This window comes from Camarhynchus parvulus, chromosome Z (genome assembly GCF_901933205.1).
Source record: "Camarhynchus parvulus chromosome Z, STF_HiC, whole genome shotgun sequence".
In the NCBI taxonomy this organism is placed as follows: Eukaryota; Metazoa; Chordata; class Aves; order Passeriformes; family Thraupidae; genus Camarhynchus; species Camarhynchus parvulus.
Genome location: NC_044601.1, coordinates 70,303,181 through 70,356,807, shown reverse-complemented (window position 1 = coordinate 70,356,807; position 53,627 = coordinate 70,303,181). Strand labels below are relative to the sequence as shown.

Genomic DNA, 53,627 nt, shown 5'->3' with positions numbered 1-53,627 from the left:
GGGCCGGGGCTGCGGGCACGGGCTGCGGGCAGGGCAGGGAAGGGCAGGGCTCCTCCCAGGGAGAATTCCAGCTCCCCGCAGCTCTCGCTCGGTGCGTGCTGCATGGACTCCGGGCTCAGCCAGGTGGGAGGTACGGTTATGTTCATGTTCCCGGGAACTCTTTTCCCATCTGCTGGGACTAACTGCCTAGAGAATGACATTTCTGACAGCCTGCTCCTACCCGTGTCTGCTGGAAAAGGGCGGGGGTGAAGAGGCAAAAGCCGGAATTCCTTTGGGATGATGGAGTTGTGGTGTTTGGCTGTGCCGAGAGGGGCAGGAATTCAGAGAGATGATGCTGGCCAGAATATTGGTGCAAGAACCTAAGGAAGATGGGAGTGGGATATCCGTGGATAATCCAGCCATGAGAGGGCAGTGAGACACAGCTTATGGTGAAAGCCATGCATTCAGAAATTACTTCAAAACTCCCCCGACCGTGGAACAAATAAATACAAAGGTTTGCTCCTGCTCTTGCTGGGTGGAGAAATTAATCCAAACTCAAGATGCTTTTACAGCACAGGTGGGAAAGATTCTAAATACAAACAGCACAGCTCTGTGTGTGCCTTGTGATTGCAGTCATAATAGATGTATAATATCTATCTATCTATTACACGTATCCTATGTAATATGCACTAAATATATCAGATATTTTAATAAATATAATACAATATAAAGTTATTATAGATGTTATCAATAAAATATTATAAATTCGACTTATCCAATTACAGTTGATGCTTGCATTGAATATATAATATTTCCCTGCCAATTACTGAAGGAAAACATCTGGAGTCGGGTAACTACTGCAACAGGTACCCAGAGAGGTTGAGGGATCTCCATCCTTGGAGATATTCCAAACTGAAAGGCCCTGGGAGCACAGGGCCCTGCAGACGTCCTGGCCCAAGTATGTGACTGATCTTTGATGACTAGGAGCACTGCACCCACCCAATAAAGTCTAAGTAATTAGTTCTAAATTGCACATGCCAAGCAGATTGCAGAAGTCTTCTGCCATCTGTGTTTCTCTGATGCATCTCAGGTAGTTTGTGACGTGACCTGTGAATGAAAGGAGGAAGGATAGAGACATTAAAAGATCAAAGATTTGGTGTTAAATCCTCCCTGCTCAGTCCATGCCTGAGCATTCGCCATTAATCATAAATACGCTTTGTGCCCCTCTACTCTGTAAGCAAATTATCAAGATGGTTAAATGCAGCTAAGGTGACAATATTTAGAGTTTCCCAGGTCTTATCCTCCAAGCCATACCCAGGTAGGTGTCCAGACTTTGCAAGGCTGAGCACAGGATGAGCTCCCATGTGAGCTGGACTAACCAAGCAATGAGGTCAGGGTAGGATAATGGGGCAAACTGAGCTCTGCTACAAGGAAATGTCATGTTGATAAATGCAACTGCAACGTTTTTTATAAACAAAATTAAACTTCATTTGCTTCACAGTAGCTAATGTGCCGTTAATTCAAACCCCACAGAAGAACTCACTGGACACAGTTAATAGTCAGCAGAGCAGATAGGCCAGGCTTTGAAAGCATTTAATATTCACTGAAGTGCTGCTTGTATCCAATTATAACTCACTACTTGCCATCTTAATAATTTAAATCTGTCCACTCTTTAGAAAGGAAAAAAATGCACTAATCAAAGACATGAATGCACCTTTTGCTTTTGACAGCATCAAATTAAAACTAAATGGTAGATCTTGAATGAATTACTTTGAAAGAATAAAGGCATTAATGAGGTAATTTCATTATAGAGGCTCATCCAAGCCTATGTGAAAACAAGGGAAGTAAATGGAGAGGAAAGCTGCCGAGGAAATTAGGGTTCCTTCCACACTAATTAATGTTTGGGGGCATTTAGTACAGGCACCAAATTAACTGCTCCAAAGAACGCCATTGACAAAAAAAAAAGACATTGTTGCCCTGCCATGTAATTAGAAGACAGTACAAGCAGAACACTTAATGAGTATAAAGCCAGCCTTTAACTTATTCTGCCCAGCTTCTGAAAACATGCCTTTGTAGAGGCCTAAGTTTAAGGAAGCACTGGGCGTACAATATAGGATTGTTTAGGTCCTTCTGGTGGCTGAGCTGTAAACAGGTAGCCCTGAATGACAGACTCTGAGACTCCTGGGAGGCCTGGCTTCCCAGAAAAAAAAAAAAAGAAAAAAAAAAGCCTTAAATGCATCCAGAAGAGAAGCAAAAAAAGGTGAATAGGCCCAGCCCAGCAGAGCCAGTACAGTGAATGCTCACCGCTGTCTTAAGTGATTACACTATGTTGTGCCACCCCCTCTCACTGAGTTATCTTTACACTGCTTTTGTCTCCTCTAATTGAAGCTGATGAGGTGCTAATTGGTTGCTTTTGACAAAAAGCACTACTTAACCACTGGCAAACAGAGTAAGACAGCGTGAGTGGAGTTAATGAGGGCTTAGCAAAAAAAAAAACCAAAAACCAAAAAACCAAAAAAACAAAAAAACCACAAACCAAAAAAAGCACCGCACCAAAAAAAAACACCAAAAAACCCCACAACCAAAGCCACCCCACCAAAACCAACCATCCTCAAAACCAAAACCAAATTCTGTTTTTCGAAATTAAACCGGGAAGGTAAACGCACAATTCCAGCACTAAATGAATGCCCACACTTTCGCCAGCGTCCTTGGCATTCTCTTTTTTTTTTTTTTTTTAATTTAATTTTATTTTATTTAAAGTTCTGCCATCAGAGTATTAAACCTGTTGTCACTACAGCTGGAGCCAGAGGTCCTGCCTTTGCAATATGCAAATGCATTTCCCAAGAGAGGGTTAGCATAACATTAAATACTCTGTATTTTCCGTGTATTCTGTAGGTGGGTTGATACCAGCTCCTGGTTTTCAAGACCAATTCTATAGTTCCCAGCTACTGAGAGTATTCTGAGTGCCAAAGGAGAGTACAAAAAGGCCTTGCTGTATTGTTGGCATTGCCTGACAAGACTCAGAAATAATTTTGCGAGCTTTTTGAAGGCGACACTGCAAATCTCTGTGTTAAACACAATCCTCTGCTGTTTCTGAATTTTTTTATATCCAGTCTAGGCACACACGTGGGCACAGGATGCTTTTTCAAGCTGTTTGTCCAAGTAAGCAACACTTTTAGGCCTCCAGGAAGAGGCTGCCCTATGATGACAGATTTGGAATCTCCGGCATGGGCTCAGGACAAACAGTCAACTCTCAAAATTCTTCAAAATCCAGCCGCTAAGCAGTTTCCTATTGGATGAAAAGAGGAAAGTGGAGCTGAGACCCCTCCAGTCAGCTCAAGAAGACAATGAACTTTTCAGAGTGACAACTTTGATTATCTATTTATGTAGATGAGCAATAAAGTGTCAGGGCTTCTCCTTTCCTCACTTTTTTTTTTTCCTTACCTGTGTATAGAAAACTCAATCAGTATACAAACAGCAAGTTCTTTGGGTTTGTGTTTATGCTGGGTAACTTGTAGCTCTATTCACATTCTAAACCGGACTCTTTCCGCTTTAATGCATGGTCACTTATTTTCTTTTGGTTGTCAGGAAAACGAGGGATCTCTTGCTGGCTGTTAGAAAGAAATTTCCTAGGGAACAAAGTTACAACCAGTTCCTCCAAACGGGTGCCCATAGCCATCCAGCTGTAAAACAACCAAGAGAGATGCAAAACTCTGCTTTTTCCTGCAGATGCAGAGAGCAATTCAGTGGCTGCAAAGCTCCTGGAGTGCCACATGCCAAATCACCTCTGTAATCAGTATTGCCTTTGCTAGAGTAGAGCATATTTCGTTTGTTTGTGGTGGGACCTGATGGCATTTTCAGGCCATGTCATCTGTGGCTCCTACCATCAGGGGCCAATAATCCTCATCTTTGACCTCAGAGGGAATTTGGCAGCTACCCTGCAGGAGAGGTGGCAGATGGCAGTGTATCCATCAATCGCTGACATAAGTAAAGGTGGAGAAAGCAAGCAAGCAGCAGAGGAGAGGCTGGGAAGTCCTCTCATAGGCTGAAAATGGCTTTTCCTCAATTTTGGTCACTCTAGAAATGTTAGTTCGCTAAGAATTCACATGGGGTAATGTTTAATAGGTTTACAAATTTCGTTTGGAGGCAAAAAACACAAGGGGTGACAGCAAAGAATTTGGCGTGGTTGTGTGTGTGTCTATTTTCCCCTGGGTTCCACGGGTTTCTTCGTGGTGCTTCTTCCAAGAGCTCTTCTCAGTAAAAATCAACTGATGGGGACTTCCCCATGCTTATTCCTTTGGTTACCAAACCCACTGAGAAGTCCTTTCTGCTCACATACAGAAACAGAGAAAAGTGGCACTGATGGGCTTGCACTGCAAATGGAATTATCTGGATGGCTCTCTGTTCATCAAGAGATGCATTGGGGATCATGCCCTATATTGCCCTCCCCACTGAGACTGGGACATGTAGGGCTTTAAAGAAACAACAAGGACGTGGAAACTTGGGCAGAACTGAGGGAAGACCTAGAGTCAGCAGAGAGAGAAATGTGCTGGAGAAAGAAATCAGCAGAGGTAGGGAGGGGAGATAAAACAAGGGAGATAACAAAAGTGTAGCAGAGACGAGTCTGGGGGAGACATCTGACAAGTGACAGGGACTTGTCACACGACCAGAAGAGAGGCAGCAGTGAGAAATTGGGTGGTTCAAGCTGTGCTGAGAATCACATGGGCAGCTCATCCAGAGCCTGCAGTCCAGAAGCCAAAGTTCAAAGGCAGGGATGCTCACACGGTTTTTATGGCTCACTTCTGGGTCATTCTATTACAGAGATTCTAAATTTGACAACTCCTAATGTTTAAAGAGGTTTAGATGGTTTTAAATCTGTTCAGCTCATCCCTGTTTGAGATAAACATGAATGGCCCAATTGTTCATTTTAATAAAATGCAAATAAAAAAGAGCCACCCAGCATCACAGAAGGACATGTTAGAAGGGGGTCTCTCACTGAAGAGGAACGTGAAGATGGTGCAGCTTGATTCCATCTCAGATGGCCTGACTCTGGTCGCTATCAAACCAGTAATTGCCACCTTGAAGCTTCTACAGGCCAAAGTTGGATTAAGGCATTTGATTTTGCCAAGCATGTTAAGCTCTTTGCAGTTCCTTTAGTGGATTTAGCACCCAATTGATGCATCCTTTTGAAATCTAGCCCTTTTTATGAAGTGGGCTGTGGAAGGCATGATGCCCTTTAATTGATGCCCAGCTATTATTTGTAAGATTTAGCCTTGATCCAGGAATAATTATCAAATTGTGTCTCAAAAAAAATCAACAAAAAATGTGTGATGGCATCCTCAAAAATCTTGTGTAGAGAGGCTACAGCCTTGTTGGCCTCTCACCAGGTATTTGGCAGTTGGAAGAAAAGCAAAATATCCCCTAATATTTTGCATAAATCCTCCTTGCCGCTGTTCAAACCTTTAACTTATTTAAGGCTATTACTTTTTTGGTTTTGGTTTTGTTTTTTTTTTTTTTTTTGTTTTTTCTTCTGGCTACCTGTGAGCAAAGAAGGTAAATTCCCTTCTGGATGTTTTTTTGTTAGCTTGGTTTGGGGTTTTTTTAGTTGGTGGCTTTTTTGTGCCTAGGTTTGTTTTTTACTATTGTGAGTGGCTCAGGTTTTGCCAGCTCGCCTTCAGCACAGCTACCCTTAACTGAAAGTCCTACAGTTCCTGTTTGAAAGAGCAGAGTGTTTCAATTTCCACTGTGCAAACAGGTGGCCTAATGTAAAATCACCTGCTTTTATTCCAAGGCTACACAAAGAAAAAGAAAGATCAGCTGGCCTCTAAAATTGCCGTGATTTATGCATCCACATATTTCGAAAAAGCATGGCACAAAATTAGAGGTGCCTGTGTTCCTGCCACAAGAACACCCCAGCCTTCCAGAATATCCTGATTGTCCCCAAAAGCAGAGAATGCCTGCTTCTTTTAAAGAAAGCTCTGAAAAATGCCTGTACAATTCTTTCTATCACAGAGCTATGGTCCAAGTGAACTGAGAAAGCGGCAGGTATTTAATGGGTCATCTCCAATTTCCGTACTCTGTAATATTCTTCAAGCACAGCAATCTCATTCCCAGCTGCTCTTTAGGCATACAGAACAAAACAATCCAAGCATCATTTTTGAAAACATTACCGTGTTTTACTAAATCCATCTGTTTTGCTACAGATGAGCTGTTTGGCCACTTCAGCCATGCGCATGGTCTTTGTGTGTGAGGTTTGCCCTGCCAAATGCCCCGAGGGATTAATTCCCAGAGTCTAAGGTCCCAGGAGTGGATTGCGTCTGGAGCTCTAGGAAGAGCTGTCTCGCTTTCCAGTGCGCTAAATCCCCCAGGGCGATGCCACAGGCAGCAGCCTCCGGGCAGCACTAACCTGGGGAGGCAAGGAGCCCGCAGCACAGGCTGAGTGTGTCAGCAGCGGCAGCTGACGCACACAGCGACACCTTCACACTGCGAAGTCACCAAATCCATCCGTGCTGACTGAAGTATTTCGGGCTTGTCAAGCGTCATTGCTTTGGACTTCTCCTGACCTCGCTTAGCAGAACGGTGGCACCTCCTGTAGGCTTTTTCTTCAGTATTTGCCCGATAAGTAGCCCTGTAGGCATTTGTTTTCTCTCATCAAATCATTAAATGGTAATGCAGTTAGTTCGCCGTGCCCGGTTCGAATACATTTTGCAGCCAGAAACCATTCCCAGTTCATTAAGTGCCTGACCTCAGCATTAACACCCCCTCTGCTCGGGTTGCCTTGGAAACAAAGCTTCCTGTGCGTAATCCAAGCTTATCTAGCTCTTTATCCTACATGTGACCCTTAATTACTTGCTAAATTAGAATGGTTTTCTGAAAATCACAAGAGGAGGTTAATATGTTCTTCCAGAGCTGGTCAAGCTAAGATGACACCAAATTCACAGGGAATTCAAATTCCATGATCCCTGAAGGCGTCTCTTTCAGAAGGAAGATGAACTTTCCCAATGGGAGGCAGTGTGCCATGATAATGCTCCTGTCACTCACTTTCCTTGCCCTGCTTGTCCAGACCCAGCTTAATCCAGTGTGAACAACGGAGTAAGTAAATATCAGGTTGATTAATTACGGTGCAAGATTCAGTAACCACTTGTCTTCTGTAATTAACATTGTAATTGAAATTAAATAATACACTTTCACACACAGATTGCTGCCCTAGGAGGAGAAGCAAGGGAGAATCCGCAAGGCTGTGACGGGGAGATGAAGCACAGAAAAACAGGGCTCAATATATTGTCTTTTTTTTAATTGTGATGCATCTTAAGAAATTCTTCTGTCAAAAAAAAGAAGTTTTTTTAAAGGCTGGATTGATGGTCTTTTCCAACCTTAATAATTTTATTATTCTAAAAAGAAAAATTGTTACTTCCAGATGTCTTGGAGTAGCGATTAAATCGGGTTGGTTGTTGAAGAGTGGCTTAAAAAAAGCCCACCTTCCCTTCACTGATTGATAAAGAGAAATATCTAGAAAAGGTAATGCTCTCTAAGATGCCCAGGGCTTTCCCTATCCATTGTTTCCCGGGGCAACTCAAGGACAGCGAGCCTTTGGCTTCAATGAGTGCCTTTATAAAGCTGTGCTAAGGCTCAAATGCTAAGGCATGGTCTCAGGAAAAACCAAAAGTAAAATCCTCTGTGACTTCCACACAGCATTTAATTAACTGCATATATATTAAAGCACAGCCAGTGCAAAAAATCCAGTCTGTTTCAGCATTCCCGTCTATTGTGACACAGAAAATAATTCTGCCTGTGTGCAAAGGCTTGCCTTCAGGGATATTTATAAAAATCATGGACTGGTCACTGAGATGGGAGGAGACCAGACAGGTCTTGCATTTCTGCTCAAAATCCTCAAGTTCAACACAAGATACCTCAAAAGTTTATTAGCATAAGCAGTGATTCTCCCCACACTTTTTAGGAGTTCACTCACTGGAGCGTCATAATATCTATAATTTTGGGAGTCTCTGGATGTTTTCCTGCATGTCACAGTGGATTGGAGGGCAGCTTTCCGTGCCTGGAAAGAAGACTTTTAAAGGAGTTTCCATTTTCGAAGGAGGTTTTACAAATCCTCCATGCACAATTGCTAAGACAGCGTCTATGCCAATTCCTCTAAATGGCAAAATTTCAGCCTGCTCTCACACGTGTGGGTGAGTGGGTAAGAGGGAATTGTTTCAAGGCTTGTGCTTTTGGGTTTCTAGTCTCCTTCAGCGTGGTTCTGGTATTTCATAGGCATAAATTCTGAGGTTACTAGCAAATGGAGGAAGCAGACAGGAGAGGGCCTCATGCTGCCCTGTTTGGACCTCTGAGGCACACACCATTTTATCTTCTGAAGCAATTCCAGAATTTTACTGGAAAAAATTACTTTCTAGATCTCTAAAGAACAGAAAAACAGCTGAGTTTTCTGTGTCTAGAAAGCTGCCAAGAAGAGACTCCCAATTCCCTTGACATCTCCCATATATATGCTCTAAAAAATGCAAAACAGATTCATAAATCAGGGATAGTTTAGAATATTGTTGGATGGAAGACACTATACAAAACAAAACATCAAGCACTTCTTTCTCTATAGGAACAAGTGTTAACTGGTCAAGAATCCTCAATATGTTTATATGTAGACATTCTAAAATTTAGCTCAGAAACATTTTGCTTGCCAAGTTTCATCTGGTCATATATTTGCTTACTCCTTTGTGTAGCTGAAAAAGAAGTGAGAATGTAAGGTTTTACTTTCACCCATGCTGAAGGAAATGTGTACCATTTTAGAAAAATAACTAAATCTCTCCCAAATGCCTCCAAGGTCCTCCTCTTTTTTAGCAGGCTCTGAACCTACTTACTGAGTCTTAGATTCCTCATACTTGCAGATTAGGAGGAAAAGAAGGGATGTCAGAATCAAATGGGTATGAAAAATGTAGAACAAAACCCAAGGGTGAAAATAAACTGAAAAAGAAAACCACTCCTGATAATTATTTTCTTCTCCAATGAGGCTGTAAGACAGACTGAAAACGAAGAGAATGGAAAGGGAAGCTCTTAACTGTTGGTTCAGTGCTTGGTTTAACTCCGAGACAAGCCCTGCCCCGCTCTGTGGCGCTGCACACTGACAGAGCCGTGTTTCTCACCTTGGCAGCGTCGGGGGCTGTCCCCACTGTCACCGCTGTCACCGGTCACGGCTGGGGCCTGCCGGTCACCGAGGCTTTGCTTTGCTCACACCTGCGGAAGGTTGGTCTCGCATGTTGGGAGAAATAGCGTGGATTTTCCTGCGGGACTTCCGACTGCTCTGCAAATGAACCGAAAAGAGCCCGTGGAAGCGCCGTCTTTGCTAAGGAAGTAACACTGAGGGGAACGAACAGGGTACTTATCTTTCAGACATTCTGTGCGCTGTTAGCGGCTCGCAGCTGTCTGAGAGGCCGCACGAACGCGGCTGACCCGCACACCAGATCACAGCGCACGGCCCCTCGGACCCGGGGCCGCTCGGAAATTCACCAGGAGGGACCGGGCTGGGGCCACGCTCCGACGGTGCCCGGCGCCCGGTGCCCGGTGCCCGGTGCCCGCCCCGGTGCCCGCCCTCAGCCCGCCGCGGTCCCGCCTCTCTCCCCGCCCCTCACGTGCCTGCCCCCGCTCTCGGCCAATCAGGGGCCGCCCCGCTGGCCCTGTGCATTGCCCTGCAGCTCAGCCAAGATGGCGGCGCCGCTCGCCCCGCTGGTGCTGCTCCTGCTCGCCCTCGGCCGCCCGGCGCTCTCCGGTGCACAGGCCACGGAGGGCGCCGCGGCTGCGCCGCATCGGCGCTTCGAGTACAAGTACAGCTTCAAGGGGCCGCACCTGGTGCAGGCGGATGGCACGGTGCCGTTCTGGGTGCACACGGGCAGTAAGTGCCGGGCGGGGGTGCCGGGGCCGGGCCAGCGGCGTTGCCGAGGTGGAGGCGGCAGGGTCCGCTCGGGGGACGCGGGCTCTCGGCGAGAAGCCGCGGGCGAAGCTGGCCGTGGGTGCCGGCCGTGCCCTCGGGCTCCACGTGGCACCGGAGGCACAGGGGAGATGCTGCGGCGGCGAGGAGGTGCCCGGGCCCGCCCGCAGGTGCGAGGGCACCCATGGCCCTGTGGGCTCCTGGCGCGGCGGCCGCGGGCCCGGGGAGGGCACTCGTGGCGCTGCCGGGAAGTGCTGATGTGTCACTGCCGCCGCGCTCCAGCTCGGCCCGGGCCCGGCTGCCACACAAACCGCTGGGTTTCGGTCTCAAAGCTCGAAATGCAAATAGGATTTGGTTGAACAACGTTTGTTTCTGTGCGCTCTGGGTTAAGGGTTCCGTGGTGCTCCGAAAGGCTCATTGCCTTTCCTGAGTGTCCCCCGTTGTGAAAGGTGTTGACATTTACAGTTCCATCTTCATAGTTTCTCTGCAGTAACTTTTGCTGTGGTTTTGGTTTTTGTCAGACTTTAACTTAGTTGCTACTGCTTAATTCTCAAATGTACCTTTGTTTTTACTTGACGTTATGATGCAAATGACATGAAGGCAACTGTATATAGATGAGTTTTTTCCCCCTTCTTTTTCAAGAAAATAATCCCTAAAAGTAATGTTATTTAATGCAGGCAAATGAATCTCTCTCTGAATGCATGCCTGTTGTTCTTTTATACTGCTAAGCAGAAAGTTAAAACATCTTGTTTTCTTTATAGATGCCATCCCAAGTGCGGATCAGATCCGTATAACAACCTCCTTGAAAAGCCAGAAGGGCTCAGTGTGGACAAAAAACAAATCAATATTTGAATACTGGGAAGTGGAAGTGACCTTTCGAGTTACAGGAAGAGGCCGCATTGGAGCTGATGGATTGGTAGGAGCGGTTTAATGTTACTGAGAAGAACAAATGTGCTTTAAAAGTGAATCTTGACTTATGACTTTTTGCTTTCTTCATAGGCAATCTGGTTTACAGAAGAGCAAGGCTTGGATGGTCCTGTTTTTGGGGCAGCTGATAAATGGAACGGCGTTGGAATTTTCTTTGATTCGTTTGACAATGATGGGAAGGTTGGTTGGAAGGAAACTTGCAGCAAAGATGACAAATTAATTTCCTGCGTGTTGAGGAAGAAACTAGGATGTTGTTTTCTTACTCTTCCCCTCTTTCACTTCAAAGGGCTAAAATAAAATAGTCACGTTTCCCTTCCACTGGAAACACCAATTTCTGTGCGTGTCTTCAGAGATGCTCTTTTTCTTGGGAGAAATTTGCTTTGAGGCAGCTCAGCAGCAAAGATTTTGTAGCTGATGAGGATGACAGTTGCTAATATTCAGTTCTCAATTTTCCAGTCCAGAATCATCCTGAAACTTAAACAATATGTAGTAGGTCTGCTCGGGTGCTTTTGCTTTCCCTGCACAACTCTGGCTTGCTTTTAGACATTTTAGACTGATTTTAGCAGAAGGCTTTCACAGATATTGCTGATATTTGTCTTCAAATTAAACTAATCCATTTGTGTGCCATTTCTGTCCCTAGAAAAACAATCCCGGAGTGATTGTTGTAGGCAACAATGGAAAGCTGCTGTATGACCATCAGAAGTAAGTTTATTTTCAGTGTTATTGCTGAATGCTTGCTTTTGAATGATGAATTGTTCCATGAAACCCTTTGAGAAGCATTATAAAGGCTTCTTTCATACAAAACCTTGTTGTTTCCTTTACATTTGAGGGTTTTTATTTGTTAAAACACTGCTTTGGCAATAACAGCAGAGAAATTGGCAACTGATGGATATTTTATTGGCATATGCCCTCTGGGATGGATGAACTCAGGTGAATACAGGTACAGTACAGACTATTGCTTATGGGGGTCCTTCACACACAGCTAATAATTGGCAGAAGTGACTAACTGAGAGCAAATTGCTGTTAAATTAGTTGGATTAATTTTGATTTCTAATTGTTTATCAGCAGCACAATGGACACCTTTTTGGATTTCGGAGAGGAGAGGTGTCTAGCTCAGTTGGTGCAGTTATTTCCATCTAGGTTCCTGGGAGCAGGAATATATCTGAAATTTGTATCTTAGGATGTATCTCAGAAAACAGACCTCCCCATTGCTGCATTCCCTCTGCACTGTGTCCTGAGTACAGCGTGCAGTACTGGAGATCCCTGCAGAAAGCTCAGTGCAATTGCGGAACAGCCTGGAAAAGCTTGCGGATTGAAAAACTGTGCTGAGGTTGCTTAGTGACAATCAGACACTTTTTGGTCCCAGCTGATTAATGATAACACAGAGTTTTTTTGGTGTTCTCTTTCTGCCCAGCGATGGATCCACGCAAGCCCTGGCATCCTGTCAGAGGGACTTTCGGAACAAGCCCTATCCTGTGCGAGTCAAGATCACCTACTACCAAAAAACACTGACTGTGAGTCCCAATTAACAGAATTACTTGTTTTTCTCAGCTTCTTAAATGTGAGACTGCGTTTTCCCAGAGTTGCAACAAATATGTCAGTTCCAGTGTGGAACTGGAAATGTGGAGCTTGGCAGCAGAGTTTGGAAGGAGGTGTTGTGTTTAAATGCTACACAGGTTCTTTTGGCTGCATTAGAATGCAGGTATTGCTGATTTTTCTAATGTGACTTAGGAGGCAGTTGTGCAAACACACTCATGATGTGCTCAAACCCTTCTGTTGCTCTGGACTTGCCTGGAGAGGTGTCCCAAAGTCAGGATCTGTTTAAGCTACAGGCGATCGAGCTGCTCCTGAGCTTGGTATTTCTTAAGCCAATCTAAGAGTTGCAGAGGGTTTTATAGCTGATTTTTGAACCAGCGGTTCTTGAAATGTGACTAAAAACCTAAAAGTATTCAACAGTAAATTTAAATTTTCTACTTGAGGCTTCTCACCTCCAAGAAATAGTAGGGCTTTCAAGACTAAAGATTAAAACCCACTGGTGTAAGGGGGTCTTTAAGGCTTCTCTAAATACTAGCTGATTGTGAATTCCTTCTAGGTGAGGAGAGAAAAATACTAATGTGGTGCCAGGTTGTGAGAGCTACAGAGTGTGTGTTTGTTGGCACCTGATCCCTTCTGGAAAGGTGCTGTTCATGTATTCACAGGTAGGAGCCATAAAGTGCAGCGCTATCATTTTGTAGTAGAAGTTTCTCTAAAAGTAAACATGACTGCACCTAGAAGAGGGCAGACCTTGTACCATGTTGTAATGGGAAAAGCTGCCTGTCACTCCTGAATGGAAGTTAAACTTCAGCCTCCAAGGCTGCTCTGTTCTCACCTGGGCCCTGATGCCTCCTCTGGGAGCTCCTCTGTCCCAGATGTGGCTGCTGAACTTAGCAGTTCTCTCTTTTTTCCAGGGATGCATCTACAGAATGTCCTTAAGCTTTGAATCAGAACTGCAAGGGATAACTGGTGTAGATCAGTTCTTTGTTGCCCAGAACCTTCTTAGGATGTGGACTTTTGCAAATAGAATGCTTATGTAAAATGTTGGTAAAATGTCTCTTTCAAAAAAGAAATAGTAATTTGTTTTTGGTATGAGCTGAGTTACCCAATAAAGTTGTATTTTGTGAGCATAACTGCGAACTGACAAAACAATTAACGCAAATGTGATGAAAATCCTAAGTGTTTGTCCTTTTAGGTATTAATTAATAATGGCTTTACTCCGGATAAAGAGGACTATGAGTTTTGCGCCAAAGTGGAAGATATGGTGTTGCCATCACAAGGATATTTTGGAATATCTGCAGCCACAGGGGGACTTGCAGGTAGAAAACGTTAAAAATTATGGCAAATGCTGTGGGGACTTGTAAGGCTTGCAAGAAAGGTTGGTTGGGTGGTTGGGTTTTTACTACTAGTGTTGGTCCATTATACCAATTTTTGACCTTGATGATGTAATGAACCCTCTTGCAGTCCCAAATTACTTACATGCTTTGGACTTTTCCTTGCTCCAGCTAAAGAATTTTCATTTTTTCCTGACAAAGCCCCTGTATATTCTCATTCCCTGCTGCACAAACTCTTGTGAGGATGCTGTTTTTTGAAGATTCTTTGCAAGTGGGAGGTTGGCTTGGGAGTTAGACGCATTTGTAAGGTGGTTTTTTTTTTTTGTTTGTCGAATACAGATGACCATGATGTGCTGTCATTTCTGACCTTCCAGCTGACTGAACCTGGGAAGGAAGCAGTAAGAATTTTTATGCATGATTAGTAAAATATTTTATTGTACATGTTATTGTATGTGCAGCACAAAATTATGGTATTTCCTCTTAAGTCACACGTGCCATTCCTGTTTCACAATTTTGGCATGTGGCTGTGCTGTCATGTGGTTTAGAAAAATGAAACTAGTATTGTAATGTTTCAGTAATATTGTCATTAATATTCTCAAGACCAGAATTCTGGAAGCTCTACTGAAGCAACAAAACTCATGATGTTAAATCAAACCATGCAATATTATAAAGTACATTTTCTTTTGGAAGTGGGCAAATATCTGTTCTCACTTTCAACTTTCCCTACTTCTAGGATGATTCCGTACTGCTAAACAGCATTTATCCTTGTTAAACTTGTTTTAATTTTCTATTGGGAAAATTTTCTATTTGATCTACATGGGAATGTGTGATTTTTTCACTTCAGCTAAATGTATGAATGTGCTGCAGTAATTTTGTTAGGCTTTGTTCACATCTGAAATCTGACCAGGAGAGTCAGTTGTGTTAAGAGTGGGGGAGAACATGAAAAAATCTCACACGTGCCCTTCCCTCTGATAATGTTTTAAAGCCAACACCAGATGCAGAAATCCCTCAGAAAGATAAAGAGAAGTATCAAGAAGAGTTTGAACACTTTCAGCAAGAATTGGATAAGAAGAAGGAAGAATTTCAAAGGGAACATCCTGATGTGCAAGGACAGCCAGGCAAGTTATTTGAGGTATTTTTCAGTTGTCCAGGAAAACATTTGTTTTCCAGGATGTTCTGAACTAGGGATACTCTGGCTGATCTTGCTAAGCTCCCACTGATGTTACTTACATTATTTTCAAATTTTTACTGTAATTTGTTTCCTGTTTCTAAAGTTATCCTGGTGGTGCCTGTATTGAGAACAAAATGAATGACTGGAAACATGGTGAGAATTATGAATAGCAGAAGGGAGAGGAGGTCATGCATCTCTGTAAGGTGGTGATTAAGATAGCGTGGCCTTTTTCATTATTTAAAGGACATCTTTTTGGTCTGTTTCTGCACTTTCATAGAAAACTTTTTTAAAGGTGGGCCAGTGCATATCTTGGAACATGTGCTTACCATGGAAAAGCTTTTTAATGCTTGCCTGATGCTGGGCAGACAAGAACCCGATTATTTGAAGATATAATGGAAGCTATTTGTTACTTCTGTGGATTTTTATAGCTGTATGTGACTGCAAATACACTGGGAATGTACTTTGGGCATCTAGAGGTGAAATTTCAGGTTGTCATCTTTATTGCACAGTGATACATTATGACTGTTCTAAAGGTCCTCTAGGTTATTTTGATCTGCATTTTTGAGATATGGTTCAGCCTTTCTTTGATAAGAAATACTCCCTGCGCCACAGAGTCTTTTGGACATTGGGATGGTGAAATTGTAGGAATTGTAGATGGATGTGAATATGTTAAGGGAGCAAGAAGAATGATCCAATGCAACTTGTGAGGAATGTGCACATGTGTAAAAAGCCCCTGTGTTTTTTCTTAGCAGCAGATGATGTTTTTGAAACTGTGAGTGATCGTGAACTGAGGCAAATCTTTGAGGGGCAGAATCGAATTCATCTGGAAATCAAACAGCTTAACAGACAGCTGGACATGATTCTGGACGAGCAGAGGAAATACGTCTCTGCAGTCACAGAAGAGATGGCCAAAAGAGGAGCTGGGTCTCCAGGTCAGCAGGGACAGGTAAATGAAACCCATGGTGATTCAGAGCCCAGCCTGATTTCAGCAGTGGGATCCATTTGTTTTTTCCAAGATATGTTGATCTTTTTTCCCCCCTGCCCCTACCAGGTTTCCCAGCAAGAGATAGAGACACTTGTGAAAACCCAAGAAGAGGTCATTAGACAAGTAAAGGAAATAAGGTAAACACCTTCCAAATATTATGGGTGTGGTTTGAATTTTATGATTTTCATTTAAATCCTCTGTATTATTTCAGTGAGACAGTATTGACAAACTTGATGTTTGTGTCAGTTCCTTAGTGAAGACTCCCTGCATGTATTTAATTTCTGTAATAAAGTCAGTTCATGCCGCAAGGATTGCTAAGTGCCCTAGTTTGTCTCTTTTTTATAATGAAATTCCATTATTTTTATAATGAAATTCAACAGCTAAGTTCAGCCCCTTTAAAAACAATGAAGTAAACCCCTTATCTTGAGCACGCTATACTGCTAAAGTAGATTTGCGAAGATGCTTGTGTTTGATGGGGGTGTCTCAATACTTCTTTTAAGATGTTTTACTGTTGCTGTCTTAATCAGGAATGGCTTTAAGCTGGTTTAGCCCTTCATTTGCAGCAGCTAAAACATAACATTACTTACCTTGTATTTTAAAAAAAAGGAGAAAAACAATTCCTTCAGTTGTGCTTCCCCCACCTCCATATTAGTTTAAGGACAGCTCCTGTGATTTATCTAAGTAGGTCAGTTTTTTGTAGAGTGAAGATTAGAGTGCTTCCATTTTTGCACTTGTTCTTCCACAGAAGCTTTTATGTTAATATTCTTGACAAATCTTTATACCTTGCAAGCAAATTAGATTTTCTTGTTAACATTGGCAGTCTGCCCTTTTAGTGACTACTTACCAGCTCCCAGTTTGCGTAACATCATCTTAATACTTTTCTTAGATTAAAGAAATGCTTTATTTGGAGAGAGAAATAAACAGCCCCTCTGTGCATCGCTTGTCATCCCGCAGGAAAAGGACTTAGGGACCAAGTAATTTTCTTGGCAAGATTGTGGATTTCTTAATCACCTGATTACAGAAGAATCTTGCATGTTCCTACAGTAGAAACTGTCAGCAGGGTGTTATTAATGCAAAAGTCAATAGAAATTCAATTTGATACAGGCGTGTCTATTAAGGGAAGTTATTTTGCTTTTAACAAAGTCTGGATTGGTCTGGGGGAAGGTGGGTGTGCAGACTTCTGTTCATTATGTAGAGACGGTTCTGTTAGGAGGGAGAAGAACCAAGTGAGTGTCCCATTTGTGTTATAGCACTGTGAGGGGTGTGGAATGACAGAATTACTATCAGTGGTTATCAGGCAGTGGGCATGACAGGTTATTTAAGGTAAAACCTTCCAGTAAGAAATTTACTTCTAAAATTATCATTATAACTAAAATTATCATTATAACTAAAATTATCATTATAATTGCAAGTCCAGGTAAATGAAAAATTGCTGACCACTCTACAGAGAGTTAGGAGTGCTCCATGAAAGCATTGAAGTATGCTTCCATCTCGGCCAAATGGAAAATTTTAAGTAAATTAAAAAGAAATCCAAAGGCATACATTTTGATTGTCTATTCTGTTAATAATGAAGAGATTATCATTCACATGATAAATATTTTAGCTGTAGAATAATCCTCTTTGCAACTCAAAAGAAACAGCACAGTAGGGGAAAATTATATAAACATATTGATTAGAGATTAAGGTTTTTTCTTTCATTGACTAGTTTACTTCAAACCAAATTAGTTATGAAACCTCAACTTTTTCTGGATTTAATTTCATTTGTTGTGGAAGGAAAATGAATTCACAATAAGATAATACTAAGTATTTTGACAATGCATATGGGAATTGAGTTCCTCATATAAATGGTAATCACGAAACAAGGATGTATCTAAATCTTTTCTTATCCCTAAAGCCTCTTCCTAGCTTTTATTTCTTACATGACTGATTTTACTTATTTATTTATTTTTCAAACAGCTTTTGGGTTTCTGCAAAGATTGCATTAAACTCTGCTGATCCTAAAGCCCTGGCCAGCGCCTCAGACAGAACTCCTGTTCTGTAGCCCTCAGCAGTCAGGCAGGCAGAGCAGATGTCTGGCAACAGAATATTTGCTAGTTCTTATTCTCAGCGTGACTGAGAGATGGGGCACTCTGCAAATGGCAACTGTCTGCACAATTAACCATTTTAAAATAATCATAATTTGACTAAAGGATTATTTCTTTAGAGGTATTCTTGAAAGCTAGTAGAATTTGCTGCCTTTTGGTGCAATTATGTATTTCAGTCTAATTCTGGTGAGCTAAAAGCTGTCCAGAATAGCTGCTGTTTGTAGAAAAGCTGGTGTGTGGTGAAAGCTGGTTTGTTATTTGTCTTGTTTCAGAAGTTCTGTGACTGATGCTCTGAGATCCATCAGTGGGGCTCAGCACCCTGGCCCTGCAGGAGTCTATGAAACAACCCAGCACTTCAATGACATCAAAGAACACCTTCACGTAGTGAAGAGGGACATAGAGCACTTAGTGCAGCGCAACACGGTAATTTGTGTGCTGGGAGTGTAACATGAGTGTAACACGGCTTTCCCTGGCTCTTAGTGAAAAGCTAGGGAGAGCCAGCATGCAATTTAGGGAGCAATTAATCCTTCATTAAGCTGCTTCACTAAAACTATGCTGCCTTGACCTAACTGCATGATCTGGGTCTTGATGAGAAGTTTTGCACAAAAGAGCGTGATTTTTAGTCTAATTTCCTGTGGAAACAAGGTCAAGCAATTAGATTTTCTAGGTGCTTTTTTTTTTGTGTGTTTCCCCCCTGCTTAACAGCTCTATACAGAGGACATTCTGTGGTGCTTCTGCATACAAGGAAGAGCTTTAATCAGGGAAAACTCAGGCAGGCTCTGCTTAAGGCTTCTTAATGCAAAAAAAAATGACTGTGTTCACATTCAGCAGTACCTTAGTCTAGCCTAGGTAGCAGTTAAGCTGAATTAGCTTATGATCTGTAGAAGGTCCTTGACTAATTTACCATATTTATGTATTTCCCATGTAAACCTCAATTTCACATCAGGGAATTTGTCTGAGAAATGTAAAGGTGAGAGGGGAGAGTGAGATGAGTAGTAAGATTATTTTTTCAGAGTACTGTAGTTTCTCTCCATCTTCTCTGATTTTTACATCACATTGCAAAGCCCTTGTTTCGTAAGTCTTCTGATGGGATGTCTTGTTTGCTCTGTTCTTGGTTTTTAGCTATCTGGTGAGAAACAAAAATGTCCAGAGTTGCCACCGTTTCCATCCTGCTTATCTACAACACATTTCTTCATATTTGTGGCAGTGCAAACTGTGTTGTTCATTGGTTATGTAATGTATAGGTAAGTCTCATGTGGCTTAAAGACAGCAGGGCAAATAGTTTTAGAACTGCTGACTGATAATGTAATTGGAATGGTATCATTGTGTTAATCTTGTTAAAACAAGCAATCAGTCCGATTGGAAGAGACCTTGGGAGGTCTCCAGTTCAATCTTCCGCTCCAAACGGGGTCCACGCTGAATTCAGATAGGGTCACTGGGGATTTAAACTGGTCAGGCCTTCAAAACCTCTAAGAATGCAAAATTTACCACTGTTCCAGAACCCACTGGAAATGTTGAATTATCATAATGAAGTTTGGTTTATTCTATCCCCATTCACCCACCATGTATCAAGTGGGAACTTGACCTGGTTCAACCTGACTGTTGTGTCTTTTTCTTCTTTTCTTTTCTCTTTTCTTTTCTTTTCTTTTCTTTTCTTTTCTTTTCTTTTCTTTTCTTTTCTTTTCTTTTCTTTTCTTTTCTTTTCTTTTCTTTTCTTTTCTTTTCTTTTCTTTTCTTTTCTTTTCTTTTCTTTTCTTTTCTTTTCTTTTCTTTTTTTTTCTTTTCATTGGGATGGTCTTTCTCTTCTCTTTCCCCTCCTTCTGATGTCATAATGTTGAAATTCTGTTTGCATTGATGAAAAGGACAACCTCCATGCTTTGTAGTGTTTTTGCCATGAGCTGGAATGATGATTTCCAAGACAAACAAGGAGCTGGTCCCCTGCAGTTCTTTGTGATGCTTTTGTAATTCCAGCACCTGGATGTGGTTGATCTGCAGTGTCTGTATCCACTAAGAAAACTAATGATCTGTGCCAGAGGGCAAAAGGAAATCCCACTTAAAGTCAATTCTTTCCCTGATATTTAGGCAAATCAGATACTGAGAAGCTTCAGAAAATGTTCAAGAGTATTTTAAAAGTCAGTTTGCTTGTTCACGTGGGGTTGTTTGTTTTTTTTTTCCTTTTGTGTCTGATGCAAAATTGGAAGTACAGTGATGCTACCGGTGTCTTTGTGAATAGAAAAAAATAGATTCTGTTTTTGTGATATGACTTATATTTTCTCTAAGTCTCTATTAATAAGGAACGGAATCTCCTAATCCTCAAATAAATGAAAATTTAAAGCAGTTAGCTAGTTTCAAATTCAAAAGACTTGAAGAATTATTTTCTGCCTTTTCTTTCAGGAGCCAACAAGAAGCAGCAGCCAAAAAGTTCTTTTGATGACCTCTTCCGTTTGTGTGTACATAACATCAGTCTGTATGCGCAGAAAATTCTACACTTCTGTAAATGAGGGAAATTGTAGTGTTGGATATACTTCAATATTATAAATTATTGAATTTTGTTAAATAAAATGAGTTCCCATTTAAAGTGTTGATGCTAAAAACAGGGAGCAAATGCTGGATGGGGTAAGATTGTGTACCCTGTCTATGTTTTCAGCTGACTTTACAAATACTGAAAGGCAAACTCCCCATTCCTCTGCTTTTGTTAAGATTCCAGAGGAGGAGTTGAAACACCCAGGCTTGGTGTTTGTTCAGAGTGTGAATTGCAGATGGATGATTTGTGCAGAAAACTTGCTATTAAGTGTCCTGACATAGCAGTTAAAAAAAAAAAGAAAAGAGAAGAAAAAGAAGGTAAAAAAATCCCAGACCTCAAAGAACCATTCTTCTGTGGGGGTTTGGGGTTTTTTGGCGGGTAAAAATTTATCATAAATATTTTATTTGTTTACCACTTGGATTTAACAGTATAAGAATATTTTAGTTAATTCTTATTTAAACACTTTTTAATATGTGGACACAAAGACAGGCCTTTAAGACCCTGACTCTTGATACTTGATGTAAAAAAACGATTATACAGAACATGCAAAGAAAGGCTTCTCTCCCTGTTTTGCAGTTTGATTTTGGGCAGTGAGAAAAAATGTGATAAAGTAGTTTCTTCAAGTACGTTGTGGGGCTGATTTCTTTTTTTGTGATTTCAAGTCTGTCTGTAATTTTTGGGGAGATTTGGGAACTTTCCCAACAAAGGTGATTGTTTTATCTATCTTCCAGTCTGATTGTATCAAGGATGTATTTAGTGTGTGAATTTGTCTTTACTTTTCTAAAGCTGTCTTGTGTCTTTCACGTATCAAGTACAGATGTTTTGGTTTAAATCCTGACATGGTGAGTATTGTAAATTGCAGCTATTGAGTGTTAACCCATTTCTTCACAAACTTGCTTCAGACATGTTTGTTAATCTGCAGAACCAGTGTTTTGTGTCAGTTCCTGTTTGCATATCAAAAGCATAAGACTGAACATGTGATTTTGATACTGCTTATCAAGTGAACATTTACTTCAGGAAAGAAAGAAAGAAAGCAGAGGGCCCAACTTAGGAATGTGAAATTAATTAATTTTGCGTTGTTTACATATCTGTGGTAACTTTGTCCTTGAGTTGTATGTAGAATTAGAATTTCTGTGGTTTCTTAAATTCTATAAAATACACAAATGCATCAGGATATTTTACTTAGAACTGTTAATTTGTTTATCTGAATCTGCAAAAAATTATCTGTAATATGACTGCTCCTATTGCATTTCTGCAGTCTGCTCCCTTGGAGTGCAACACGTGCTGCCAAATTCACTGTAATGAAGAACACTTCAGTATTGTGCCTGTCAGTTTGGAGAAATGATAAATCTATGCAATATATTTTGTTACTTTAAGTACAGTGTCCAAAAAGCGAATGTCTGTGCTATACTAAGAAAATGACACTGGCTACACACCAATTAACACATCTGCAGTATGGAGGATACTCCAAGTGCTATAGCTTTATAGATTCATTTCTAAATTTGAGCAGATTTTGCTGTACTAATGAGAGAAACTACTGCCTCAGGCTAATCAATGAATAAACAACTTTTCAGATAAAGCAGAATAACCCACTGGAATTTATCTCTTCAGTTCTTTCAACACCAGCAAATATTTCCCGGTGCCTTGAGTCTAAGCTATTACAACCCGGACTCTTGTAATGAAACTTACTATATTTTCTTAAATGGTTCTGAAATTGTACAGTGGTGTTTCCTTTCAGTCGCAGACTTTCTTGCATCAGTGCAACATCCAAACAGAACTCCTCTCACAGCAGGCTTTGCAAAACCCCTTATGCAGAAAGTATTTTGATACATATCTGGCGGAATGAGGGGCAGTTCTGATGTGTCCATTGGAATGAGCCTGGATTTTTGTTACTGTGAATTTACCCACCCATTCCTTTGATTTAAAGCTGGAGCAACCCATACTTCTGTTTGTTTGGTTGGAAAGAAGAGCAGGTTGGGGTGATATGTAGAAGGAAGCTGGAAGCCTTCCGTTTTCAGGAAGAGGCTGCTGGGTCAGACATGGCTCCCACACGCAATGAGAAAACTTCTGCAGCAGGGAACAGAAGGTCTGATATGGAACACCAGAAAACTGAGGACTTTGCTTCATGATTCATCTCACAGCTGTCTCCCCTTGGAGCTTCCATAACTCACTAGATCAAAAGAAAACTCCCAGCTGCCCAGCTCAGATTTGCTCCTGTCTGTTCTTGAAGTGATAGCAACAAATTAGGATTGTAAGAATATTTTTCAGTCAATGTAGCCTCCTGTTAGGTGTCTTTCAGCAGCAACAATGCATTTGATTCTTATCCAGTAAGATTTCACAGCTAGGAGGAAAAGACGCAGAATGCAGTTGGACAGTATTAGGGAGAACAAGTTCTATTTGAATTGTGGGTAATAAGTGCAAATATTTGCAATGACAAAATAATGGGATTGTACCAGTGGGGATTTATTAAACACATGGTCACCCCTGAATCTTTCACAAGTCAAATGTGCAGTGTGGTTTGTAAATGACCTGGTTTACGGTTTGTAAAGTAATCGCTCTGGTTTGTAACTTCTGTGGGAAGAAAATCTGACCTTTCTCAATGATCGATGACTGTAACACCAAAAAATGTCAACTTTTTTCTTTTTAATATTTTCAATTCAAACAGCTGACAGTTTCATGTTTGTTTCTGACTGATGTAAATTGATACTTGGGGTTCAGAGATAACCTTATTTGAATAAAGGTGCATATTTTTAGTAAGCCTTTTTCTTTTCATTTGGTACATGTGCATGAAATCTAAGCAAGTGTATTTGAAGCATTCTTTACCCTCAGTTCAGAGTCAGAACACTTACAGATCTGGGTTCAATTCTACCTAACACTGGGCAGTTAATGGCATTTTGAGTCTGAATTCCCTCTGTGACTTTTCCCCAGCCAGGAGCAAGTTTTTTAGCAAGTGGAGGACAGGAATCTTGAATTGAATCTGTTCTAGCTGACAAAACCCTAAAGCACTTCTTTCTGATGGTCCAGCTGCTAGAAAAGGCTACATCCTCTTGGTAGAGGAATGAAGCAGGGGCAGAGTCCTGGTTCTTTCAAGAACACATTAGTATTTTTGCATTATATGACTGATAGAAACAAAGAATCTAGAAAAGATTGGGAGTTTGGGTGTAATTTTTGGGCTGGCCTCTGGAATGTGCCTGTTTCAAGACTGAATTCTGTGCTGGGGTTAGAGATCTGTGCGTTCCTTGGGTGTGGAACACAGGCTTTTATATATCACCCACTTTCACCAGATAAAACAGGAACAGAGTCTTTAATTTTGATTTCACTTAAACTAGAAGGAAAAGACACAGATTTAAAGCAAAGGAAATGACAGCATGTGTACTTAATTAGCTGCTGTTTTGTATGTTCTCATGAAGTCTGGGGTTGCTGTCATCAACAAAAAGCAGTAAGTTTCTAAACTGCAATAGAGCACCTGCCTGGGACAGAATTGCTCTGGGGTGAGCTGTGCCTTTTGTCACCAGTCTCTCCTGTGTTTCTCAGCAGCTTCAGTGCCAATAGGCCCAGTAACTTTTAAAGCCCTTTTTGTTATCTTTGATCTCAACATGGGAAAGCCTTTTGCTGATTGTAAGGTTGAGAGCTGGAGGGCAAGACCTCTTAGCACTCTCTCCCCAAGCCAGTCCTCACCTTTCTCAATCCTGTGAAAGCATCAGTTCTAGGCACAAAATTATGTTAGAAACATTTCTAGAGGGATCAAAGCCTACAGCAAAGTCAGGGGAGCTTTTTTTCAGTAAAGACCAACAGCACAAAGCTTAACAGATACCACTTTCCATACACTTGGAGAAGAGCCTTGAGACCTAACACTGGAAAAATCAGTGCTTACAAAGTTCCAGCTAGGAGAATTTTAAATAAAGATGAAGTAGTTGTTACTTGGAATTCACGATTCTGAGTGATGGTTTCAAAAAGAAAGAGTTTCTTGTTTAGTCACTAATAATCCAGGATTTCAGAATGTCCTGTGGTGGTTTTTTCCTTGTTGTTTTGTTTTGGGGTTTTTTGTTTTGTTTTGTTTTGTTTTGGGGGTTTGTTTTTGTGGGGTTTTTTTGTGGTGTTTTGTTTTTGTTTTTGATCTATTTTTTTTAATAGTAATAGGTCTGCTTTAATTAGAAAGGCTGTAATATAGATTAAGGCATTAGGCAAATTGGAATCCTCCCATCTCTCAGTTCTCATCGAAATTATGAGAGTGCTGGGAGAACCACTTAGATAATCAAAATTCCAGAATGTTGCATTAAGGTATGTGCAGTCATTGCAGTAGCATGAATGCACAAAACCCAAACTCCTGAACTTTGGAAACCTAGCAGGTGATTTTCTTTCTCAAAATAGTTATGACCTGGGTAGCAGATCCTGGAAATCCTCACCTGAGTAGAGCTGGTGAGGGTAATGATGTGACTAAAGGTTAGAAAGATAAGGACCAACAGAAACAATCTAGACCCAAAAGGTATCCATACTGTTTTCTGTCATACAGATTCAGATTTATTCACCCTTTATCAGCAGTTAGGATTACAAACAGCAGGTGTTTTATGCAGCACCAAAGCAGGGGTCTAGGTGGAGACAGCCTGGGGAACAGCAGACAGAAACCCAAAAGAAAGTACACTAGGAAGATCTGACTTGCTTTCTTTGGGGTTACTTTCTTGAAATAAAGCAAACATAACAGGAATGCCTCATTCATCTGCAAGATAAACCAGCTGTATGAAGAGGGGCTGAAGAAAAACCACACAAAATATTTCTGTCCAGTGGGATAAAATATCCATGGATAAAAAGAATAGGGGGTTTTGCTTAATGAAGAATTCAAGTTTTCAGATCTCAAATCTGAGGGTTTTCTGCTCAGTAGCCTGAATTTTGCTATTTTATTATGGCTATTGAGTCAAGCAGGTTTTCAATTCAGATCCAGGGAATGTTGTGATCTCTGTGAAAGTGAGAGCAAACTTCAAGACTAAAGATGTCAAAATGCTATTGCACACTACAATTGATTTTTGTGTGTGTGTGTACAATTAGCTTAAAGTATTAATGGAAAAAGTAGGTAGTTGCATCTAATGATTTTTTTGGAGTAATCTGAACCATCTGCCTCTATATATTAAGGAGTTCTTTCTTTAATCCAGATTATGGCTGACAAACTGGTTTTGGCATTCACGTTTCACTAGCACTGTGCCCTTGAAGAGCTGATGTGGCTGTAGAAACTCTCTCGCTTTCAACTGTTGTGTTTGAAAACATTTTCTGTTTGGCTTTCTTGGAGTTGTTTTCTTATAGCTCCTTTTTTGTTTTGGTTTGTTTGGGTTTTTTTTGTTTGTTTGTTTTTTTCTTTTTTTTGAGAAGATGGCCTTTCTAATGAAAAGTATGTTGAGCAACCAGGTAAAGAATTTGGGACTTGGAGGTGGAGGGGACGAAAGCCAAGAAGAAAGCACTCCTTCTGATCCAGCAGCAGCTGCAGGAATGACCAGAGAGGAGTATGAGGAATATCAAAAGCAAATGGTTGAGGAGAAGTGAGTACCTGTTCCCTTATTATGAGTACGGGGCTGATTCTTGGTAACTTTGTGCAAATAAAAATAACCCAAGAAAAAGCCAAACATGCTGCTCTTCACTATTTTTTTTTAAGTAGATGAATCTTTGCTAGAAAGACTTTCCAAAATAAAAGTTCCCCAGCTGCAAATGGTAAAATATTACATTCCTTCTTCCTGCCCCCCTGCCCCCCCATCTTTTAACTGTCTCCTGTGCTTTCCTGCTCTCTCCACAGCTTGATATGCTGGATTCATTCCTAGGTGATGTTACTTTATCTAGAAACATTTTCCGAGATGCTTGTAGTGCAGGATTTAATTCTCTAACGTATATGATTTGTTCTAGAACTCCACGTGGAGTACACTTTCAATATGTAATATTTCGTTGTCCACATTTATTATGGCAGACCTGAAAAAGTACCGAGTGCTCATTTATCTTGAACAAAGGTTTAAGACAGTTATTTTTCTTTCTAAAATCTACTAAACAAAGCAGAACTTTAAAATCAATTAAGTCTCAATTTTGTCTGTAAAGACAATCTTTATCACTTGCTGTGTTTGTGAAAACAAGTAAAATGGAAGACTTGGCGTGTGTAGGAGTTCAAACCATGCACAATTATAAATAAAACGATTGACTTTTAAATCTCAAATGCATCTGTTCCTCTAATGGTCAATTACATAATGGTTGTGTAAATCCTTCTTGTAAGATGATTATAGGTGCCAGGTTAATGACTGATGGAATTTGAGGTATCCAGGTCTGTATTTAGCATCAGACATTTCAATCAGGAAGCCCTGAAGAGATCTCCTTTGGTCTGGAAAAAAGCACAGAATGTTTTGCTCTGCCTTTTGTCAAGTAATATCTAAAAGAGAAATGATCACCTACTGGCAGGAAGCTGCTTTAGGGAGACTGAGAAGAAGCACAGGATTCCTGGGATAGGGAAATGCCTGGGAAAAGAATTACTTCTATTCTGTTTTGAAGTGGGGCCCGTGTCCTTTCCCTGCTGAGCTGTACTGAGGAAGCAGGGCAGGAATACCCCTATAGGACAGTTAGAAACTCTAAGAGAAAAGATCATCTCTGGATGAGATGTGGTGTTGTGTCAGAAAGCTCTGACATGGGCAGAGCATGGTCCTGTTCCAAGGCCCCACGGATTTTGCCCAGTGCTCAGCTGTGCAGGAGTGGAGACCAGAAGAGTAAATGTGCCCTGCTGAACTTGTGTCAGGCAGTTTAGAACCGGTAACCAACCAGGCTTTGGGTACTTCTCAGATTTTAGATTTGTTTGTGCGGGTTTTGTTTTTAGAGCGAGAGAAATGCAAACACTCATTTTGGAAGAAGAGGAAAAGTAATATTTCATTTTGAAGTAGCTTTTACGTGCCAAAATACCTATACTGAAACATGTTACCAAAAATCTTTGAGGAGACACATTTTGCAAATAAATGCATATGTAATCTGAAAAAAATTGGTGCAGACCAGTTCTTAAATCTAAAGAAAACATTTTATAAAATCACAGATTAAGTCAGTGCTCTTCCATACAGGAAAGCTTCAGAATTCATTGCTCTTATGAAACAAATAATGCACAAAGAAAGACCAGGAAAATTCACAGTAACAGAAGCACAGGAAGTGTGGCCCCTTGGCATCACTTTATTGGTATTGCTCCTTTTTTGCCTTTGGACAAGTTACTTCTCTTGGGCAATACCTCCCATGTGTAGCGTTTTGCAGCCAAGCAACTGGTTTAGTTCAAAAGATTGTTTTTATTAGCATCTTGAAGGAACATTTTTTCTGATTTCCAGGATGGAAAGAGATGCAGCATTTGCACAGAAAAAAGCAGAGCGAGCTGTTCTGAGGGTTCACCTGAGAGAAAAGTACAGACTGCCCAAGGTAAGCCTGTAGCTCATGAGATCATCTAGTCCAGAGGCCAAATTTCAACCAATTTTAAACTGCCCATTCCTTTTCCTTTAGTGATCTTGGCACTGTCAAGTATTTCCAGGAAAGCCAAAAATATTGAAAGTAAAAGCTTCAAGCAACATATTTCAAATAATTTTTTAAATTATTGTGTTATTTTGTAGGCTTCTGCCATGGGCAGCAGAGAGGTAATACAGGACAGAGTACTCTTTCCAGGGGTTTGGATCACACATTTGCTCTGGTCTGTCACTACTGGGAAGATGTTGGCATATTTCATTTATACCCCTCAAGGATATATGCTTCTTAGCAATTTGAAAGTTTATTTGTATTACTCACCTGCCAGCTCTGAGTCATTACCACTCATTTTCTGATCAGTACTTTCCCATACTTTTTGATTAATTAAAATGGAGGAAGGTAAAGAATCTCTCTCCTGTAAATTTAGCTGCTAAAAAATGTAGTGCTTAATCCAAACAAGTCATTTAGGGACTCATCACCAACAGAAAGAAACCAGCACCTGTAGCCTCATCTAGCCAAACTTTTAAATAAGCATTCAAGGTGGAGTTGGGTCACCTCCCAGTGGCCGTGCCTCTTCCAGAGGGAAGCCAGGTGACATCTGAAATCAGGTAAGATGTATTCCCCCCCTGAGAGCCTGGTTCCTCTGGTGCTCTAGCTGGACAACATACCCTGAGGGTGAGTTTAATTACAGAAAGATTAATTATGCAAAAAAATTAAGTCCAAGATTTTAAGTGATTGATTGGATTGGAGGCCTAAGTCTCTAAACACCAGCATTTTAATTAGCAGCTGAGGAGTAAAACATCATTAGGCCTTGCTTTCCTTTTGGAGGCATGGGCTGCCACAGCTCCTGAGCAGCATTTACCCAGCGTCTTGCCAGAGCTTGCAGCTCCAAGAGGGGCTGCTCTGGAAAGCTCCAGGATACACGAGTGTCCAGGTCTCAACTAAACATCAGTGGAGCTGGGTGTCTCTGGTTTTCAAATTCTCCCACTCGTAGTGCTTTTTGCAGCTGGAGATGGTGTCCAGGTCACCAGTCCCCCCTGGCTGAGTGCTCACAGACACACAAGTATGCAGTGGTGTTCTGACCCATCTCCAGGAGGATCTTGGCTTTGGCATGTACCAAGTGCTCTCTGGGGCCATATTTCAGTAATAACAGTAGAAGATTTGTCTCCAAGGCAGGAGAGTAGCTCTAAGCTAGAAAACAATATTGCAGGACACGTTTTCCTGCATTTGTTTCTCCCCATATAGCATTTCTTGGTTTTCATCAGCCCTTAAGAAAACATGTTATAGCAGGAAGAAAATGAAACTACTACATGCATGCTAATGTGTCCCTGAAAAACAATTCAGTACTGCAATACAACATACTGGCAGCAAATGCTCTCAGGCTTCTGATAATGCATTAAATATTTTGAAAATTGAAAGTAATTTCAGGTAGCCTAGTATCGTCTAGAAACACTGAATATTGCCAGTATCAATCACTAGCAAGCATTTTAAGTAAAAGCATGAAATTCAGGACTAAGCAGGGGCCCCCTTTGCCATGTAAAATCTAAAGCTCCATGCTATCTGGGCCAGATTTATAAGAGAAAGTAGACCCTTAATGAACCTAATCCTATTAACAGAGTTGTCAACTTAGGTTTGTCATCAGAAAGATGTTTTTAGCCATGAGACATTTGATCTGTGGACAACTTTTTCATCTTTGGTGTATTCAGTGCAATTTTAAAAACTATATAAATACAGACATTAATATTTTAATAATAATTATTATTATTTTTTTAAACTCACCAAACTCTCTTATCCGCTTGCTGCCTTTTTCCTGAACTGGGATTCAGTAATCAATTAATTTCTGCAAGCTCTAAACACAGGGGCATGAGCTGACGGTGAGCCGTGGAAAAAGGAGTCCCAAGGCAGATGTCAGGAGGGAGCAGTCCCCACTCACCAGCTCTGTGCTCCAAGCTGCGATCTCTGGATTCTCTGAGGGTGTTCCTGGGCAGGAAGGCTGCTGGTTCTAACATTTGGCTCCTTGTAGCTACTTGCAAGGTACTTGCAGCCCTTCAATGGCAAAAGGATAGTGTTGCTGCTGTATTGCTAATTTAAGTCCCACCTGCAGGTGAAGGCAAGGTGAACTCTGATTTTGTATGTTACTGGTGCATTAGAGGTGATGAATCACAGGATAAGGTCTGGAGTCAGCTACCTAAGGATCTCTGCACATAAGCATAGGTAAATATTATGGCAGGATAAGTCAGGCACAAGGAAAGCAGTACATCACACAGGGATGCTGGAAAAGAGTTTGGCTCCCTTGTGGATTAGTCTGTGAGCTTTGATCCTTTTGGTTTACAAGTAGACTTCATATAAGCAGCGTTGAACCAGCATTTGGTATTCTTTGCTCCTTAAGTTGCACAGAAGACTTTAACATCATTGTTCAGAGGAACGAAAGTGCCATGAAACAAACAATACCAAACTTTGATTGCTCTTCTCACCTCGTGGAGGGCCGTTGTCTCCCTTTGAGGGAGCTTGACAAAACTTTTAGTGACAGAAGCTGCCTCCCTGAGGGACACTGCTTTTCCTGTGGGCATGGACTGTGTCTCTCCCTGAGTGACATTGCTTTTCCTGCCCAGTGGACATGGAGCTGTCTAATGTTAAACTGTATCCTTTACCTGTGGGAGCCAGAGAAGGAATTTCCCCTGGGATGGTCAGACAGCGACCATGTCCTGCTTGTGCTATCTTAATCCTTCTCCCTCTCTCATTCACCTTTTTTCTCATTTCTGTACACATTGCTACAAAATAAAGTTGGTATGCTTGAACTGACCCTTGCACCTTAATTTGGGCAGAGGGCTTTACTCTCAAGCTGTGACAAAGCAGGTCTTTAGACAGTTTTCTGCTCACACCTACCTGTGTATCGTTGTATATGTGAAGAACTCTATTGTATCTATAGCAAAACAGATCTGGGACTGACTACATCAGAGGCATAATCAGGGTCAAAAAATATTACCATGCACTCAGACTCCACTGCCGATGCTGTTGAATTGTCAGAATAATGTCCGACCCAGTTTTGGCCTGGGCACTCTCCCAAGCAGTTCCCACGGCCAGTTTGGGAGTTAGGACAGGCGTTCCCAATGGCAGTTAGATGGGACCACCCTGTTTGGTAGGGCAACAGAGTTCAATAGCATCCCAGTGGGTTTTTCCAGGCCAGCTGGCCTTGGGGCAAGAGACCAGTGCCAGGCATATTTAATTTAGTAAAATAGATGTTGCTTCTGTGTTCACTTTTCCATTTCAAATCCAAGTAAACAGGAATCAAATGCTCAAATGTTAGAAGGAAGCGAAGAGGCCGTACATGCATCATGTGCTTCTTTGCTTCTTGTTGAGCAGCCCCACCCTGTTGAAGCACATTTTAGGTATATTAAAGCTAAATGCCAAGTGGGTAGAGGCAGGTGGCTTGGGCAGAATTGTACTGCTCTAGACTATATCTCAGCATATTCGTTTTTGGTCAGAGAACACTTTGAAGCCCCAAACTGTTGCACATCACATCACACACTTCCACAGGACAGTGGGTTTTGGTGCAAGAACATGCCAGACAATTGTTCATATTGCCAAAGATGTGTTCAGTGTTCAGTAGTGTTCAGTGATGATGCCTTAAATTGGAAATAATTCTAAAGGAAAGAACATGTGTGATTGACTGATTAGGGGCACTTGTTCAGTAATTAACATTTTTTTATCATCCTCTACTGCTGCTGGCAAGGATTTCAAAAGGGCTAACTCCTCTGATAGCCATCAGTTGCTGAATAAAAGCTTAAAACCATTTTTCCTGCTACACAATTAATAAAAAATACCTCTTCTGTTCAGGAGATTGTTTCTAGCTCCCACAGATCTGACTCCAGCAATCCTTATCAAAAAGGTGAAGAGATGTCCTCACCCATTTTATCCACATAGCAGTAACAATCCTGCTAGAGCTCCCTACAGTTTCACAGGAAATATGGGGGGAAATCAGATTAAAGGGAAGTACAGTCATTGCAAACAGAAAGTGTGGAAATATGGAACCATAAATAGTGGTTATGCAGCTGACCACCCCCAGCCTGCCTGTCCTTGCTATGGCCTGCAACAACACAGACATTGCTCATGTATGTCCTTGCATTCATTTGTCCTTTCATTCATGCAAAACCCAGACACCTCACTCTAAAAAACACCTCCTGCTGATGGCATTGCTGCTTATTCATATCAGGCCTTTGCTGCTGTCATGGTTAATTTTGGAGATGTAATGAGGCATTAATGGTTATCTTTGATGTGTGAACTGTGTCGAAATATCCTGTGCTTCTGAGCTCTGGATCCATCAAAATCCACCAGAAAATGTGAACAAAATCACCATTGTTTGAAAAATTGACATAATCCCACCGATGGAGTGTTTCAGTGGGCAGGCAGGAAGCAAGTGTGTGTAGTGCTTACTGCATCTCAGCCCTTTTAATTGCTTAACCAGTTTCTTCTCCTGTCTCCTTTTGCTTTCTCAGACTCACAACCAACCTCCCTCCTCTCTTTTGTTGTCCAAGTCCTCCTATTACCCCACTTGCCAGCACTGCAACACTGATTATGTGCCAGGTAGCCCCTGCTCTTCATCACAACTCAGAGAGGCCAACCAAAGACCTAGACAGAGTTCAGATGTGGTTTGGGAAGGTGGGGGACCCTTTTTCTAGTGATTCGTTCTGAAGTTTAATGCATCTTTCTTCCTGAAGGCTTCAGTTTAGTGCTGATACCTAGAAATTCCCCCCACCTACCCTGCCCAACAATCGAATAAGGAAATGGTACCTCAGCTCTTCTAAAGCTCTTGTTCCATTGACCAGAAGCTGACAGGCACAGCACAGCAGCTGGTAGGCTCCTGCAGCATGGTTTTGGGGGCTACAAATAACTTGGAATGGAATTCCTGCACCATCAGCATGGCAAAGATTTCTAAAATGGCAAGTGACACTGAGGGCTTCAGTTTTGACAGTGCTGAAGCCCTTCAAAGAAGTATAATTGGCATTGCCCAAAAAATCTTAGAACTTTCATGGAGGCTAATTGAGGCCCTGAATTCACAAGTTGCACACAAAAAATTGACTGAAAAATCTGTATGTTTCGATTCTCCCTAAAAACCTAAAAAAGAACAAAACAAGAGTCTCTCTGGTAGATCCTAGGAGAGCAGAAATACTCTCATCTGTTGGTTTTGTTTCCTGCTTTAGAGTGAATTGGATGAGAATCAAATACAGATGGCTGGAGATGATGTGGGATTGCCAGAAGACCTTCAGAAGATGGTGGCAGAAGATCAGGAGGAGGAAGAAGACAAGGACTCTATCCTGGGCCAGCTGCAGAACATCCAGAATATGGACATGGATGCCATCAAAGAGAAGGCACAAGCCACCTTCACTGAGATGAAACAGGCAGCTGAGCAGAAATGTTCCATGATGTAGAAAAGCCACCACTGCCCAAAGGCTGTGACTTCAGTGTTGTGTTGCCGGGGATGCAGAGGGAGAGCAGGCAGAGGGAAGCACTTAGCTCTAGAGCATTCAGTGTAAATATAGAAAAGTGATGAGAGAGAGACTTAAAACCCTGAGGGGAGAGTAAAATTTTACCTGCTGCGACTGCCTAGAAGGAAGTTAGAATCGATCCTCAGTTTTGAACACAACTTTTTCCCCCATGGAAAAAAATGGCTTTAAAACAATTAATATTGGGAAAAAAATGTGCCTTTTTCCATTTTTTCCACATGACTGAAATGCTATTAAATGTGTATGTTTGAACAAAATCATGCTTCTGATACATCACATAGAGATAACCACTCATTTAATCCTGCTTTCAGAAATAAACATATATATTTCTTATAAGAACATGTCTGTTTCAAGAATCTTGAGGCAAACACAGTGCTCAGATATTGACATTTGCTGCAAAACCTTGATTTTTAAAATCCTCTCTGTACGAAGTGTAGCAAAAGGCAAAAAGTGAAGCATGTAACTCAACAGCTTGGGCCAAAAATGTTGTCGTACACACTGAGTGGGGACTTGGAGGAAATAAGGCTTGGTGGCTCTCAGTGAGCCCTGCTCTGGAGCAATGCAGGCTTCTTCAGTCTGCTTTCATTTCCCAGCCTCTCAAAGACACTTCAAACACCAAGGGACAGCAGCGACTCTCTGCTTGTCTGCTCTGTGTGCCAAATTCTGGGGCTGGGGGTACTGGCACAGGGCTAAAAGCAGCTCCCCACGCTGATTCTGGGAGTTGTCTCCATTGAAAGCTAAATATGGAAGGTTATGCCAGGGTGGAGCACCTAAACCTGAGGAAAGGCAGGGCTCTCACTAATGTTAAATCTGCCTGTGCCTATGGGACATGCAGGCTGCTACTCCCAAGGAATTCTAGAAAATGAATGGCTTTGTAAGTTCTCCAGCAACTAGCCTGGAAATTAAATTTGGAAGTTAATACATGTAGCACCTTCCTACAGGTTTATAAGTCTCTTTCTCTCTCTCTTTCTTTCTGTCTCTAGCCAATCAAGTAAAAACAATAATTTTAAATTAAAAAATTCATGAAGTATGATTTACCTCCTTTCTTTCCCTTTTCCTTCTTTCCTTGCTTGCTTCCTTCCTCTTCTCTTTGTCTTTTCTCCCTCCCCTCCCCTCCCTTCCCCTCCCCTCCCCTTGCTTGGAAACCAGTTATCCATTTTCTTCCCCATTGTAGCATTAAGAAAATATGCTTCTTTTTTCTTGCTCATTTCCTTCTTACCTAGGAAACACAGAGTTTACAAGTTCTGACCTTCCTTGCTCTTTCCAGAGGATGTCCTAGTGCGTTAAATGGCTCTCATCCAACAAGTAATTTCTTTAGTGGACAGAACCTATCTCCAGCAGGTCCCTCAAGCATCAGAACTATTTTGCCTAAAATCACCAAGACTTCTGATCTGACTTCTTCCTCTTGGGACTCTGCTCTCACATGGCACCACAGAATCTAATTATCTGTACGGAAAGACAAGTGGGGTCTTTATGTAAAGATAAAGTAGATAAAATAGTCACCAGCTCAGCTCAACCAGCCTGAGGTTTGTGAGGCTCAATGCATTTCCCTCTGCATTGGTAGAAATCTGGGTGGTGTCTCCACACTGTTATGTTGCTTTACAGACTGAATTGTCCTATCTATAAAACACCAAAATAAACAAGCCTAAGGGTTTTGACCTTTGAATTAAAATGTGCTTGGGACATCCCAAAAATCTTACTGAAAGCATCTGGTGCTTTAAAGGATCTAATTAAATTTGTCAGCAGATATAGGATCAGCATTTTCACGGTTTAAAGAGTCAGAGAAGAAAGTACAGTCAGAATCAGCAAAGAAATTATTAATGAGATTCCAAAAAAAGTGTCAGGGCTGGCAGAGACAAACGGGACTGGGAGGTGGCTTGGGACTGGCGCAGGATGGGCGCCCAGCCCGCTGAAATGCTGCTGGTGCAGGAGTGAGCTGGCTTAGGCACCCCTGTTAGACCAGAGCTCCCACATTTAGTCTGGAGTGACAGGGCCAGGGCAGGGGGGCAATCTGCGCTGCCCTCAGTAGGAGCCTGATCTCCAGCTCGCTGGAGGTGGCTGCCTGCTCCTGGCAGCGCCTGCAGGGCTCATCCCTCCAGCACCGGCTGTTCCCGCCTCCAGCCGCTAGGCACAGGCCTGGGGAGGCACATGAGTACATGCAGGAGGTGGTGAGGCCACCCCAGGTACACGCAGCCCTCAAGGTGCTCAGCCCTGGGAACAGGTCACAGGACAGCCACTGCATGTGCTGGTATGCAAGTCTGGCAATGTTTATGTCCATATCTGTGCACGTGTACTCATGTGCATGCAGCTATGCACGTGTGAGAATGGACAGGGACATGCCTGTGTGTCCGTGTGTCTTTGTCAGGGGCAGATTAAAGGGTTAGGTCACATGGCAGCTACTGCTGGACCGACCCTACCTGGGATTTGGGTTCTTAGAGTTAATAGGATCGCTGGAGCTCAAGACCGTCATCCCATCAAGATAAATGTCTCTAGTGCCCACTCTTAAGCAATCCGAATTCAATTAGGCTAATTGGAAAACAAGTAAAGAAGGATTGTGTTAATATAGCCTTATAGCATGAACCTCCCCTCCCTCCTAATGAGCATGGCAGGCCCAAGTGCCAGTGCCCTCACACCCAGCCCATGGTGCTCCCACCAGAAGGGCTGCCTGAATCCCAGAGCCTATTCCACACCCACAGCCTGGACAGACAGCAGGACAAGATCTCTGTGCAACTCCTGGTGCCAGACAGGACTCTGGGAGGTGAGAAAACACAACTGATTCTCCTGGGCAGATCAAGCAAGGTCTCAGCGGAAAAACAATGAAAGTGTGAGTGATACAGTGACCGGAGGAGACGGCTTCCTCATGCATCATGCTTTCAAGAAGGTTCTGAAACTGCGCCCTTAGGAATTTTTGGGGAGGAAAAATTCCTTTTTCTGGGTTGTTTTTAACAATCTGCTGGATGATACAGAGCATGCAAACTGCAGGAGGGTACAGGTTCACTCTAGTTGAATATTTCCTCCTTTTCCTTGCTTCCCTCCTGTTGATTTGCAGTCTAACCTTGGAAGCCCTATTTATTTTTCAGGGAGGTCCCCCCTGCTGCACATCTTTGGTCTGGAGAGTGATGTCTCTCCTGCAGTGTGACTTCAGCTTCAAATCTCTGCTCTGCAAGGCAGTAATTATTTCACCTGGACATAAAAAAAAAAAAGGCAGGAGAAAAGGAAGGAAGAACCTGTGGCATTTTATGGTGCTGATTTCATTGCATGAAACCACATCCCATGCATATGTCTCAACAGTGACTACAGGATGAAAATTACTTCCCTTTAGTCTTCACTGTACATGTGGAAGGAGGTACAGCAGACAGCTGCACTTTACAGATGGTCCATCTTGAGAATTTCTGTTACTGTCCAAGCATAACTTCAGCAGAAATTTTAATAATGCATTGCAAAAAAATAAAAAAGGTGATGAAATGGGGATACCCCTTGGAAAGGCAAGTAACAGGCGCTGCCTGTTTCATCCCCTAACGAATACTCTCAAATTTGATTCTGGTTGCCCCCACAAGTTTCCAAAGGTCAATGGTCTTTGCAAAGCTGGGAGGTACCACAGGATCAGTTTCTGAGGCTTCATCCTAATACGATACAAATCCCAGAGGGCTGCAAGCGATTCAACTGACAGCCAGGACATCAGACCCAAAGGGAAAAGTTCAGTCACCATTCTTATCCTATCTAAACCCTCTGTGCAACCAGAGGAACCATTAGACTTCTTCCCTCCCCGGAGCACTGTAATGCCTCATGCGTGTCACACAGTCTGTGCCTGAAGTATGGCAAGAGAGAAAAGACAGATCTAGAGATGGAAGAGTCAGAGTTGTCTCTGCTCTGCTACACAGTTATGGGGTTTTTTTCAGGTATTTTTTCAAATTGGGATCAAGGGAGTGGCTTCCTCTTTCAACAATTCCACTCGCCTGCCAGAAGGATGCTACAGTAACAAATGTAGCTCCACATGGAAAACACAAGTGGAATATTTTACTGCTGAGCAAAGAGGAGCCTTCTCTGTCAGGGAGGAAGGTCTCTTGTGTCCTGTGTGGGACTCAAGCACCGTGCTCCAGGGCTGGAAAGCTTTTTTTCTGCCTTCATATTGTAATTAACAGCAAAAAACCCGAGTATTGACTCTGTAACTGACAACTTTGACAGGTACCCCAAAATCAGCATCTGTGCCAGGATCCAATGCCCTTTATGGCACTGACTAAAGGGTTTTTGGTCCTTCATCTCACGTTCCTATGTTTCTTAACTATAACAAGCAAAACTGATTCCTAATTTTGCCCAAGACTTCTGGAGAGACAGGTGTGTTTTGTGCTGATTTTGAGTGCTGTAAACCCCCAGCTTCAAATTAGAAGAAATTAGGGACATTGCACAGTTCATTCATCTTCACTAATAGAGTTCCTGGGAAACACACATGTAGATTAAAGGAACACAATGGCCCCTCGCTGATTGCTTTGAGTACCCTCCAATGTCCCTACAATGGTATTGACTGGCTCTTTATAGTGTCCACAAAAGCCACACTAACCTTTTCTTTTCTCTTCTGTTGGCCTCTTCCCTCTGTGCAAACGGAGGTCTGAGTTCTTTCGGCCTCAAATCAACCCCCAAGCAGTCAGTGATGAACTGAGGCAAACCTGAAGCTAGGAAAAGCCGTGCACTCCTAAAAGAAATCTACTTGGGGACATCAGAACATAAACTTGCAAAAGGTGTGGACACTGGCAGGAGCAAGCACTGCCAATCTTTGAAGTGATTCCTCTGAAAAAATCTACATGATATGGAGCCTGTTGGGGCAGAAGGGGAATAAAAAAATGCAGATTTATTGAGAGAGGTCATACTTATTAGACTAGCTAATATATCTGGAAGAACAAGAAGTAGCAGTGGTGTTTTTCTTCCACATTCACTCTCCTCAGGCTTCAAATGGAAGCATCCTAAAGCTAAGTGCAGACTGAACTCTGGATGTTACTGCGTTTGTCACATAAGCTAGGACAAAAGGTAGCTGGGGCCTCAGAGGAACTGGAAAGTGCTGGTGTGAAAATGACAGAAAGACAAAAGCAGGGAAAAGATCGATGCAAGATACGTGATGCTGTTATCTGGTTGGTTCTGTGAAAGGTCCCCGTCTTCCACCAAGCCAAGTACAAAGAGAAAAGTGTGGGATTTGGGTCCCTGCCTCACCTCCAAAAACATTCTGTGTATTCCCCATGAAGCTATGCCCTGCCTGCTACCGCCGCCAGCCCCACTCGCATCATGGAGTACAGGGTCACCGAATCAGCTCTTCTCACAGGCTCTGTCCTATAGCAGCATACTTGAAAACTTCCTGGCAAATATTGCTTAGAGCTTCCTCGGGTTTGTAAAGTCTGAAAGGCTGAGCCCACCTCCTGCGTCTCTCCTGCCTGGAAGCACCTGGTCTGTGAAATGCCTTTGGAAGCAATCGGGCGCAGGGCGAGTGTCCCGCAGAGCACCAGCGCAGAGGCTTTTACCCCAGAGCCCCTGAGTCGGGCCGGGGCCGCGGATCGTCCCGCAGGGCTGCTTTCGAGCGGCCGCCGTGAAAGCGGCGCACCTACAAACCGTCCGGGAGGGATCTGGGCTGAGGCCGTCGGACAAGAGAAACGCGGCGAGGCTCCGAGAGCCGCCGAACAGCGCGGGGCCGTGCCGGGGACCCGCTGTCCTCCGGCCCGGCACCTGCGGGCTCCCGCCCCTTCCCGTCCCGTTCGCCGAGTCCCCTTTACCGCGCCCCCGGCAGCGGCTGCCGCGGCTCCCGCCGTCCCGGCTCTGTCCCCCCGTGCCCGGCGCGCCTCTCGCCGCCCGTCCCACCGCGGTTTCCCACAGCGCTGCCCCTGGCCCGGGGCTCCGACCGCGGCGCTCGCCCCGGGCCAGCCCCCGGCTGCAGGGGGCCGCCCCGCTCCGCCTCGGGGGCCCCGTATGGCATCGCCCGGCGCCGTCTGGGACTGGGGCCGGGGCCGGCGGGGAGGGGCGGGGCGGCCGGCGGGGGCCGGGGGATGCCCTGCCTCCCCGTCCGCGCCGAAGAGGTGCGGGGGCCTCGCCTTCCCTCTCGCTTACCGCCCCCTGGCACTCCTCCCCCGCCCCAAGGAGGCCAGCCCGCCCGGCGACACCGTGCCAGACTTGCCCGCGCCGCCCTGAGGCCGGGTGAGACCGCAGCGGCGCGGCGGAGCCCCGGGCCGGCAGCCTCATGCACCCGCCCGGCGCCCCGCTCGCCATGGCCGAGGGCGCCTTCTCGCTGGCCGCCCCGGCGGCGCGGAGCCCCGGCGGAAACCCGTCGAGGCTTCACAGCATCGAGGCTATCCTGGGGTTCACCAAGGAAGACGGGCTGCTGGGCGCCTTCCCGCCCGACGGCAGCGCCAAGGAGGCGGACCGGCGGGGGCCCCGGCACTGCCTGCCCAAGATGCCCGGAGAGCAGCCGCCGGCCGAGCCCCAGGGCCGCGCTGAGCGCTTCCAAGGTGAGCGCTGCGGACGAACGCCGGGTGCCGGGGGGCGGACGGGTGGGCGCCCCTCCCCCGCGCCCCCGGGCAAGCCCCGCGGGGAGATCCCGCCGGTGAGCCCCCGTCTTCCCCTCGCAGAGCCGTACTGTCCCGGCAGCGCCAGTCCCGAGTTGCCCGCTGGCAGCAGCGGCGAGGGGAAGCCGTCGGAAGACGAACAGCCCAAGAAGAAACACCGGCGAAACCGCACCACCTTCACCACGTACCAGCTTCACGAGTTGGAGCGTGCCTTTGAGAAGTCCCACTACCCCGACGTGTACAGCCGCGAGGAGCTGGCCATGAAGGTCAATCTGCCCGAAGTCCGCGTCCAGGTAACGCCCGGCCCGGCCCCCCGCGACGGCCCGGCCCGACGCGCCTCAGCGCAGCCCCACGGTCCCGGCGGCGGAGCAGCCCGGGTGCGGCGCGCGGGCCCGTGACCCGAGCACGGCTCCTGCCGCACTCGGGGCCCCGCCGGAGCGCTGGGCAGGGCTGCCGCACAGCCGCGAGCGGCCCGGCCCGCCGGCGGGACAGCGCGGGGCTCGGGGCAGACCTGCGTCCGGCAGCCGTGTCGTCGGTGCTGCTGCCGCCCTTTGAGCGCCGTGTCCCGGCCCGGGGCCGCTGAATCTGCTGTGTGCCAGGGCAGTGGCGGGTGGATGGGAGGGCCAGCTCCACTGCGGGACTGCTTTCCACCGAGCGCAGGGCTGTGGGTCGTGGAAGAACGCCCGAGCCCCCCACATTCCCTTTTGCCCCAGCTCGGCAAGGCTTGTTTCCCTCACTCTGATTTGCATGCACCGCTGCAGCCAGAGGTGAGCCTCTTTCCACTGCCCGGGGCCTGGCTGAAACAGCTCTGCTTGCAGGTTTGGTTTCAGAACAGAAGGGCTAAGTGGAGGCGGCAGGAGAAATTGGAGGTGACCTCAATGAAGCTGCAGGACTCGCCCATCCTCTCATTCAACCGCTCACCGCAGGCAGCGCCCATGGGCCCTCTGAGCAGCAGCCTGCCCCTGGAGACGTGGCTCAGCCCGCCGGTGCCCAGCAGCACGGCCCTGCAGACCCTGCCTGGCTTCGTGGCCTCGCCACAGAGCCTGCCCGGCAGCTACACGCCACCGCCCTTCCTGAACTCTCCGGCAGTGACCCACGCGCTGCAGCCCCTGGGGGCCATGGGGCCACCACCGCCTTATCAGTGTGGGGCCACCTTTGTGGACAAGTTCCCTTTGGATGAGGCAGACCCACGCAACACCAGCATTGCCGCCTTGCGGCTGAAGGCTAAGGAGCACATCCAGTCCATCGGCAAGCCCTGGCAGACAATCTGAACTCCCTCTCAGCGCCTGGGAGAAAGCCATGGGGAAGGCGCATCCCAGAATGTCTGAGGGACACTCTTACCCTGACTTGGCTGCCACGGATGGATGGCCAGGCACAGCAGGGCTGTCCCTTACACTCGCCTTTCCCCTACGCCTTGACTTGCTTTTGTATTTTGTGGTCCTTTTAATTCCCTTTTCCACAACCCCTGAAGAGTTAGGGGCCTGATCATAGCTTAGGAAATACAGTCTCTTTTGCTCTCCCTCCTTGGCTGGATGCTTTAGTTGCAATAAAAGCTGCAGTAGGGCAAAGAGCTATGTAAGGTGGCTGGGAGCTCAGGACTGCTGTACCTGGGGAGGGGGTTCTACTTTTACGCCATTAAATGGTACCATCTGCATGGAGGCTGTGTATCATGTTTCTGAACCCAAATGGGCATCTTGGGCTGGAGCCTCTGCTCCGTGTGATGTACGGAGGGGTGGGAGATGCCTGGCTGTGGGCTCTTCTCTGTCCTCTATCAACAGAACCCTGCCCAAGCTGGCTGTGGCATTGGGCCTGCATCCCCATGATGGAGAATGTGCCCAGATGGGAGTGGGCACAGGGGGGCTTAGGGCCCTTGCAGTCCTTGGGCCAGGCACACTGCTCCCCCCATTGCCCTTGTGGAGCAGTGTCAGGCTCAGGTGGGCTCTGCAGGCCAGAGTCAGTGACAGTCCTTGCCGCTGCAAAGAAGGGGAATGGCAGGCCCCCAGGGTTCCTGCCCCCTGCAGCCCAGCTGCCCACAGGGACAGACAGACGGTCTTGGGTTGGGCACTGACACCCACCTGGGGCCTGGCAGGCTCATCCTGCCCTCTCTGGCTGCCCAGGACAGCCCCTGGAGGCTGACACAGAGCTGGGCCGTGCCCGCTCCCCTGCCCACCCAGTGCCCATCGCCAGGCTGCCCGAACTAAAACTGCGGCATCTTTACTTTTCATTATCTCCGTTACTGCCTGTAATGGGGCTGAGAAGCTGTAATGAAACACCCCTTCTCCTCTGTTGGGCATGGGGTGCTCTACACACTCAGGAGTTTGTGGCAATTAATGTTTCTCATTAGGGAAGAGAGAAGGATGCACAAGTGCCCTCATTGTGTCCTGGGGATGATTCAATGCAGACTGGGAGACCTCTCCTTTCACCATTTCCCACTCGTTGTGGCCAGACAAAGGCTGGCGTCTAATTATATTTTCACAATCTGTGCATATCTTTTAAGAGTCCCGTCAGAAACAAGTATGTCAGCCTTGTTCAGCCTCACTTCAGAGAGCTTTTTAACCTCAGACAGCAGTTTCTAAACATCCCTTCATAGCTTTCTCCGCAGTAGCCCCCATCTATTGTATGGAGAGCTTCTTTTACAGATAATAGGAATCCCTCTTGTTTTCAAACACGTTTTCCTTCATCCCCAGCCTCCCTGCAGATTCAACCTGCCTCTCTGGACCAGAGCACTCACTGTTCAGGACCCCCAGCTTCCCTCCCCTGAGCTGTGCTGGTCCATGGCATGCAGGGAAGCCAAGTGGTTCCCCCTAAATCTGGGGGGAATGAAGCCCTGCTGGGGGAGACTATCCTGCTGGGCTCTGGACTTGACAGTTCTACTGTGTGTGCATTTGTGGTGGCGCCCACCCTTCCCAGCACACATCTCTTTGCTTCCTTGGCAGAGAGAGGAAGTACTGCCAGGAAAAGAACTGCCATTGCTGTCAGGAACAAGGGAGATATTTTGCTAACTTCTAGTAAAGACACCTGAAGGAGAACAAAAATCGGATTGCTTCAGTTTTTAGGTGGTCCTTTCACAGGTAAGCTTTGCTTGCATCACCAGTTGCAAGAAGATGTAGCATTTTTGGTGGCTGCAAGAGAAGGATTTCTCTTGGTGTGCTTGAGAAGTGCCTGCATAGCCTGGTTTGTGTCAGCGGGAGACACACACTAATGAGTGACGGCACAGGCTCTGCACACTCTTCCTTCTCAGGGTAGGAACAATCTCACTTGTCATTACTTGGCTACAGTCCAGCTGTGGTTCTGAAGCTGGAAACCCTCCTGCAGGTAAGCACATTAAATTGCTGCCCTAAAGTTCTCACCTGTCCTTATTGCTCATAGTTAATAAGCAACTCCCCAAGATTTCAATAGTGCTTTCCCATATTTTGGCACTACTACCCTCCCTTTCTCTTACCTACAGTTCTTCTGTATCCTGTAAAGCCGTTGGAAAGAAGCCCTCTAATTCCTGATCAGCTGTAAGCAGCGCTGATGCTTGGTTACTTGAGATAGTCAAAGACTGGCAGTAGATAGAACCACAACGGCAGGGCAGCAGAAAGAGCAGCTGAAGATACCTACTCACTTTTCATATGGTCGTGATCCAGCACCTGCAAACAAATAAAGATTATGGCGAGATACGGTGGTTGTTCTTTTATTGGCATATTAAACAGATCTTTCTTACACCTTGTACAGGTGAACTTTGTGCAGTCATGTCCCTCAAGGAAAGCTGTGAGTTTATTGCTAAAATGAATATTTTACCAGCTACACAGAAGTGGGCAAAGAAAGAGACAGAGGCATATGCAAACACATCTTTCTTCTAGCCTGTCTAGTTTTCTGTGTTCCTACACTTTCTTTCAAATTGTCCCATTCCATTTTAAAAGTCCATTTGTTCATTTTGTTGTAAATATCTTCTCCTCCTTAATTGGGTGCTGAGTCTAATAATCCTGCCTCGGCTTGTTAACTGTACAATACCAGCCAGAGTTAATGACCCATTAGCGATTAATTCCTTAAACAGCATCTAATTGCTCACTGTAAAACCTTTTCTTAAAACTGGATTAAATCATCTAGATCCTTAACCACTTCTTTACTCTAACTTTGCTAAGGCTATTAGCATGGCCTTCCGAGTGGTCTGTTTCTTCTTTTGCTTAAACTGTATTAGCAAAGTATTTTTAGTGTTCATACTTGACTTCTTTTCAACACCTGAAGTTGGAATAAGGAAGAATAATACAGAAAAAAGGCTGCCAGAGAATGAGTAATTATGAGGAAAATGCCATGATGGAATTTGTTCTCAAGAGTGTATTCTGGTCTCCCTTCCTTCTCTCTATCCCTGCTCAAAATCCTATCAGTATTCAAGAAAACTAGCAGATACCTGAGCTCTTTAATTTTGACTTGAGGTTCAGCTCATTGGCTTCCCGGTGGAGCAGAACTGTCTCTGTGTGCAGGAGGGACCCTCAGTCTCTGCTGGATGGCTTGGAGGCTATCATTCCCTCCGGAGCAGCAGGCTGCCTGTTGTGTGTGCTACTGCCATGGTAGCTCACAGCCCCTGTGACATGAAAACACACGTTGCTCAGCCATAGTTTGAATTTCTGTTACCAGCTGCTGGCGTTGAGGGCAATACTGTTCCCTTCCTCTGCAGAGAGTTGAACGATCTTGTTTCCATCTGCCCTGGCTACATCTGACAGGCATTTCAATTATGGACATTCAGTTTCTTACTATTGCAACATCTCAAGTAGCTGCTCAAAGCTCCTGGTTACATCTTTCCTCATCTCTAGGGACATACTATGAACAGGCATTAATTCGAGTGGGTTCCCTTTAGCTACAGTGTTTTAGCTTCTCTCTTCTATGCAGTCAGCCGTCCTCCTTTGGCGCTGCTATAAACCTTGGGACTCCCTTCAGTAGTTTGTCAGCCACAGTGTACCCACCCGCAAAATGCTAGCACTGGAGAAAATAGTGGAACAAAACAAAAACAAAAAAACCCAAACAAACAATGAAACAAAAACCCCCAAACAAACAAAAACCCCAAACCCCCAAACAAGCAACACCTCCCACAAAACAAAAACAAACAAAACTAAACCAAACAAAAAACCAACCAACCAAACAAAAAAATCCCACCAAAAAAAAAACCAACAAAACTCACACCAACAAAAAACCCCAAACAAACAAACAACAAAAAAGTGAAACCAAAAGCTCGTTAGACCAGGACGCTGACATTACCAGTCTCTCTAGTAGAATTAATACTGTACTGTGTCTCCTCTCTGAGCATCTGTGTTCTGCCAAGGCATTATGTCAAAACTGGCTGACATTTGGCAGTCATCCCTGTGTCATATGACACTTCTGCCCCATAAAGATTGGGATTGCGGAGCCGGGCACTGTGGTGCGACTAAGATACGGCAAACAGCCGCAGCCACGGGGCTCGCCTGGTACCGGAGCGCACCGGGACACCCCTCACGGCCGGGCCTCAGCCGGTCCCAGGCTCCCCGGAGCGCTCCCCTCACGGCCGGGCCTCAGCCGGTCCCAGGCTCCCCGGAGCGCTCCCCTCACGGCCGGGCCTCAGCCGGTGCCGGAGCTCAGCCGGTCCCAGGCTCCCCCGGAGCGCTCCCCTCACGGCCGGGCCTCAGCCGGTGCCGGAGCTCAGCCGGTCCCAGGCTCCCCGGAGCGCTCCCCTCACGGCCGGGCCTCAGCCGGTTCCAGGCTCCTCTCACGGCCGAGCCTCAGCTGGTCCCAGGCTCCCCTCACGGCCGGGGCTCGGCCGGTCCCGGGGCTGAGCCGGTCTCAGGCTCACTGAAGAGCTCCCCTCACGGCCGAGGCTCGGCCGATATCAGGTTTAGCCGGTCCCGGGGCACAGCCGGTCCCAGGCTCACCGGAGCGCTCCCCTCACGGCCGGGCAGAGGGCGCCCCCTGGCGGACGCGGCGGGAGCAGGCGGTCCGGCCCGTCCCGGGCCGGGTTCCGTCCCCGGGCACGGCGGAGCTGGCCCAGCGGGCCGGGGCAGCGGGCACCGCGTCACCTCCCGGGCACACACCGGGCACGGGGGCTCCCGGCAGAGCGGCTCAAAGTACAACACACGCCCTGGCCCGGGGAAGGCGGTGGCCTTTGCTACTGGCTTTTGCACAGCGAATTTCACTGCTTAACTCAAATAAAAGCATAAACTTTGCTTTTTTCTTGGTACTATTTATTGCGAATGTTGCAATGTCATGTAGTTTCAAACTAAGAGATGAAATGATTCGATAGGTAAGTCATATAATTAATTGGAAGACCCTTCCGTGACAATTATATATGTATATATATCAAAGCCATTCAAATGAGAAAATGCAACCTTGAAAATGAAGTAGAGGATTTAGTCCTTGCTGAACCATACAAGAATATGTGCATTTAAGTACTTTACACAAAGGAATTCTTGTGTACAGAAAAGTGACCGTGTTGATTATCTGATACAATCAAGTGCTTGTGAAATATAGTCTCTTACAGAAAGTATTCAATTTCTTCATGATTTAGTGATCTTCTTTCAGCTTGGAGTGCTCTCTTTCATATTCACAACTTGAAGCAGATAGTCCATCATCTAAAAAAAAAAGAAAAATATATTATTTATAGACCAGTCCTGGAAAAAGTAATTCACTAAGATAATAAACTGTCTATAAGTTAATAAACCTAATAGATAACTGCTCTGTGCATTCACATAACAAACATATTCCTAATAATCTTTCTGAAACAGACCCCATTTGTCTTGGTTAGTGTAATAATCAACTGCCAAAGTAGGAGGAAAGTCATTCTCCCAGATAATTCTGTGTGCCATCTCATTTATATCCTGTCTCATTAGTGTGAAAAAGCCAACTAATAGAAACAATTTAGAGTTTATTTTCCAACTTACTTTTGCACTTAGTCCAACTTGCAGGAGAGATTTGCCTCCCCTTTAACTACATTAACTGTAATTTATTCACAGAATAAAGAGCAGGCAAGGTATTTACTGAAAATAAAATAACACAGGCGCACCACCCTAAGCCAAACCCCAAGAAGTATTGGGCTCACCTCTTCAATTTTTTGACTATTTGTGTGTTACAGCTATTTCCCTCCTCTGAGTGAGTCCTTTAGAGAGAATTCTTTTATTCTTAAGAAATGTGCAGCCCAGTGTGAGCATCAGTGGTGATGCACTGGATGATTTGGGCTAATAAGAGAGACCCTGAGTTGAATTACCTGAGGTACTCATCTGTGTTTACTTCTAGCTTTGGGGCTTTCTGATCTTAAATTTAAAATTCAAGTTTTAAATTAAATCAGCTAAATTTGAAAGCACCCATGAAGCAAAGTTCTTGGAGTCTGTTTGTTCCCAGCACAGGCAGTCTTTGCCATGTGCAGCAGGTGGAGCACAGGGCTGCAGGCAGGGCAGGCTCCTCGTGGCATCTCTCATGGTCAGTGCAGGGGAATTGCAGCCCTCCGGACAGCCGTGTGCTCCTGGGACAGCCATTCCAGCAGCTGGCAGCAGGGCTCATTATTTACCTCCTTTTGGTCACATTTAGTGTCTCAGTTCAACAGGCCACTGCACAGGGAACAGTGACCTGCTGCAAATCTGCTGTCTTGTTCCTCCTAGAAAAAGTTTCTGTTCCAAACTCACACAAAATATGCCTGGAAAAGTATTTTATGCCAAGGACAAATTTTCTGGACGCGCTGTGCCATCATCCTCAGCTTCCTGTACCTGCTAACCCTCTCCTGTCCGTGGACACCTTCCACAGCTGTGGTACAGCAGCACCTTACCCCAAGGTGTTATCTAACCAAAGTCTGTGCACATGAAACCCCTCACAGCCTGACAAATCTACACAATCAACCCCCAAATCTACGCAATCAAACCCCTCACAGCCTGACAAATCTACACAATCAACCCCCAAAGGCCAGTTAGGCATTTGTACCACTATGCACACTACAGGGAATGTCCCATTCCCTATATCAGAGTTCCACCTTTATAAATAAGGCCTCTTTTGTTCAAAATAACTTTAAAATGAAAAATAATTTTCATTATTTAAATGTTTAGGAAACTATCACGGCCCTCAAAAGAGTAAAGCATATTTCTTTTGATCTTCATGTTTTCTTCATCTAGAAGGAAGATCTCAGAGATACCTTAAATTTCAGGTGCTTTCTGGAAGCCAAGGGGAAAACAGGACATGATATCCTGTCTAGGCTGCATATCATCAGATGGTCATGTCCAACAGCATGAAAGTACAGCTACAGCTCCTTTCATTAGATTTTACTTCAGGGTGGAGACAAAGAAACTGTTGAATGATGGGCATCAAAGGTTCTATGGCCAAATGAGGTTCTGCAAGTTGTCCCCTATCTTAGTCACAGGAAAAACATGAGCTGTTTTTTAATAATCCTTGCAGAAATCTGGATGCTTAAGGCAATAACCTGATTATTCCATAAGGATGTCCAATGTCTGACCACAGAAATGCGGATGTTAATTTACGGTGAAGGTACACACATATGGGTATGATTCAACTTACCAGAGGCAACCTCCAGCCCTCCTAAGCAGGATTTATTGACAGATACTTTTAGAAGTCAGAACATTTCCCTCTTTACATTAAATAATGGAATTTGTTCATTTAATTTGATTGCAAAGCTGCACACTGCAGAACTGAACAGATGGAATAAATAGTTTCTCTTTTAGATAGTATCAATAATCAGTTACTATGATGCATCACTATCACAAAGCTACAGCCAAAAAGAAACCTATGGGCAGCATTCATATCACTGTGTGAGAGACTTAAATCATAGCTTAATTTAAAGGGTGAATTTTTGCCCACATTCAAATAAAAGCCTAAGTATTCACTGGTTTGATTGCACCAGGATTTCAGGAGGGAAACAAGGCTGAACTTAGCCCAGGAATATTAATGACATCATATTGCAGTAGAATACGGGAAGGAAAAATTCTTCCCATTGATGTCTTTAAGAGGATGTATTAATCTTTTTATTCTATTTCACGGTCACCCAAAAGAATTCTGAAGCTTTATCACCATGACTGTGTCTGAGGTATTATAAGGAAAGGAATTTTCTTGTGGATCCTGTGATTTACATCAGACCCCAACTACTTTCTGTAAAATCTCACTGTTATCCTTCCCAGTGTATTTTATAGGATTTCCCAAAATAATAGGGATGAATCTGTTCCAAAACCTTGTTGTCTTGTGCAACAGCACTAGGAAGAACATCAGCTTGAGGGATGAGGAGGGGCAGCTTATCAGTAACCCCAGACTCCTTTAGCAAACCCAGGAATGACCACAGCAATAACCAGCCCCATGGGCTGGAGAAAAGGCAAAGGAAACAAGGGGACAAAGAAACAAAGCTGGGACCAGAAGAAATTCTGCAGCGCTGTGGCTTTACTTAGCTCAAGGTAGAACATCCTGAATGGGGAGCGGTCAGTGTGATGTGGTTCCTCCTGCCCTCACACTTGTTTTTCACACCAGCTTGGCTTTGCTGGGCAATATGTGCTGCTGATGTGATCACCAAGGAGAGGAGAGAAGAGGAGAGGAGAGGAGAGGAGAGGGAGAGGAGAGGAGAGGAGAGGAGAGGAGGGAGAGGAGAGGAGAGGAGAGGAGAGGAGAGGAGAGGAGAGGAGAGGAGAGGAGAGGAGAGGAGAGGAGAGGAGAGGAGAGGAGAGGAGAGGAGAGGAGAGGAGAGGAGAGGAGAGGAGAGGAGAGGAGAGGAGAGGAGAGGAGAGGAGAGGAGAGGAGAGGAGAGGAGGGAGGGGAGAGAGGGAGGGGGAAGAGAGAGAGGAGGGGAGAGAAGAGGAGGGAGAGAGAGGAGGGGAGAAGAGGAGGAAGAGAAGGAGGAAGAAGAAAGAGAAGAAAAGAGAAGAGAAGAGAAGGAGGAGAGGAGAAGAGAAGGAAGAGAAGAAGAAGAGAAGAGAGAAGAGAAGAGAGAAGAGAAGAGAAGAGAGAAGAGAAGAGAAGAGAAGAGAAGAGAAGAGAAGAGAAGAGAAGAGAAGAGAAGAGAAGAGAAGAGAGAAGAGAAGAGAAGAGAAGAGAAGAGAAGAGAGAAGAGAAGAGAGAAGAGAAGAGAAGAGAAGAGAAGAGAAGAGAAGAGAAGAGAAGAGAAGAGAAGAGAAGAGAAGAGAAGAGAAGAGAAGAGAAGAGAAGAGAAGAGAAGAGAAGAGAAGAGAAGAGAAGAGAAGAGAAGAGAAGAGAAGAGAAGAGAAGAGAAGAGAAGAGAAGAGAAGAGAAGAGAAGAGAAGAGAAGAGAAGAGAAGAGAAGAGAAAAGATGGCCCAATCAAGCAGCTTGAAGGGAACCCAGGCACTAAAATCTGCTGAATGCCTGCCGTGTTTATGCCCACTAGCAAATGAAGTCACCAAAAATACAACCGGTGAGTGACAATTTGCAATCAAGAGAAGAGTCTTATTGTACTGAATATCTAATACATGAGATGTGTTTCTGCTGCTTTTCTGAACAATCCACCAGCTAGAGGAAGCTGATATGATTCTGTAAACCAAAAACTGAACACATGGAGCATCTTTACAGGCTTTATCTTACTTACATGTTTCCAACTGCTATTGTCATCTGTCTCCCAGGTGTTCCTGGCATACCAGGGGAGCCCTCCTTTTGAAAAATGACCACTTTTATTTTCATTCCTTTCCAGCAGCCTTAGCAAATATTTTGAGATTTCTTCCCACTGCAGATACTCTTCCAGCTGCTTGATATTTTCAGGTAATGCTGAAAATGGTGTCTTGTTTTCTTCTTCAAAACCATAAGGAAAATCTCCAGTGCTTTTTTTCCCCATTAAATGTCCTGTAACAATAATTAACCAAAATTAACCAAAACGGGTAAAAATTTGATTGTTCAAACATCAGTGGGACTGCTACTGACTGAGGGAAGGGAAGGGAAGGGAAGGGAAGGGAAGGGAAGGGAAGGGAAGGGAAGGGAAGGGAAGGGAAGGGAAGGGGGAAGGAAGGGAAGGGAAGGGAAGGGAAGGGGGTACAAAATGTCGAGTTGTAGCACTACTGGGAGTGAAGATTTTGTCAGTGTCATACAGTACTGTTACAAGTTACACGGTCAGAGAAAACGTGTCTGAGAAAGGGGGAGCGATTACCAAGCGCTCTGTCTGGAGATAGAGAGAGGCTCTTGGTAAGATTTGCTGGAATAAAAGCGGACGGAGAAGCTGAGGTTTTAGACTTACCCTGCCTCGGCACGGGACGCGGGAACCGTGCGTTCCAGTGCCTTTGCAGGAGTTAAACCGCACTTACCCACAGCCCAGTGGCTGCCGCGGGGGTAGATCTTGGTGAGCGCGGGGGTCCCGCCGGGCTGCAGGGGCGCCGCTCCGCCCTGCGCCGTCAGCAGCGCCAGCAGCGCCAGCAGCGGCAGCGCCGCGGGCCGCCCGCCGCGCATCCTGCCCCGCTCGGTGCTGCCGGTGCCGCCCGAGCCGCGTCTCCGCTCCGGCTCCGCCAGGGCTCCGCGGCGCCGCCCGAGCCGCCCCCATTTATCCGGAGCCGGCCCGCGCGGGCGAGCGGAGCCCCGCGCCTGGCGCCTCCTCACGGGGCTGCTCCCGCCCCGCGGGGGGAGTGAGGCGGCGCCGGCTCGGGCGGCGTGGGGGGGCCGCTCTCGCTCCCGCCTCCCTTGGCACCACGGGCGCGACCCGCCAGTCCGTGCTCCCCGCTCCGTTCGCCGGGGGCGGCGCCGAGGGCGGCCCGGGCACCTCGGGGCACCGGAGCTCCTCGGAGAGCGGCGACAGCCGCGGAGGGGACCCGGGAGCTGCAGGGGGAGACGCCACCCCACCCTACGGGACCGCGCCGTGCGGGGTTCGGTCCGGCTGCCCCTGGGGCAAAGGGCCTCCCTGTCCCTCGCTGGAACACAGTCTGGTGCAAAGAGCTTGTCTTAATTTCCAGTTTCATCTAAAATCTGTCACAAGTGACAGTAAAGCGGATGCGCATTTACACGACTTTCTGCTTTCCCTGCACAGGGACCCTGTAAACTTTGAAGCCCTTGAGGCACCTGGAACTGGCCAGCTTTGTAGTAAATGGATGAAAAGAATTCCAGCCTGAAGCGGCAGTGCAGGGAAAAGATAGAGACAGTACATCCCTGGAAAGGCCTTGAAGCAGAACACTTAAAGTGGTTTCACTGGAGTGAAGGTGGGTGAGCAACGATGGGATACGAAGCCCTGATGTGCTGTTTGCCACCCAGGAGAACAGCAGAGACAGGATGAAGGGACGTGTCATGTGATGATTTTGCTGTCTAGAGAACGATTGCAGGAGCTGGGATACACAGAGAGCCGAGCTGACTGTAAGGAACTTGCCAGCTCCTCCAGCTAGCCCCACATGACTGGAACTGAACTATCCCTACTGGAAACTCACACGGACGTGAATTAACATAATTTCCAGGCAAACTCTCGTACAATTCCTTTTGAAGTAAATCCTGCATCCTGCTGTATTGAGCCAAATTGTCCCCTTGTTTAGTCACAGTTTGTTTAGTCTTCTTTTACTGATTAATGTGATTCACTCTTTTCTTTTGGTTATTAATTATACATTCCTGCTAATTCACCACAATATTCTCATGCCTCAAGCTGCACTGTGCAGCCCGCAGTACGGCTACCAACATGTGCTCTGTGCTGAGTGACAGCTGATCTAATAAAATATTGCCATCCAGAGAAACTTCTAATTGTTTGGAGCAATCAAGGCAGGAAATTGAAAAATTCAGGAAATTGTCCATTTTCAGAAAACAAAACCAAAACCAACCAAACGTGAATTCTTACTCAGTCCCAAATCTCTTGTACTGAAAGTACCATGCAAACAAATAAACCTTTCTCATATGCTGTATATGTACTATTATTATTGCCTTTATGATTTATGCACTTGTTCATAAGGATTTATTCTAATTCTTAATTGATTACCCTTCTAAGGAAAATAGTGACTTGATTATATAGAGAAATATTATTCTGGACCCCCCACAACAGAAAAGGAACCAGGTACAACCAAAGGATGTTAGGAACTGTGGGACTCAACTCACTCAAGACAATCTTTCTCTTTAAGAAGCCTGATAACATCCATTTGTGTTTAAATATCAAAGAACAGCTCTCTGTTGTAAAATACCCTTTACCTTTTCATATATCCCATGGCAAAGCAAAATGCTGCTGTGCTTCTTCATGGCAGGAAAACATTCATGGTTTTTAAATGCTATCACCCTGATAACACTTTAATCTGCTTCCTTTACATTTTAGACAAGCACCATTGTTCTCTCAGCAATGCATATTTGCTGGCTATAAAAAGGGATAATATCAGGATGGTGTGCCTTTCATCATTGTCTTTGTAGGGATGCTGGCGTTGCACGCAGCCAGGATGTATGCACAGAACAAACACCGGTGGAAGCCTGCCTCCAACGCAATACCAGGCGTGATCACTGAGGAATACTCTGTAAATGTTGAAGATGCTGAATAGACTAATCTCCAGCATTTCCAACCTGCACTCAGGCCAGGTGTTCTGCAAATAACCTCAACATCGACTCAGTGCAGCAACAGCTCCCTGAAGAACCAAAGACATTTCTCAGAAAAGAGCTCCGCAACTTTACAGAGGCTGAATAATATCAAATAATAACATTTATTTAATAAGGCCCAGTGTAAGACAGTTGACACTGTTTGTGCTGCACTTTGGGAAGCCCTGGACAGTTGAAGCTAAA

The 53,627-nt window shown here is 44.8% G+C and overlaps 4 protein-coding genes across 5 annotated transcripts; 3 read left to right on the top strand and 1 right to left on the bottom strand.

Annotated features, from left to right (window-relative positions):
- Positions 1 to 9,673: 9,673 nt before the first annotated feature.
- On the top strand, positions 9,674 to 23,207 carry LMAN1 (lectin, mannose binding 1). 2 transcript variants are annotated; one of them, XM_030969130.1, is made up of 13 exons: positions 9,674 to 9,874; positions 10,672 to 10,826; positions 10,910 to 11,017; positions 11,478 to 11,539; positions 12,252 to 12,351; positions 13,566 to 13,689; positions 14,044 to 14,102; positions 14,690 to 14,822; positions 15,628 to 15,821; positions 15,927 to 15,997; positions 18,217 to 18,367; positions 19,067 to 19,188; positions 20,339 to 23,207. In XM_030969130.1, the coding sequence occupies exons 1-13, from the start codon at positions 9,688 to 9,690 to the stop codon at positions 20,373 to 20,375; spliced, it is 1,503 nt and encodes a 500-aa protein (XP_030824990.1). In that variant the 5' UTR covers positions 9,674 to 9,687; the 3' UTR covers positions 20,376 to 23,207. The 2 variants fall into 2 exon arrangements, with proteins under 2 accessions (XP_030824990.1, XP_030824989.1); XM_030969129.1 differs by having other exon boundaries at positions 15,625 to 15,821.
- A 2,622-nt stretch (positions 23,208 to 25,829) lies between these two features.
- CPLX4 (complexin 4) lies at positions 25,830 to 33,349 on the top strand. Its single transcript, XM_030969077.1, has 3 exons — positions 25,830 to 25,996; positions 27,794 to 27,881; positions 33,122 to 33,349. Exons 1-3 carry the CDS (start codon positions 25,830 to 25,832, stop codon positions 33,347 to 33,349), a joined length of 483 nt encoding a protein of 160 aa, XP_030824937.1.
- Positions 33,350 to 39,641: 6,292 nt separating this feature from the next.
- RAX (retina and anterior neural fold homeobox) lies at positions 39,642 to 41,469 on the top strand. Its single transcript, XM_030968943.1, is given in 4 exon segments — positions 39,642 to 39,829; positions 39,831 to 39,891; positions 39,996 to 40,259; positions 40,785 to 41,469. Coding segments are annotated over 4 exon segments (966 nt in total). The 3' UTR covers positions 41,238 to 41,469.
- A 4,669-nt stretch (positions 41,470 to 46,138) lies between these two features.
- Positions 46,139 to 51,505, bottom strand: GRP (gastrin releasing peptide). The gene is made up of 3 exons (XM_030969057.1): positions 51,206 to 51,505; positions 50,500 to 50,750; positions 46,139 to 46,547 (listed from the first exon to the last, which is right to left on the bottom strand). Exons 1-3 carry the CDS (start codon positions 51,345 to 51,347, stop codon positions 46,494 to 46,496), a joined length of 447 nt encoding a protein of 148 aa, XP_030824917.1. The 5' UTR covers positions 51,348 to 51,505; the 3' UTR covers positions 46,139 to 46,493.
- Positions 51,506 to 53,627: the final 2,122 nt, after the last annotated feature.

Bases quoted from the DNA above. Each gene is read 5' to 3' on its own strand.
- LMAN1 (XM_030969129.1), top strand. From the start codon at position 9,688: ATGGCGGCGCCGCTCGCCCCGCTGGTGCTGCTCCTGCTCGCCCTCGGC. The intron at 9,875-10,671 runs GTAAGTGCCGGG...TTTTCTTTATAG, and splicing joins GTTCTGGGTGCACACGGGCA to ATGCCATCCCAAGTGCGGAT. The intron at 13,690-14,043 runs GTAGAAAACGTT...TGTCGAATACAG, and splicing joins AGCCACAGGGGGACTTGCAG to ATGACCATGATGTGCTGTCA.
- CPLX4 (XM_030969077.1), top strand. From the start codon at position 25,830: ATGGCCTTTCTAATGAAAAGTATGTTGAGCAACCAGGTAAAGAATTTG. The intron at 25,997-27,793 runs GTGAGTACCTGT...TCTGATTTCCAG, and splicing joins AAGCAAATGGTTGAGGAGAA to GATGGAAAGAGATGCAGCAT. The intron at 27,882-33,121 runs GTAAGCCTGTAG...TTCCTGCTTTAG, and splicing joins AAAAGTACAGACTGCCCAAG to AGTGAATTGGATGAGAATCA.
- GRP (XM_030969057.1), bottom strand. From the start codon at position 51,347: ATGCGCGGCGGGCGGCCCGCGGCGCTGCCGCTGCTGGCGCTGCTGGCG. The intron at 50,751-51,205 runs GTAAGTGCGGTT...TTATTGTTACAG, and splicing joins CGGCAGCCACTGGGCTGTGG to GACATTTAATGGGGAAAAAA. The intron at 46,548-50,499 runs GTAAGTAAGATA...TTTTTTTTTTAG, and splicing joins ACAATAGCAGTTGGAAACAT to ATGATGGACTATCTGCTTCA.